The 71,684-nt window shown below is 48.2% G+C and overlaps 2 protein-coding genes across 6 annotated transcripts in view; one reads left to right on the top strand and one right to left on the bottom strand.

Moving 5' to 3' along the window:
* Positions 1 to 12,709, top strand: part of LOC125453823 (collagen alpha-1(XVIII) chain-like) — a 284,767-nt gene extending 272,058 nt beyond the window's left edge. For all 4 annotated transcript variants that reach the window (XM_048533814.2, XM_048533813.2, XM_059647079.1 and 1 more), the window contains 6 exons: positions 90 to 218; positions 1,141 to 1,179; positions 2,084 to 2,410; positions 3,690 to 3,887; positions 7,308 to 7,423; positions 8,605 to 12,709. In XM_048533814.2, the coding sequence (XP_048389771.2) occupies positions 90 to 218; positions 1,141 to 1,179; positions 2,084 to 2,410; positions 3,690 to 3,887; positions 7,308 to 7,423; positions 8,605 to 8,818 (1,023 nt within the window). In that variant the 3' untranslated portion in view covers positions 8,819 to 12,709. The remainder of the gene's footprint in view (positions 1 to 89; positions 219 to 1,140; positions 1,180 to 2,083; positions 2,411 to 3,689; positions 3,888 to 7,307; positions 7,424 to 8,604) is intronic.
* A 19,329-nt stretch (positions 12,710 to 32,038) lies between these two features.
* Positions 32,039 to 71,130, bottom strand: slc19a1 (solute carrier family 19 member 1). Of its 2 annotated transcripts, none has more exons than XM_059647078.1 (6): positions 71,060 to 71,130; positions 56,324 to 56,927; positions 48,539 to 48,709; positions 42,035 to 42,227; positions 38,734 to 38,875; positions 32,039 to 32,571 (listed from the first exon to the last, which is right to left on the bottom strand). In XM_059647078.1, exons 2-6 carry the CDS (start codon positions 56,886 to 56,888, stop codon positions 32,380 to 32,382), a joined length of 1,263 nt encoding a protein of 420 aa, XP_059503061.1. In that variant the 5' UTR covers positions 56,889 to 56,927; positions 71,060 to 71,130; the 3' UTR covers positions 32,039 to 32,379. The 2 variants fall into 2 exon arrangements, with proteins under 2 accessions (XP_059503061.1, XP_059503060.1); XM_059647077.1 differs by lacking the exon at positions 71,060 to 71,130 and adding an exon at positions 70,287 to 70,874.
* Between the last annotated feature and the right edge of the window lie 554 nt (positions 71,131 to 71,684).

The raw sequence follows: 71,684 nt of genomic DNA, 5'->3' as shown, positions 1-71,684 counted from the left end.
TGTACCTTAATGACATCCAAACTGCAGTCTTTCATTTGTGTCATTGGTGTCCCTGACATCCAATAAAATGGCTTTCCTATGTCACCCAGGTTACAGTGCTGCAGACCTATCAGACAATGCTGAGTATTTCTCGCAGCCTGCATGAGGGAACATTAGCTTATGTCATGGAACGTGGAGACCTGTATATCCGAGTCCGGGATGGCTGGCGGCAGGTTTATGTAAGTGCGCCTTTAGCATTCATTTATGTTTTTCTCTTCTTGTGTTTGCACTGTGCGAGGCAAGGCAGTGATCGTCTCTAACAGGAGGCTGTTACTATCACTGAGTGCCCCACTGTCAACATCCTTGGGGGTGGGCATGAGGGGGGTCGGGGGGGCATGGGGTGACATTGACCAGGAACGCAACTGGGCTCGCCACTTAAACACAGTGACCAGGTCGGAGACCAGGGCTACTGTGTTGAGTAACTCACTTCCTGACTCCCTAGAGCCTGCCCATCATCTACAGGACGCAAGTCAGGAGTGTGATGGAACGCTCCCCACTTGCCTGGATGGGTGCAGCTCCAACAACACCCAAGAAGCTTGGCACCCCCCAGGACAAAGCAGCCCACATGGTTGGCACCACATTGCCATTCAATTAAACATATACCCTCTCTGCATTGCCAGTTCAGAGTGACAGCAGTGTGTAGCTATCTACATAATCTACTGCAGTAACTCAACAAGTCATCTTCAATGGCACCTTCCAAACCCACGACCACCTCCATTTGGAAAGAACAAGGGTAGCAGATTCTTTACTTTCTTTATTCATTCGCGGGATGAAGGCGTTAGATACCTGCAAGTCCCCCTCCAAACCACTCACCACCCTGACTTGGAAGTGTAACGCTGTTCCTTCACTGTTGCTGAGTCAAAACCCTGGAATTCCCTTCCTAACGGCATTGTGGACTGCAGCTCGGTGCCAGTTATACAGGTCCCACAGTCCTTGAGAGAATTTTTAAAAGTATGTGATCAGCGGGGCTGAGAGGTGGTTCCCCATAACTTTTTCACTCTCTTTCAGTTTCATAAAAATGATGTGACATGAGTCAGATTTTTTTTAAATTCCTGTTTTCTGCTCAGAGCACATTTTGATGTACTTTATTTGCAATTATAGCTGGGAGAATACATTCCATATCATGGTGCTGGAGTAAATGTGAGTACGGCTTCTCTCCTGCGTTTTTCTGATGTAGTTGCCGCTGTACTGTTTATAGGAATAATTTCTATTTATACGAGCCACAGTTTGTTTCTTTCCATGCATTATTCATTCTCATGAGATCAAAGAACCTCTTGACTTTGGTTAAGGGATAAATATTGGTCGGGCCCCTTCAAAATATTGGAATACAGAATCTGTTCTGCCAGCTGCGATGGGATCGTAGTTTTACCAGGGCCCTGGCCCACGGCCATTTTGACAGGCCCCTGCCCTTGACAATTTCGAGAGGCCTCAGGTCCTCGACAGTTTGGACTGGACCCAGTCCTCGGCGGTTTCAAGAGGCCCCCCCAGTCCTTAACAGTTTCGAGAGGACCCCTGGTCCTTGGTAGTTGGACAGGATCTGCCCCTCGGCAGTAGGAGTAGGCCTGAGCGCTCAGCAGTTGGCCGGGCTTCGGCAGCGGCCAATTCGTGCAACCAAGAGGCCATGGAACGACCGAAAGGCGATATCCATCTCAACTTAGTCTCTTCTTTTGCGAACTTGTTATCGATGTAGTTAAACGGCTCTGTTTTCAGGGCAACTTTTACACACTTCACTGTACTTTCTCAAACACTGGTGATAGTAAATTTTTTATCCGTCTGCTGTTTCATGCCTGGCCTGAGAGTTGGCATCGCTGACAGTGCAGCAGTCCTTTAGTACTGCACCAGAGTGTCGGCTTGAATACTTGTGCTCGGGTATCCAGAGAGGGATTTAAGACCTTAACCTTCCAAGGGAAGTGGAGAATTGCAGTCCACTGTGCTAGGTCTGGAAGTGTTTAAACAGGGGTTTTTGTGGTCAACGCTGGGTTGTGCCCAGAACTGCGTCCTGAATTGTTTCATCGCCTTCCTCAATTCATTGTTGTGTTGACAGGGAAACAACGTGGAAGCGGTGGGATCTCCGCCCGTGGTGCAGTACTCGACAGATGGCCAATCCACGCCGAACGTGGAAGCAGCAGCGGTGGCGTCTCCAGAGAGCCCGCGGGGCCCCGACCACCAGCGGCCAGCCCGCCGCCGTCCAGAGGCACCGCAGACCGGCCACCAGCAACGCCAGCCCGTACCAAGATGGCTGACGACTGCCGCCCCGCCCCGCTCGGTGGCTCCTCCTCATCCTCCTCCACGGCACGGCCACCACGGCATCTCCCGCCGACCCCACGTGCCCATCTCTGGCCATGCCGAGAGCCTCCACGGAGTCCCAATGGTAACTGGCTCCCTTCAGCGCTCCCCCTGGCGAGCAAGGAATGCCCCTGCCCCCTCACCACCATATTGCCACCCTGCCAGTGTAAAAGCTGGCTGGCCCCCGGATTTTTTTTTTGTGCGTGTGAAAATGTTGCCCCCCGGTCCCTTTTAAACCTATCCCCTCTCGCCTTAAACCTATGTCCCCTACCCTGGTTGCAGGGCGGGGCGGCCTTGGCTATTCACCCTATCCATGCCCATCCTGATATTATAAATTTCTACGTGGTCACCCCTCAGCCTCTGATGCTCCCAGGGAAAATAGCCCCAGCCCATCCTTATCACTCAAACCTCCCAGTCTCAGTGACATCCTTGTAAATACAGCTTCCCGCAGCACTGTGGGATGGAGCTGTAAGGCAGCTTAAACGTCCAAGTTAGTAACGATAGAGGTTGCATCTGCATAGTGCCTGCGCCACCTCACAACATGCTCCAAGAGAGCTTCCCAGTCGATCAGGTGGTGGGACTGTTAATGGCGGAAAAGGGGCAGCAAACATCCATTACTGCTGGTGACTGAACAATGCATCATTTGGTGGTGTTGTCAGGGAGCATTTCGTCATTATTCATTCACGGGATGTGGGCATCGCTAGCTGGGCCAGCACTTTATTGCCTGTCCCTAGTTGCCCTTGAGAAGGTGGTGGTGAGCAGCCTTCTTGAGCCGCTGCAGTCTAGCCGCACCTCCAATGGATCGGGAAGGTGCTCTCTAAGAAGCTTTGGTGAATTTCTGCGGTGCATCTTGTAGAAGCTGTGCATTGCTGCGACTGAGCACAGTGGTTGGGGGGGGTTGGGAGTAGTGGATATTGAGGGAGATCGGCTGTGAGCTGGTTGAATGACAGAGCGGGCTCGAGGCGGGGGTTGCTGAGTGTCCTGCTCCTGGCCCTTGGTTGTGTATTTGTCGAGCTGCACCAGTCCGGGCCAGTGGGCAGTACTCCAACACACTACTGACTTGCTCCTTGTCGATGGGGAAGTGGGCTTTGGCGGACTCAAGAGGTGGGTCACCTACTTCGCTGCAGGATTCCCAGCAGGATCCTTGAGGAGAACTCCAGTCCACTACCAGTGTGATCTACGGTGAACTGCATTGTGAAGTGCCCCAGGTAGTCATTGAGTTTAGAGGGGGGCAGCTCACTGCTGCCTTCTCCCCCTTGGCTGGGAATGGGCAGTTTTGGCGGGTCATGCTCAATGAGCGCTGAGTGTGAATACTGTGAAGACTGGCTCTCTCACCGTCACTCTCTTCTTCTCTCTTCCTGCAGCTTCACCTCATGGCTCTCAACACCCCACTGACCGGCAACATGCAGGGCATCCGAGGGGTCGACTTCCAATGTTTCCAGCAGGCCCGGGGGGTGGGCCTGATGGGAACATTCAGAGGCTTCCTCTCGTCCAAGCTCCAGGACCTGTACAGTGTGGTGCGGCGAGCTGACAGGCACTCGGTGCCCATCGTAAACAGTAAGGTAAGGCCTTCCTGCAGACCATCGATGCATACGCTGGAGCATTCTCAAACACGGTGCAGGGTCTGACACAGGGGAACCCCGTCAGGACAGGCCAAAGCGATGGGTTCAAAGGCGTGTGTTTAAAGGAGCACAGTGAAGCAGGGACACAGGGAGGTGTGCGGAAACAGCTGAAGATGCAGCCCCCAGTGGTCTCAGAATCACACAAATAGTGCAGAGCAGAAAGAGGCCGTTCAGCCCATTTGTCTGTGCCAGCTCTGCGCATGAGCATTTGACAGCTCCTCTCTCTCTCTTTCTTTCTTTCTCTGCTCTGTAATGCTGCACATTCTTCCTCTTCAAATCAAGCCCACTTTCAAATGCTTCAATTGAACCTGCCCTCGGCACACTGTGAGGGAAGGCGTCCCGGACTGTAATCACTCGCCGTTCGGAAGGCTTCCTCTCAGATCACGTTTCTTCCTTTTGCCAGTTGCTGAAAATCTGTGACTCCCTTGTTCCAGATCCTGCCATGGAAAGCGAAGTGACTAGGAATGTACAACAGGGCTGACCTGGAGGTGCACAGATATCTCGGGGGGCGCTGGGGTTGGAGGAGCTGACATAGATAGGGAGGTAGGCAAGGGGTTTGGAGGGGGAGCAAGTGATGGTCAATGAGGCATTTGAAAATGCGGATGAGAGTTTTAAAAAGCAAGAGGTTGCCTAATCAGGGGCCGATGTAGATCAGCAGACATGGGGGAATCAGGGAGTGGGATTTGCTGCAAGTTAACACCCAGGACGCAGAAATTTGGATGATCTTGAGTTTACAAAGGGTGGAACGTGGGAGAACAGCCATGGGGTGGAGGGGAGGGGGGGTGGAGTTGGAAATGGCCAAATAAGAGGTGGCAAAAAAAAGAGCTGAGGCAACCGCGTAGTCATGAGATGTTACCAAGGGGGAACCAGTTCGGAACTGACCTTCCCATACAAGTAGTTTCCTCTTGTGTCTATTTGTCAGTGAGCGCTGACAGTCTAGAACACAACTCGAATTTTCGGATGACCCGCTGCACTGCATTTTTTTTAGACCTCATCTGGAGTTTTGAGTCCAATTGCGGGCACCACATTATAGGAAAGGATGTGAACGTATCAGGGAGCGTGTAAGAAGTGATTTACAAGAATGGTTCCAGGGATGAGGAAGGTCTGTTTTTAAGGATGGGTAGCAACTGTTCTCCATGAAGGGAACAGGGCTGAGGGGAGCCCAGACAGAGGGTTTCAAAATCATGAGGGGTTGGGTGGGGTGCGGGGGGGAAGCAGGGGCTTGGTGGCTGGAGAGGGTCAATAAGGAGAATAAGCAGAATGCTGTCAAAAGAACAAGGGCAGGGTTTGAGTGTGATTCGTAAATGAGTCAAAAAAAACATCTTTCACGCAGCGAGTAGTTGGGGGTCTGGAATGCAGTGCCCAGAAACGTGGTGGAGGCTGGTCGAATTGGCAAAGTCACGAGAGCAGTGGGATGATTGAGTAGAAATAATGTGCAAGGGTATGGATGGGAAGGCAGGAGATTGGCTTGATGCTCGTCTGTCGAGCTGGTGCAGGCACGATGGGCTGAGTGGTCTCATTCTGTGCCATGAAATTGCTTCCTGGACATGGCTGCGCTGGCTGGCGCTTTTGAACGAACCTCCTGGCGAAATTAACCCTCGGCGACAACTTGCGTTTGCGTGAGCATCTTTTGATGTAACGCACCACCACCCTCGACAGCATTGTCCGACCCAAGCTGACGTCCAGAGAGGTGAGGAGATCCGAGCAGGGACCACCCACTGCCTGATCAGAGCAGAGCTGGGTCTTCAAGGAGGGATGGGGAGGGGATCACACAGCTTGGCCAAGGGCAGTTGACACCATCGATGGAGTGATGCGGGCAGCCAGAATAGGAGGAGCGCGGGGATTCTGCAGAAATCTGGGGCCAGGCAGAGATTGTGGAGAGGGTGGTTCGATACCCACTGAGGAATTGGAAAGCGAGGATGTGAATTTTAAAATGGAATCATTTGGAACTTTTCAGTGTGCTAACCCCAGGTGAGATGAAATGCTGATCCATCTTGTTCTTATACTGTCCCTGGGATTGAAGGGGGCCTCACCTCCGCTTTGGTTGTTGGAAGGATTCTGAGAAAGTGGATAAGTTAGTTGGGAGGCCCACAGATCCTAGCAGAATCCAGGCTGCTGTTTGGAGGCTCGGTGTGCACTCTCCACTGCCTTGATCTTAACTCTTCACGTTCCTGAGCTCTCGACCTTGTCTTTGATGCCTTCCCAAATGAACTTTCTGCACTTCCAGTCGCCCTTGGGCTGGAGATCCTTGTGAGTAGCTGGGAAGGTTTGATCCGTTCTTTTAAGACTACCCAAAAGCATTTCCCACTGTCGTCCCGGGAATCACCCACTCCTGTCGAGCTCTGAATCAAGCTGCTTCTTTGGGAGAGTCCAGGCTCCCGGTGGGACAGTTTGGGGTGATTGCTGTCTTGAGGCTGGCCGTGTTAGCCTGGGAGATATTGTTGCTGTCAGACCACCCTCCATCACCCACCCACAAAGCTCTCGAGAGTGGTGCTTCACTGGTGGTACTTCCCCAGGGCTTTCAAGTATCTGCTGCCGTTTGTCCAATTTCACCAGTGGGCAGGACCGTAAGACAGAATCACAGAATCCCTACAGTGTGGGAGCACGCTATTCGACCCATCGAGTCCACACCGACCCTCTGATGCACATCCCACCCAGACCCGCCTCCCTACCCTATTCCCTGCAACCCTGCATTTCTCATGGCTAACCCACCTCAGCTACACACCCCTGAACACTACGGGCAATTTAGCACAGCCAACCCGCCTCGCCTGCACATCTTTGGGCTGTGGGAGGAAACCAGAGCACCCGGAGGTAACCCACACAGACACGGGGAGAATGTGCAAATTCCGCGCACACAGTCGCCCGAGGCTGGAATCGAACCCGGATCCCTGGCGCCGTGAGGCTGCAGTCCTAACCGCTGAGCCACCGTGCTAAGTCGGCCCATTCAGTCTGCTCCACCATTCGATCATGGCTGATGGGCTGGAACGCAGGAATCGTTGATGGCTGGGACCGCATGCACTGTCAACTATCGGAGAGAGGCAGAGCTGGGTATCATCTGACTGAGTGCATGGCACCTCCGAGACAATTCAATATCTCCAGCGTGCTCACTTTTTAAAACCAAAAGAACTGCGGATGCTGTAAATCAGGAACAAAAACGAAGTTGCTGGAAAAGGCCTGGCAGCATCTGTGAAGGAGAAAACAGAGTTAACGTTTCGGGTCCGGTTCTGAGGAAGGGTCTGTTTTCTCAGATGCTGCCAGATCTTTTCCAGCAACTTTGTTTTTGTTCCATGTTCATTGTTAACCTCAGGCAGTGCCGGGCAGGAATGAATGCGTGTTGAGATCTTCCTCTTCGCCCTTTAGGGACAGGTGCTGTTTGATAGTTGGAGTTCGCTGTTCTCTGGATCCCAGGCTCGCATCAAATCCAACACCCCGATCTATTCCTTCGACGGGAGAGATGTGCTCCAAGACCATGCCTGGTATGTGAATGCATCACTGTTAAGGTGGGAATTGACCTCACCAGGCTAGAGTGGTGTGAGGGAAAAGCACTGGAAACTAAAGCAAAGGAGGCAATGTTAGAGGGAGAGAGCAGAAACTCGAGCTTTAAGGAGGAGGGGTGGGGGCTGGGGAAATTGTGTGAGGAAATTCCACAATAGCTTCCGCCTTGGCCCCAGGATGGAAGGGAGAGAACAAGGATGCACATGAGGTCAGAGGGCAGTGATGGTGGTGTAGCTTACAAAAGCATTGAATTGCATTGAAATAGCATCTCACATGTTCTCAGGGGCGCCCAAAGCAACATAACGCATCTTACAGTGTAGTCACTGTGATAGAATTCTCCATTTCAATTGCCACTCGAGCTTTAAAGCGCAGATTGAGGGGCAAGCAGGAGACCAGCGGTGGAAAAATCCCACCCTTTTGACAAATAGTTCCGTGGGATCTCGCTGGTCCACCCAAGGGGATAAGGCATGTCCTCCGACCAAGCGCCTCATTCTGAAAGACGGTACGTGCGCTGCTGTAGTCCCTCCCACCCTCCCTCAGTACTGCCCCAGGTGTGTCAGCTGGAAAATTGTGCTCAAATCCCCCACAGTGGGGCTTGAACACACTGCGCTCCAATAGAGGGCAAGGCCACTGTGCGCTGGGCTACTGCTCACCCACAGGAGGTTGCCCCAGGAATGGAGGGTTTGAGTGATATGGGTAGGCTGGGACTGCTTTCACTGAAGTGTAGCAGGTTGAAGGGTGGCCTTATAGAGGCTTGTAAAATCATGAGCGGTATAGATAAGGGTGTGGCTTCCCTCGGATGTGGGATTTCAAGAGTCAGGGTATATTTTCAAGGTGAGGGGAGAAAGATTTTTTTTAAAAAAAGACTTTTTACATAAAGCGGTTGTGTGTGGGATGACCCTCCAAACGAAGTGGAGTTACAGTGTTTAAAAGGCATTTGGATAAGATCGCGAATAAGAAATGTTTTGAGGCATATGGGCCAAGAGCGGGCAGCTGGGACTAGTTTGGTTTGGGATTAGGGTCAGCGTGGACTGGTGGGACCGAAGGGACTGTTTCCGTGCTGGGTGGTTCTGTGGTAGATTCTCAATTCCTCGGGGGCCGGTTTCACTGACCGACTTTTTCTATCTGCTTCTTCCGCTCCTCCCCTTCCCCGATGCCTCAGGCCTGAGAAACTCATCTGGCACGGGTCAGACTCCAGAGGCCGCCGTCTCTCGCAGAGTTACTGTGAGGCCTGGAGGGAGTCCCAGGACGACAAGGTGGGCATGGCCTCCTCCCTGCTGAGCGGCTATCTTCTGGAGCAGAGGCCTAGCCCCTGTTCCAACTCCTTCATCATCTTGTGCATTGAGAACAGCTACCTGCCTCACACCCGAAAGTAAACTAGTCCCTCTCGCCACCGCTGGAGAACACTGGTCACCCTCAATGCCCAGGCGATGACGGTTTTTTTTTATTATTTGTTAAATGTACAGTTGTAATTTTTCGAAACGATTTGAGAAGAGTAAAATGGAAGAGAAGGAAAGGCCAAAGAGATCAGTTTTGAGTAAATGATTGCGATGATGTCGCTCACGATGATGACCCAGTGTACACTGGGAAGGGCCTGGAGGCACCTCAGCTAATGCAGATCTCCACCGTGTACATGTAACGTTTAATATTTGTATATGAAAAATCTGTGCGTGCAAATGTTTTGTTTTATTTGCTTACTTCCGAAAGTTAATCTTTGCTTCCCCGGATTCCCCTGTAGTTTGCTCTTTCCTTTCCTGTTGTTATCATTCAAAACGTGTTTCTTTTTTTCCCTCCCAAAAATTGCAAGCATATATCCACCGGTACTCATTTCCGTGTAAAGAAATTGGTTGAAATTCGCAATTACATAGGGTCGTGCGCCCCCCCCGCCCCCCACCTTTTGCCTCTCGACCGTACGCACAAGAGACGAGAGCGAGCCTCACTCTTCGTTGTCCGTTCACCCTGAGGCTGCCCCATTACCGGGAGACGCGCACAACTGTGCAGTCTTCCACTGGAGTTTGATCTGCCGAAGGCAGTGGGAGGCGAAAGTCCGTTAACGATGGCGTTCCTCTGGCTCTTGGGCCACAAATTGCCTGGCCTCTTCTACCTCCCCCTTCCCCCGCTTTCAAAATGCGCGCGGGGTTTTGGTAACAGCTTCATCATTTTGGCGTGGCTTTTGTCTGTTCTCGCACGGCCCTGAGAACGGGATGGACTCGACCCTTTTAATCCGCCCACCTCCTCGTCTGGCATCGGAATGAATGGTGGTTGGGGATTGGGGCGGTGCAGTTACAGGCCCCTGGGGTGAGCGGGGGATGGAATCGAGAAGGGAGTTCGACAACCAGCGAAGGAGGGGGTAGCAATGACCACTGAGGGACAGAAGTGGCAGTTCAATAAGGCCAGCTGATGCCCATTCAGAAGAGCATGCAGCCATTACAGTGGAATCTGTCCATCAAAAAAGAGAGAGGAAATTACTCTTTATGGAATACAGTGGGGGTCCAGAAGGCTACATCTAAAGTCTTACATCTTATGGGCTGAAATATAGGTTTATGTTAGGAGTCACCACGACAGAGAGATCATCCTATTACAATCTTGGGTTCATCCCATTGTAACGCAATAATAAAGCTCTTTTTAAGAAACCTCCACACCTACAAAATGCCAGCCGGGCGCAGTGGCAGATGAAGTGATGTTCCCAATAGGACTCGGTGCTTAGACTTTAACAGATGAATGTCACAATTTGCACCTGGCTCCACCCGGGACTAATTCTTGGAGCCTCGCCTCTGTTCAACGGGATTTACTGCAGCAGGCACAAGGGAATATCAAATTCCTGACAGGCTTGAGAGGCGGCGAATTGATAGAAACTTAGCACACTGGCGGGAGACCTCGCGTCCATTATCCCCCTTCTTATTTCTGGCCCAATGCGTTTTTGCTGACCCACCCCCGTGTAAAAATATTTCTCTGTATCCCCAGTCTAGAGCCCTGCCAATCAATTTGAATCGATGAACATTTCGTAGGTGGAGTATGTGTGAAGAAATGTCCCTGATTATACTTTCATCCTCCTTGGTACCAAAGACGCTTTCCATTCGTAAATGCCTAGTTCCCTTCAGTTTTATTTTTCCACGCGTGTTTCTAATATATGGGCAGCTGATATTTGAAAACTTAAAAGTGCGTCACCCATGTTCGAAATAACTTGCCGATGAAGTTTTGCCAAAATAAAAAGCATATGCCGTGTTAATTGACCAGCACTGCGCAACGACAGCGGAATATTCCGGAAGTTTGACACTGCCTGTAGCCTCGAACTGCGTTAAAGAGGTTCCCAGTGCAGTCAATGCACAAACTGGTCAGATTCCACAAGTCGGCTGCCACAACTCCTAAAAACCAGGGTGAAGCGAAGAGACGGTGATGTGACCGTCACATAGACATTGTTACTCTACTAGTAATCAGAAGGAGTTCAGATCCCGCTCTTTGAGAACTCGAACCCCAGTTTTGAAAGGAAAATTAGGAATCTCAAAGTCAAAATGCTGGTCTCAGCAAAAATGTTGTTTACTGAAAGGAATCCACCATTCTCCCCAGGTCTGGCCTACATACGGCACTGATCACGTCACAGGTAGAGTCTTACAAAGCCAGACACTGCAGATGCCGGAAATATGAAAGCAAAACAGATGCTGCCAGACCTGCTGAATATTTCTGCAGAGAGAGAGAGAGTAAAATGGAATTCACGTATTGAATTCAGTATGACTCCTCTCCGGAATGGATCTCTGTTCTTCTCTCTTTACAGGTGCTGAGTTTCTCCAACACTGTTCCTTTATTTCAGATTTTCAGCATCTGCAGGACTCTGGGCTTATTCCAATGTTTTGTCAGAACTGGTTGATTCTTAGCCGCTTCCCGCTGAACTTAAAACTCTGTATGTGTGTGTGAAGTGGTGCTAAGAGGCTGCGCAGGTTCTGTCAAACATATTGCTTTTGTTTTCGACAGAAGGGCGTGTGTTAGCAAGAGAAACTTACTCCATTTGGGGAAACAAGGAGGTGTTTTTTTATTCTTTTTTACCTCTGTCTCTCCACCCACCCCCCATCTCCACCACAGTCCTGGTCTAATTACTTCAGTGGTTGGGGGAGTAAAAGGTTAGTTCAGGTGGCTGGATGGCTGGTTTGCAACGCAGGGTGATGCCAACAGTGTGAGCTGAGGTTACCGTGTAGGTCCCACCCCCTCCCATCAGGTCAAGCTCACCACCCGTTGTTTCTCTTCAATGAGCCCCAATGCCCTGTGGGACAACAGCAACTTGACCTTACTCTGTGCTGGGTCACTTGTGCCCATGGAGGGTCTGAGTGACCATCCACTGATGCCGACGTTGGGTTGCCTCGGAAATGCTGGTCCCAACCACATGAGCTGTTCTACCTAAGCACCTGACTCCCGCACTCCTGCCGCTGACTAGCCTCAGCTTACATTGTCCTGGTCACCAACCTTCCAAGGCCAACACAGGAATGTTCCCTGTCCAGTTGCTTGGTACTTTACAACTGGCCAACAGCTCTTCCTTCCCCATGCCTGGTCATTTTGAAGCGAAAGCACTCTAAGAATTCTTCTCTCAAATAGGACGATGTTTTCTCCGGAATTGCTCTCAGGAATGGGCTGGAGATTTCGCCTTCAGCTCCTAGAGGCTCCGCGCTAACCTGCCTGTCCAAAAGATGGTCAGGTGGGCGTATTTGCCCATCTTCAACTGTGACAGACTCTGGTTACGTTCCTGTTCCAACACGCACAAAGCAAGAACAGTTCGATCTTTCAATACTGCGTTGGTCCAATGAGTTACATTTTGGCACACAGGGCAAGTGAAAACACCATCTCTTTTGGAAATCCCAGCTGAAAGTTGACAAATTCAGAGTTCGCCCCCCCCCTCCCCCCACCAACTTTGCAGTCGAAGCAAATTTCTTTTCTTCCCTTAAAAATCTGCCCCCAGCGTCCCGCTTCCAACCACTTGGCACGGATCCTACGTAGCTCCTGGACTACATGTTAACCATTTACCTCGGGTCATTATAGGGACATAGTTCGTATTCCAGCTGATGTCGCTGAAGTGAGTGCCTGCACTGAAATGCAACATTTAATCTTTCAGGAGTACACACTGTTTCCTGTGTCAAAAAAAATATTTTTTTAACTAACCGCAAAGGTGCTATGATTAAAACCTGTGAACGTGTGCGAGCACATTCTGTAGCTTTCTGTAACCTTGATGTTCAGTAAACACCTCTTACAAAATACCGAATAAAGATTATAAAGCCCTCTTATCTCTCGCTAGTTTTGTTTTGAGTGAAAGTATTTGATAGCAGCAATCTGTTATTTGGCCTGATTGATCCTTGTTTTGTGCTTTGCGTTGCTGCTTTAGGAGACAAGGCCGGTCTTGGTTTCGTTTTGTACGTTTTCGTAATAATATTGTGCGCGTTCCTTTATAAGTAAAACATAAAATTTACCCGATCTCTGTAGCAGCGTGCTACACCTAACGCGGGACGGAAGGAGTGCGGCGTGGTCAGAGGTGCCATGGTTTAGATAAAACACTAAACGTGTTGCCTGCCTTCTCAATGCTTGTAAGAAAATACAAAGTAGGAATGGTTCTCTGTTATTTATCCCTCCAACAGTATCTTTCAAAACAGATTATATGCCACACAATTTCATCCAGTTCTGGCCAACATATTTCAAAAAGGAGAGGAGGGTCCTCAACACATTGCCGGGGAAATTGACAAAGGATGGTTGCAGGGACAAGGGATTTAGACGCAGCGTTAGGCGTTGTTCTCCTTGAAGTGAAGGAGACAGAGGTGAACAAGGTTACAAGAACATAAGAGCTAGGAACAGGAGATGGCAATCCAGCCCTCGAGCCTGCTCCGCCATTTTACATAATCGTGGTTGATCTCATCTCGGCCTCAGCTCCACTTTCCTGCCTGATCTCCATAATCCCTCCAACCCCATTACTAACTAAAACTTCTGTTTATTTGGCCCGTAAATTTAGTCTATTGCCCAGCATCCGCTGTGCTCTGGGGCAGTGAATTCCACAGATTCACAGCCACTAGAAAACTCATTTCTTTTCATCTCTGTTTAAAAATCTGTGACTCCTCATTTTCAAGCTGTGACTGCTCATTCTAGCTTGCCCCATATGGGACCAGCCCCTCTGTATCTCTTTTATCAGCCCTCTTTAGCAATGCATACACTTCAATTACATCGCCTTTTATTCCTCTAAACTCGAGAGAGGATATTATGCCAGGATTATGTAAAGTAGGTGAAGAATAGCTTGTAGGAGACGGATTGAAAGGTTTGGGTGAGAAACACAGGCAGTGTTGGAGGGTGATGTGAGGAAGATGTTTGCCTGCGGTGTGGTGAGTGGTAATGACCTGGAGATTTCTGCATTAGAACCGAATGTGGAGGCAATCATAGAGTTGTAGAGGTACGCAGCATGGAAACAGGCCCTTCGGCCTAACTTGTCCATGCTGACCGCATATCCTAAATTAATCTGGTGCCATATGCCAACATTTGGTCAATATCCCTCTAAATCCTTTCTATTCATGTACCCATCCAGATGCCTTTTAAATGTTGTAATTGTACCAGCTTCCACCACAGCCCATGGCAGCTCATTCCATACATCCACCATCCTCTGCGTGAAAATGTTGGCCATTAGGTCCCTTCTAAATCTTTCCCCTCTCACCTTAAACCTATGCTCTCTAGTTCTGGAACCACTTGCCCACTTTATTTACTTAAAATTCAGGCCAGAATCATCCTTATTCTCTTTACTGATCTCCTACACACTGGTCATTGCAGCACCTTGCTCAAGAACTAGTGTGTGCCTGTGCCCAATCTCAATATCCAGCATTAAGCACAAAAGTATCAGAGGATCCAACCCACTGGCTCAGACAAACCAATACCATTCCAGGTTCAACCTCTAGTCTATGTTGTTATGTAATAGATATGGACAAGCATATGGACGTACATGGAATAGTGTAGGTTAGATGGGCTTCAGATCAATATGACAGGTCGGCACAACATCGAGGGCCGAAGGGCCTGTACTGTGCTGTAATGTTCTATGTTCTATGTTCTATGGACTCCCTTACCCTACCATAAAGTTGCCATAGTCGGAGAGGACCAGAAGGCTTTCTCTCGTTGCAGAGAGATGACTGGTGGTGATTTAACTGAGGGCCACCGTGCCTCAGACAAGGGGCAATGTTGAAATGGCAGCACCTCATGGTGACTTCAGCTGAACCCACACTGTTGGCAACACTCTGCATCACAAACAAGGCATCTAGCCAACTGAGCTAACCGTCACCTTTCAATTACTGATACATGGAGGTATCTAGTGTGTAGTATAGTTACAATGATCTAACGTAGAGTACTGGCTGGATTTTCATTCTGGTCAGGGCCAATGTGGCTACCTGCTGCATGTGAATGGATAGCCATCCCAGTGCGTACCAGAAACAGACATGTGCCAAATGGTTGGAGATGGAACAAGCTGGCAAAGCTGCAAACCAATTAATGTGCCCACCTCTTGTTAAAAATTCAGCTCCACAATCTTTGGGTTTGGGAGAGCAAGGTTTGATAAGTGATTACATACATAGCATTTACAACTCAAAACATTCTAGTTTGTCTTACAGGTCCAGAACCTTTTTTCATTCAACCCTCATCAACATATTCCATTCACCCTCATGTGCTTCCCTAGCTGACTGTTAAGTAGATCTATTTAATTAATCTCAACTATTCCTTGTGATGGTGTGTTCTATGTTCTATGAGCAAAGACTTTTTTTTTCCTGAACTATCCTTTTGGATTTTTTAGTGACTGTCTTATATTTATAGTGCCTGGTTGTGGTCTAGTCTGGAACTGGAAACATCTCTAACGATTGTTTAGTCACCTTAAAAGCCTTAAGCATATAATCCCAAATGGTATTTTAGTGAACATTTCCCTCAGTAGTTAAAACAGTTATAAATTGGCTGATGAAGCACATTGTTTCCAGCATGTTAACCAGTTACTTTGTTTCAAGGTGTTATGTTGGTTAGTAATCAGTAACTGGATTGGCTTTTTTTCCAGTTACTTCAGACAGAGGCAGATAATCTCAACATATAAAATTGACGCTCACTGTTGATATCCTTGCAATGCAGTTGTTTGAAGAGTGAAAGAACTTTAAAACTCTATAATCAAGAACACCAAAGTTTTGCTCCACTTTTGTCACTCACTTCATCAACTTTTTCTGTTGATCGGGATAAACAGAGATGCTACACTACGTTTTCTCCTCTTGGGTATATGCTGACTATACATCAGTTTCAGATATTCAATTTTCCTGCATATAATGCCCGCCTGCACTCTCTAGCCTCCTCGACATGTTCACAGTGCACAGAGTTAAAGGGGCTAATTTGGGTGTAGTTCCTGAGGTGTCAAGTATAGATCTCTGAAGCCCTTGTATGGATGACTTCAGAAAGAAATGGACATTTGGGGAATGTAAAGCCACGGCGGTAGGGCAGGGGAGTGAGGTTAATGGGAATGTGCACAAAGGAGACAATGACTTCCTTCTGTGCAATTTTTTTAAAATTAGTGCTGCTGTGAAGGAACGTGGTCACCAGTTGTACCCAGTGAAATCCCAAAAGAGGCAGCGAGTTAATAAAGAACAGAGATTACGATTTGAGCAATGCTGCTGGAGGGGTAAATATTGACCAGAACACTGTGGGAAAGACTGTTATTTTCCAATAGGGAATTGTCAGTCTTAGAGCAAGTGTCAGCCAAACATTGCAGCTTGGAACATGAGATCTGCCCTGGAACCATGACTGTCTTTCCACTGTAGGATACCCGGCTCAAAGCATCTACCCCTGCCCCTGACCCCCAGGCTGGCTGCCAAGCCAGCTTTTAGCTGTATTGGATCTTGCAGCCTCAACACTGTCCCTTACACCAACTTCACCCATTCAGCATGGGTCCTTGTCCCTGCGTGAACACTCGCCGGACACAGCAGATGTGTGGTGGGGAAAGAAACTACGTAACTCGGAGCCGTTAGCGCAGCATCGGCTTGCTGCATCAGCTCTCAGTCAAAGTCAAAAATGTAGACCACTGATAACAAAATGTGAAGCTGGATGAACACAGCAGGTCAAGCAGCATCCTAGGAGCACAAAAACTCCTGAGAAGCTGCTTGGCCTGCTGTGTTCATCTAGCTTCACATTTTGTTATCTTGGATTCTCCAGCATCTGCAGTTCCCATTATCAATGTAGACCACTGTTCAGCCAATTTTCACACAGAAAAAGTTCGACCCCTGGCCGTGCTTTCTGGAGCCATTGGCTGAGGAAGCAATGTCAGGCCAGGACAAGAGAGAAACTCCCAAGGCCCTGGTGACTCTCGGGAACTTTATAATTCCATGTGGCTGCAGCAGTCCAGCTTTTGGAGTTGCAGAACCTATGCTGCCTTCAGCCAAAATGCCCATTTGGTTAGCACTGGGCTCTGATAGCAAGCAGGTAAAGGAGGAGGAGGCCATTCAGCACACCCCCCCCCCCCCCCCCCCCACCGGCCCCGAGCCTCTTCTACCACCCCGTCTGACCAATTTGAACAACTTCAACTTTACTGGATTTGGTCAAAGAGCTAGTTTTGCTGGACTCTCCCTGCAGATCTGAAAACAGGCAGGGCAGGGAAGGTGTTCAGCAAGTGGCTGTCATGTGCAGTGTTCAAACGATGCAAAGTTCTTCCTTCAACCCTGTCAATAACAATAAATAATGTGCGCATTAAGGAGGGGAAAGTGAGGCCAGTGATGGTGATGTCCATGGAGAAGCTCCGGCGCAGAAAGAAGACACTGTGCCTGTCCTAACACCCACAAACAATGACGTGACAAATGACTGTCAGGCACAGGAGCGGAAGTGGGCCACTCAGCCCACTGAGACTGCTCTGCTATTCAATGACTTCATGGCCGACCTGATAATCCTCAATTCCACTTTCCTGCCCTTCCCCCCCATCCCCATACCCCTTGATTCCCCTTCCTAATTAAAAAATATATCTACATCAGCATTGAATGATCTGGCCTAGGCACTGTAGTGAAGAAATCCACAGATTTATTATGCTCTGAAAGAAGAAATTTCTCCTCATCCAAGTCTTAAATGTCTAACCCATTATTCTGAGGTTATACCCAGAGATGTGCCTCCAAGGTCAGTGTATCTTTCCTTAGAGAGGGAGAGCAAAACTGTTCACAGTACTCCAGATGTGGTCTACTGAGTAGCTTGTGTAGCGATAGCAAGATTTCTCTATTTCTATACTCTTTGAAGTAAGACTAACAATTACATTTGTCTTCCCAATTACCTGCTGAAATTCTAAGATGGCTTTTTGTGATTCATTCACAATGACTCCCAAACCCCTCTATTCTGTAGCTTTCTGCATACTTTCCACATTGAAATAATAGTCAGCTCCTCGATTCTTCCTGCCAAAGTGCGTAACTTCACATTTTCCCACATTAAATCCCATCTGCCGATCTTTTGCCCATTTCCTTAATCTGCCCTTCCCCCACTGTGCACCCCTTGAGTCATCCTCAGCTTCCCTGTTTTTACTGTCTACCTCTTGTTTGGTCAGCTTTTGCTGGTTTTTAAAATTTTCCTAATGCTCTGGCTTACCACTAATCTTTGCCACATTGTAAGTAATTTTGCAATTTGATGCTATCCTTAATGTCCCTGGTTATTCCTGGTTGTTATGTGCCTTTCCTAGAATCCTTCTTTCTCACCAGGATACATCTTCGCTGTGAGCTATAAACTATTTTCTTAAATGACTGCTATTGTTTCTGAGCCATTTTTGTTGCTAAACTCCTTCCTCTATAAATCTGCTCTCATTCCTTTGTAATTACTCATAATTAAGCTAAGCACAGTTGTTTCTAATTCCAAGTCCCTCCCTCTCAAACTGAATTCTCGGTTTACCATGTTATGATGGCTGTTGACATCATTTATTAAAGCTTGCTTCATTATACATCACCAGATATAAAATACCCCAGTCCCTGGATGGACCTACAACATTGCTCTTGGAAACTGTCTAAAACACACCATGAATTCTTGTCATGGCTGTCTCTGCCAACCGGACTATCCCAATCTACACAAAGGTCAGAGTCAGCCATGATTAATGTACTTTTTACGTGCTGTCCTTAGCTCTAATGTAAAGCTACTGTTCAAGAGTCATAGAGCAGTACAGCACAGAAACAGACCCTTCGGTCCAACTCGTTCATGCTGACCAGATATCCTAAATTAATCTAGTCCCATTTGCCATCATTTGGTCCTTATCCCTCTTAAATCCTCCCTATTCATATACCCATCCAGATGCCCTTTAAATGTGGTAATAGCACTGGCCAGGTGACCCAGCTACAGTCGTAGAAGGACTTGCGTTTATATAGTGCCTTCTGCAACCTCATTAGCTGGAACGCCGAGGAGAATGCTCCTGCAGTAGTGTCACGGGAGCTTTCACGTCCCCCTGAGAAGGCAGGCGAAGCCTTAGTTTAACACCTCCCTGAGAGCCCACCTGTGCTGAGCTGGTGTATCAGTCTGGGCTGTTGCTCAGACTTCTGCAAGTGTGTCTTGAACCCATCATTAATCATTTCCGTTGAAAACTGATCTTTTATTTAAAAAAAAACGTTTGCCACAGGAGGTGCACTGACGACACCAACGTTTAATGCCCAGCTCTGATTGCAACTTAAGGGTCAACCTCATTGCTGTATACCTGGAGTCAAAATTTAGGCCAGACCAGGTTAATAATGGCATTAGTGAACCAGAGAGGTTTAAATTACAATCAACAGTGATTGCCAATGGGCTAGCCTATTCAAAAATGGCACAGTGGCTCAGTGGTTAGCACTGCAGCCTCACGGCGCTCCCAGGGACTCAGGTTCAATTCCAGCCTCAGGGCGACTGTCTGTGTGGAGTTTGCACATTTTCCCCATGTCCGCGTGGATTTCCTCCAGGAGCTCCAGTTTTCTCCCATGGTCCCAAGATGTGTAGTGGATTGGCTGTGCTAAATTACCCATAGTGTTCAGGGAGGCGTGGATTATAGAAGGATGGGTCTGGTTGGGATGCTGTGAGGGCTGGTGTGGACTTGTTGGGCCGAAGGGCCTGTTCCCACACTGTAAGGATTCTATGGACGGGAAAAACACCCAGAACAGTACACTGGGGCTCTGGATTAATAGCCCAATGGCATTATTGCCCCTACAGCTGCTTGCGAATGCCAGGCAAAACAGAGAAGACTCCCTTGAACCGGCTGATCGAAACAAAAAGTTGAATTGAAGGCAGGATGAGAACAGCAGCTCTGTTAACAGACTCAGTGCCTCACCCTTCCCAGAGAAAAGTACTGAACAGCCACAATTGTATTGAACCGAGGAGTAGTCTGAAGGGACAGAAAGGGTCTCCTGTTCCCTCCAGTCACTGCGTTTTCGTGATCATCTGAAGCAGTGAGCCCCCTGGCCTTTGAGGAAAAAAGAAATTCTCAAAATATATGCCCAGACGACTGAAGGCTCATTCCCATTGGTGCATGACAGAGTAGAAATACAGTAATGGAGAGGGCTGAATGTTGCACAACCAAAAATAGGACAAGCAGGAGGCCTCAGTGGAATTTATACAGAAAAATAGTGGATAATAATATAACACCAGTGTACATATGTTTTTAATTGGAGGTAGAGCTAGAATGGGAGCCAATGTAGATCAACGGATATAGGAATGATGGGCGAATGAGATTTGTGCACAAGTTAGGATAAAATTAGCAGTGATTTGAATGAACTCGATTTTGTTTTGTTCTTGTGGTGTGGGAGTCACTGGCGAGCCTATATTGTTCAGTACTTTTTCTGGAACATTGTCACAGCCTTTGCGTATCCAGAGTCTTCAGCCATTTCTTGATATCGTGTAGAGTGAATCAATTTGGCTGAAGACTGGTATCTGTGATGCTGGGGACCACTGGAGGAGGCCATGATGGATCATCCATTTGGCACATATGGCTGGAGATCGCTGCAAAAGTTTCAGACTTACCTTTTGCTGACACATGTTGGGTTTCTCCATCCTCGATGGGGATGTTTGGATGTCAATTGAACAATTCCAGCTCTTTCTATCACTTGCTGTTTATGCTGTTTAGTGGAGAAGTAGTCCTGTTTGGTGGCTTCACCAGGTTGACACCTCATTTTTTTGGTGTGTGCCCAACGCTGCGCCTGGCATGCCCTCCTGCACTCTCCATTGAACCAGGATCGATCCCCTGGCTTGATGGTAATGGTTGAGTGGGGGATATGCTGGGCCATGAGGTTGCAGATTGTGCTAGAGTATAATTCTGCTGCTGTTGATGGCCCACAGTGCATCATGGATGACCAGGCTTGAGTTGCTAGATCTGTGTGAAGTCTGTCCCATTTAGCACTGTGATAGTGCCACACAACACGATAGAGGTCATTCTCGATGTGATAAGGACTGCACAAGAGTCACCCTCTACTGATATTGCCATGGCCAGATGCACCATAACAGATTGGTCAAGTATGTTTTTCCGTTGTTGGTTCCCTCACCACTTGTTACAGACCCAGCCAAGCAGCTATGTCCTTTAGAACCCGACCAGCTCAATCAGTAGTACTGCTGCCAAGCCACTCTTAGAGATGGGCATGGAAATCCCCCACCCAGAGTACATTTTGTGCCCTTGCCACTCTCAATGCTTCCCACAAGTGTTGTTCAACGTGGAGGAGTACTGATTCGTCAGCTAACAGAGTGTGGTATGTAGTAATAAGCAGGAGGCTGCCTAGCCCATGTTTGACTTGAGGCCAGAGGCTTCATGGGGTTTGGATTCAATGTTGAGAAACTGTTTTCTGTCTGTGTATCACTGTACCACTACCTCAACCACTGGTGCACAGGCCACTGTAAGGTATGATTCCAAGTGTGCGACTATGTCAGGTTATTGACTGGCTAGTCCTTGGGGTAGAATTCCCAATTTAGACACTGGGCGGACTTTACAGGATTAAGAGCTAGATTCACCATTGTCATTTCCCAGTGCTGAAGTCTGATACAGTCTCGTTATGCCATTTCAGAACTAATCACATTGCTATGGATCTGGAATCACTTGTAGACCAGACCAGATAAGGACAGTATTCTGCAGCCATGATAGTGAACAACAAATTTTTTCACTGCCATGGTGAGATTTGAACTACGCTCCCATGACGTTAGGCTGGATTTCCTCACTTACGGACATTACCACGATGCGTCCACTTCCCTAACTTTTTCTAGAGAGGCCAAAGAGGAGTATATTGGACTGGTCAGTTCTACAGCTCATGCAGGCATGGATGAGGGCTTCAGTAGTAGATGAGGTAAGGCCAAAGGCAGTGCGATATTACAGAGATGGAAGCAGTTGGCCTTGGCGAGGGAGACAACACAGGAGCAGCTGGGGTTAGGGAATGGAGATGGCCGCAGAGTGGAGTTTGTACACAGTGAATTTCAGTTCAACTGATACTCAATGTTGAAGAAGCAACTGGCAAACGTTGAGGCACTGGGCTCGTCAAGAAAAGCCAGAATGAATTTCTGGTTGTAATTCTTTTGTTGAGGTGACAGATGTCTCATAATTTTGTGATCCTCCTAGAGCTAACATTACAGCTCTACACTGAAGATGAGAAATTGAATTTCCGTCTGCTGAGAACAGCACATTCCAGGTCACATCAATTCACTACGTTGAAGCAAGTAACTTCTCCCTCTCGCTTCTGCTTCTCATGTCAATTTGCCTTAAATCTGTGACCATTGGTCACCAAGTCCCCCACTCAGAGACTGCACTTTGAACATTCTCTCCCCATCGACTCTAGCCACTGTATAGGCATATCCATCACTGATTAATGTTCTCTGCTCTAAAATGAGAACAAACCCTGACTTCTGCAGCCTCTGCAAATAAGTTTCTCCTCCCTGGCACCATTCGAGGTGAATGCCTACTGCACTGTTTCTAACATCTTAACATGCCGCCTCAAGTACAGTATCCAGGATTGGGGCTGGAACACTCCAAACTCCATATGAGAATCCTACAATCTTTCGGGCTGAGAGGCCTAACCAGTACATATGAAAGTGTATGTCATAATAAGTATCGTTACTACCCAGGCACAGAAACCATTCTGGCCTAGATTAAACCAGACAACCTTGGAGATTCGAAAAGAAAACTTCACACCACAATGTGTCAATGTTGAATATCTTACAAACTTTATTTTAATAATAAAATCATTAATTACAAAGCAAAAAATGTACCATGTGTACTGTGAAATGAAAACAGCAAAACAAAAGCTTGTAATATTTCTAACCAATTCAGAATTGTGATTGACTTAAATAAAAGTACTGCATATACAAGTAGTAACACCGTGAACCCGGCTTCATGCTATTGTTCAACAAGAGTTACTGACAGGTTATTTCACACTGATCCACACAAGGGGTTCTCTGGGCACAAGGCTTTGCTACAAGCTTTGGGGTTCACTTCCATTTCTGCATTTTTCTCGACACTCTCTTTAGCCCAGAGGCAAAGCACAGCATTGTGAACAGAATGCAGAATGAGTAAAACCACACACACTCCATTCACATATCTGATGGGGGGGTAATTCGGACTGTGTGTGAGATTTTGTTCAATGGGTGTTAGTGGATCGGAATGTTTTTGCATCTTTTCCAGTTCACAATTCCACCGATGGGTGAAATTTGGGTCCATGTTCTATTAGGACTGGGCTGCAGCTGCTTGAACACAGTTCAGAAGATGGCAATTTCACATCGTGCTCTAGTAGCCTGATCTCGGCTGGTCCTGCAGTACAGTAACTACAGGAGTGCTGCAAAACTCAGGAGTTTTATCCTGAGGGTAAGGACCTGTCTGCACTCAGATATGAGCGTCAAGGTAATAGGGGCGCTCTCCTGGGGTCCTGGCAAATATTTATCCCTCAACTCAATGGGACTAAAACAAATAATCTAACCATGAACACACCATTTGCTGTGTGGAAATGAGCTCCTTGTGTTTCCTACATTGCACCAGTGTCTATGCTTCAAAAGGGCCCAGATTCTAAATTGCCCGTAAAAAGGACATTGGGGAATTCTGAATGCACGGAAAAGGCAACACTCAAATGCAAGTCTCTCTTCTCACGGATCCAGTGGCTCAACTTCACAGAACCTGAATCTTGCTGAAAAGAGAGACAGAAGTGTTTCTGAAGCATTTCATCTGCGCCACTCTTCAGGACTAACCCTTGAACAGAACTTCAGGCTGGCAAATGGTTTGGACAGGAAGGAGGGAGGAAAGAGTAGTGAGTGGCGGATGGTGGGGTGAAGAAGAGGTAAACAGGGATTTTGCAACACTGGCTACAAATAATTGGAAACTGCATGACCCCTCTTAACAGTCGTGCACTATGAAATACAATCAATAATGGACAAGGAGGATTGCAAATGATCTCTCCACCTCCACACAACACAATCTGATCCTAAATCACCTAAAACATTCCAGTAAATCCCACAACTTACGTCTGACTTCAAAGGTTACAGATTTATTTTGGCATAAAAACGCAAATAGATTTATTTACACAATACTGCTTGAAGTAATTACAAAATAACAGACAATATGAAGATACTAGCTATTTAAAATCGAGGTACATCATGAAACTGTAGGTAACAGAAAAGATGTTTGATACAGTGACCATGTAATAGGATAAACATTGCATCATTGCATCAAATTATCAATTGATAAATGGATTCACTTACTGCTACCTTTAATACTGAAACAGAACTAATCACCCACCAGGGAGTAAAATGGGCAGTGGACCACTGGCCATCTAACAGGATGGGAGTGGACACAGGATCTGCAGATCTCTCTGTCACAGGTGCCACTATTTCACACCAGAACAAGAGAGTTGGAGAAAGCAGCATCTGGCTAGAAACTGGCTTCACTCTTCGGATTAAGTCAAGCATTTGTGTGGATCTACTTCATCTTAAAGTTGAGGAGGACCCCCAGAACTCGAGATGAAGGAACTCATGTGTATGTAGACCTTAGACGATTACATTAAAAAAAAAACAGCCTGATTGGCTTGCACTAGCGTTTATGTTCCACACCTCTTCCTATTCAATTCCAACTCGCCCTATCCTCCTATTCCAAGCTTCCTCATGAGTTTGTTTGGCTGGCCCTAAATAAAACTACACCTCACACATCAACTACTCCCTGCGGTAGCAGGTTCCACATCTTCCCTGCTGTTTACTGTGCACGAACAGATTGAGAGTGTTCATTTGCAAGTCAGACCCCCAAAATACCAATAAGAAACAGGCTGCATGATTTTCCCTAGCTATTCCACCATTGGCAAACTCACATGATCCATATAAGCAGCAATTCAGATCACTCGTTTCTTGGATAAAGTATCACTGGAGTAAATTTAGAAAGGTGTCCAACATGAGCTTATATACTGTGATGCCCTTGATGGTCAAAAGTTATAAAATCAAACCATTGGTGAGCAATTGTTGGATGGAGATTGCACAGGCTTTGACAACACTGAGGCACCTCATGCCTCAGAGATAGAAAAGTGTGGTTTCAAATGCTATGCCTGACAAATAGTCTAAGCTGGTGTTTTAGTGCTGCGCTGAGGGGGTGCTGCACTGCCAAGGGAGATGGGAAGCCAAGGTCTTGACTCCCATGACCGCGCTGCAATGAAGGGTTCTGCCCAGTGTCCTTGGGTCAACATTTACTCCTCAACCCAACATCACCAAAACCAATCTGTCGGCCTGTAACATTTTGCAGGATGTGGGAGCCTGCTGTGCACAATACGGGCTTCCGTGCTTCCCACGCTACTACAGCGACACTTAAAAAAAAAGGTATTTCCTCGTTTGTACAATAGTTTGGGACATCCCATGATTGCAAAAGGCACTAGACAAATGCAGGTACACATGTCTTGAAACTGCACATGAGTTTTCATGGTAAGCTGAGTACAGATCATGAGCCTGTGCTAGTCTGTGTATAAACACGGGGCATACTGTGTGGGATGTACAATCAGGGCAGGATCTGTGAAGTGACTGCGGTGAGGGAGGTGGGCTTTTAACATGCGGAGCTCCAAGTCAGACCCTCAAGTAAAAACGAGATGCATTTTTACGGCCCCTTCCTCCGCATGAACAAGTCAAAACAAGACTTTATGACCAAGGGGGTCCTTTTTTTAAAACCCGTTGTGATGTAGGAAATGCAGCAGCAGACAATGTGAGCACAGCAGGATCCCAGAAACAGCAAAGTGGTGAAAGACCGCCAAACTGGGGAGCTTGTCCAGGCAGTGCTGGACTCAGTGGGGCTCACTCTGCACACACACACAACACCGCCCCTCCCACCTGTCCCAACATCCCGGGTCAGCGGTGCGTTCAAGTTCCACTCCAGGACATAAGTGGGAAAGCGGAGGCTGATGTCCCGGTGCTGCACCAGCAGAGCTGATGTCTTCTGGAAAAGAGATTTGAACTAATTTATAATGCTTAAAAATTTCAAGGACACAAATTCTTAAAGAGCAGCAATACAGACTGTCCTCAATTCAACCAGCAACAGGGGAATTAGCTGTTCACTACACTGCTACTACTTATAGAACTGGCTGTGTGCAATTGGCTACTTCAGTGTGTACTGTTGAGACTACACTGCGAAAACACTGTATTTGGGACATCATAAAGTAAATTGTTCCTGCTTATCCAAGTGGGTACATCCAGCCTCTGGCTCAGTACAGCAGTGGGCATTTCATAGGGTTCCTACAATATGGAAACCAGCCATTCGGCCCATCGAGTCCACACTGAACAGCATCCCATTCAGACTCAGCTCCCACCTCCTGCACTTACCCTATTTCTGTACTTCCCTATGGTTAATCCACCCAGCCTGCACACCCTGGACTACTTAGCATGGCCAATCCACCTCAACCTGCACATCTTTGGACTGGGGGAGGAAACCCTCGCAGACACGGGGAGAACGTGCAAACTCCACACAGACAATTGCCCGAGGTTGGAATCGAACCCGGGTCCCTGGCGCCGTGAGGCAGCAGTGCCGACCACCGAGCCACCATGCCACCCCTCCAAACCCGGCCGCTGACAAGTAATCAGGGCTCGTCCTGGATTTCAGCCTCAATGTTTCTTGTTTTCCTCCCAATCGAAGTCTCTCGAGCGGGATTTGAACCCGCAGCCGACGTTCAACGCCAGCTCGAGAGCTATGTGCCACTTTTGATGCCAAGCGGGCAGGGATTGTTAAACGGGATCCAGCGCCCCGCATGTGAAAGTGGGAGAAGCTGAAGACATGAGATGCTGCGCAGCAGCCCTAAAGCAAACCAGATGTGTGCTTGCTGGCACCAGCTCTTGACACCGGGCCTGCAGGAACGTGCTGTTTATAAACATGTGCCCGTCACATAAATAAAACACATGTTAGTAGGCAGTGGCCTGGAAATTGTAGCCAGCCTCAAAACACCCACAAGGGAACTTTCAGAGCTCAGCTGGACACAGTCCAATAACCCACTAACACCCACACACCAACCTCAATCCAAAATAAAACCCGCCCCCGACACTGCTCCATCCTGTGTAGCCGTTTGAAAAAAGCAGATCCAAGATTTCCTGCTACACACCCCAGCTTTAAATAAAGAATCCAGCCCGCGACAGTGTTTTCTTTTCTAAAAATCGCAAGTACCGCCCAGAATAAATCTCAGAAAATAATTGCGGGACATGGAACACTTGGGGTCTACAAATGACAAGGGACAGGGCGTGTGTGGGGTGGGGGGGGGGGGGGCGGTCCTGGGAACGCTGTGTGCTTGTTGAGATTTGGGTCAGCCTGTAAAAATAACTCAATTCTGTCAAATTAGTTCAGTTCCACGGTGCTTACTCCCATCACCAACAAAAACCTGTCAATCTGAAACTTTCAAAGGGCTCAATTTATCTTTTTTTGAAGGATGGGTGCTGGGGAGGGTCTTGTTTTTGGTGGGGTTGTTTTGGAGCGGGCGGGGGGACAGGGTTGGTGGATACCTGATTCCCTTGAGTTAGCCTGTGATGCTTCTGAGAGGTCCTGGCTCCCCAACGTGGGGGTGGGGTGGGCGCTAGTTTAAAGTTAGAGCTGGGAATGTCAGTTTCAATGGTTCAACTCTGTCAGCACCAGGACCTGGGTCTTGCTGGATTTCAGGTTTTTTCAGATTTCGAGTCGGGCGATTTGGTGGGGGCTGGGCGGTTCGGGTCAAATTGGGGTCAAGGGTGGTGCGACGTGCGAGATAAGAGGGCGACACAGACGTTACAAAGGCAGCATCCAGTCTACATGGTTACACCACGCCAACGCAGCACCTAACAGGAACTGTCCAGAATTTGTGTTGTTATTCAATTAGCACCAACACACATGAGATGACACAGCTGGCACTGCGGCCTCACGGCGCCAGAGACCTAGGTTCGATTCCACCCTCGAATTTGCACATTCTCCCCCTGTCTGTATGGGCTTCCTCCGGGTGCTCCAGTTTCCTCCCACAGTGCAAAGATGTGCAGGGTAGGGTGGACTGGCCATGCTGAACTGCCCATAGTGTGCAGGGATGTGTAGGTTAGGTGGATCGGGTGGGATGCTCTTTGAAGGGTCAGTATGGACTGATAGACCGAATGGCCTGTTCCACACTGTAGGGATTCCACGATTATAAGAAAAGTCTAGTCTGCAGGTAGCTAGATTGGAGGCCCTCTGACCGTAGCATCACTGACCAACACTTTGACTCCTGACTTTGGGCATAGCCTGACACCTGTTCTCTTGCCTACCCTGTTGAATCCTTTCATAGCACTTTCAAAGAGATCTCCCAACCTTTGCTTTTCCAGCTTAAAACAATTCTTCCCTGACAGCCATATTCTCTGAAATCTTCTAATGTCTTTGCAAATCTGTTTTGCACCTTCGCCAAGAGATAAAGAGATCAGAATTGCGCACTGTCCTCCACCTGGACAGGGTGCCCCCTTCAGTCTACTCTCCAATGCTACCATTGTGCAGGAGACCAGCTCTCGAAATGTTAAATCTAGCCATTGTGCAGGAACTGAAAGCAAAAATATCATTTCAATGCCTTCAGCTTTGTTAAACCAGCAGCCTGTTAATGAAAACTGTGCACATTTCATTCAAATATATGTACCTAGGTATATATAAGTAAGCTTTGAAAATAATCTCTTAGCCCTGCAATCTTTACACATGGTAATGGCTCCATTAACTCTTTGCAGGGAGAAAGCATTGCACAACCAAAAAAAAATTGGAGGTGGGAGTCATTTAATCGGTTCACCGGCAGACTAAACAATGGAAGATTGCTCGGTTGGCCAAAGCTACAGATTGAAAATGCAGTGAATGGGGAGGTTCGTCGACTCTCCAGAAGTGTCCGAGAGTGTCTCCCACCACGAAACATTTCAGCAACACCCAGAGGCAAAATAACAGGGGCAACAACGAAGAGTGTTTTCAATTCAACAACATTTGAACATTTTGGTCAGAATTTGGCCCATTGGGATCGGATTTAATGCAGGCATCAGTGGCCAGGTTGGCATTTCTTTGCCTATCAGTTATTGCCCGTTGACCTGAGGGCCGTTTCGGAGACCAGTTCAGAGCAAGCCACTCTGATGTGGTTCTGGAGTCACATGTAGGTCAGACCAGGTAAGGATGCCAGATTCATTTCACCAAAAAGGGAATTATGGATGAGATGCATTTTTAACGGCACGAAAGTGACCATTTTGTGGTCACTGTCAATAAGGCAAACCTCAAACTCCTGATCTTGTTTTATTTTATTGAATTTTAGACTCAAGCAGCTGACCTGGTGGGATCTGGACTAAGGGCTAAGGACTGAGCATCCAGATTCCTAGTGACATCACCACCATGCCACCATTCCCCAAATGGTGCGGCCAATCGGAATTTTACGTGTCAGTAATTATGCTCCGAATGAGCCAATGGGTTGGTAACTGTCAGCAAGGTCTCAATAAACAACTGGAACTGAATGAAAATGCCACCCTGAGGGGTACATTTTCACATCTGTTCCTATCTGAAATGACGACAAAGCAGGACGTTCTCATATCAACCCTTAACCACCTTGGGCCACAACTGGCACCTGCCTTCCGCCAATGGTCAACTAGGTTTGGACTATCAGTAATACATGGCATAACAGGCAGCAGTCAGTTTAGCAGCAAAACGTACAGAGCTTTTTTTTGACATAACGGATAGGGAACACTTCAGGTGGGAAAGCACGTTACAAACCAAACGGATCCGAAATATGCATTTTTAAACAGAGAATGCGAGGAAATCAGCCGGGCTTTCTCTAAAATTCAACAGAGCCCCTTGATGCCAATTTTTGTTTAAAAAAAAAGACATTTCCACCCGCTCCCCCCCACCCCGGCCACCTCCACAACTGAGCACCTTCACTGTGGGTCTACAGTCACATGCAGATCAGACCTGGTAGAGGCAGCAGGCTTGCTTTCCTAAAGGATCTTTAGTGAACCAGGTGGGATTTGGTAAATCAAAATTTGTTAACATGGCTGCCTTTAGGCTGACTTTTAGTATCCAGCATTTGGGTTGAATTCAAATTTCACCGAGCACAGTTGGAGGTTTCAAACCCATGCCTCCAGGACCGTTGTAACTGGGATCCGGGATTACCAGAACACTGAGGCACCATTTGACCACACATGGACAAACCGCATTCAGAGCATTAGCCAACTTCTGAGATTACCCAGGTCTCATTTCAAACAAAAAAAAATTCAAGCTTTGGCTGCTGCCGCGAGCAACCAAGGAGAAAAGTCAGAAACAATTAGATTCATATAAAAATAACACACAATATCTTCCATTTAATATTGAAGGCATTGGGGACTGGGCGGAAGGAAAGGGCAGGCCATTGGATGGGGCTGTCGGAGGTCACGTGATTGGATCACCCCCTAAAGAGAGAGTGAGCCAACCACGCAGTGCGCAGACACCGCAATGTCCAACCCGGTTTCAGCTTCTAAAACAAAATATTCACACCTTCTGAGGCGCCTTGCTCTGCCAAATGAGCCTCAATTTCTGCCCCACCCAGGTGGCCCTCAAGCTCATTCCCATAACGTTTCCCCAAACCGAACAGCCCCAAGTTCTTTCCTCATTGACCAAGAGGAGCGGAGCGGCAGGTTTTTCCAAGATAACACTGTGTGGGGCTGGATGAACACAGCAGGCCAAGCAGCATCTTAGGAGCACAAAAGCTGATGTTTCGGGCCTAGACCCTTTCATCAGAAAAACTGATGGAGGGTCTAGGCCCGAAACGTCAGCTTTTGTGCTCCTAAGATGCTGCTTGCCCTGCTGTGTTCATCCACCCCCACACAGTGTTATCTCGGATTCTTCAGCATCTGCAGTTCCCACTATCTCTTACAGGTTTTTCCGAGAGGCGCTTAAGAAATAAGGAAGTGCCAAAGGACCCTCAGCTACTGTCCTTACTTTCACAGAAGGAGATGTGACATTCAGGCGCTCGAATTGTCGCTAACCACTCTTGATGCTATCGAGAATCAGAACCCCATGGTATCATTGAATAACACTATCCATTATGTACAGGGTGAAACGTTTTTTTTTTCACCTGTTGTTAATTTGATTACATATAAAACAACACACTAAGAAGACTAGAGGCAAATCGGTTTAAAAATTCATTCTTATCATTTGTGCAAACGGAGCTAGTTTCGTTGACTGCAGCCAAAGATTTGCGCTGTCTCACAAATGATCCTCTTTTCCAACCTCCTTTCCACTTCCGTAATAATTATGGCAGGAACACTGGTTTGGAAAATTGGTCGGATGCCGTCACTGCCAAGGGCGAAAAAAAACCCCTTTCATGCTGGCTGGTGAAGGTGCTGTGTAGAGTGGGTCATGGATCGGCTTTGGGTCGGTTACATGTGAAGAACATCAGATCCATGCGTCACGGTCAGTGTCTTGGTGATCCCTGTGCCGAAGCTGAACACAGCTACTGACCACATGCAATGTGCCCAGCAGTGAGGACAATGGTAATTAGGTCAATATACAGAGGACTGACCTAGCACTGACATGATGCGTTAGCCATGTTAAAGAGTTAAACATAAGGATTAATCATATTTGTCTCCCAAAAACCACCCCCTCAAAAGTTAAAGTGCATAATTTTGAAGTGATTGAAATATTAGTTCATACTCAAGGAGGGGGGTGGGTTGTAGTGTAAACCCTAAGTCTCTTTCCCTAATTCAAGTTGGCAGTGGAAATGTGAGAGTGTTCATCATAATTCAACGCTGTGTACTCCTGCCTCTGCCCAGTCTCTGTGGTCGCGGCCTATTTCTTCACGTTCGCGCTGGCACTGAGATGGTTTAGGTCATTTCACGGCATTTCTCTCCCCCCCGCCCCCGCCAAGAAACAGCCCTTGGCCAAACTGGGGCACATGGGGCAGGGTGCGCAAGGGCAGAGGTTGGATGAGCCACGTACCTACACCCTTTCGATGCCATGCCGTCCTGCGAGCAGGTCACGTGTTAAGTTAGCACCGGTTCAAAGGCTGGGGATTGGCTCCACGTCGGTGGGGCAAGGCTTGGCATTGGAGCCCAGGTCTGCACAGAAGCTGCAGTGCTGAGGAAGGGGGAGGGAGGGGAAAGGAGTGGGCGTTGGTGAAGGGGGGAGGCAGTGAATACTCAGCCCAGCCTGTGTCCTAAAGTGTCGCTGGGGGCCGGGGGCCAGGGGGTGGGTGGGGTGGGGGGGGGGGAGGGGGGCAGTGCTTCATGACCTTCTGCATCAGTACAGTCCAGCTAGTTGTAGTCATGCAGAGAACACTGCGTCTTGCGATCATTCTGGGTACTTTCCAAAGAGGCCAGCACTCAGAGACATGGCCTTACTGCTGTCTTAATTGCATTCGATCACTGCCATACTATTTTAAACAAACACTCAAAACATTTTCAACCCCACCCGCCCACCGTAAGATTGAGTGTTGGGGGGGGGGGGTGTTTGGGGTGGGGCGGGTGGCAGGAACAAAAACAGGAGATCCCTAGCCCTTCCGCAACCCTGCCCCTCGTGGTCTGCATCTCGCCCTCAGGCCTTCGAGCAGGTTGGGTGGGTGCAGCCTCCCATCCCGTTCATCTCAGTCACCAAACCGTTGTTGGTCTCATCCTCCTTCTGTGGGCTTCGGGCCTTCTGCTCCCGCTGGTGCCTGGCCAAAACATACAGGCCTCTCCCCAGGTAGATGCTTGCCAACAGTGAGAAATGGCCAATGTAGAAATAGAACTGAGGAGGTGACAGAGAGAGAGATCCAAGTTAGAATCAGGTACCCGATAGAAATGGTAAGATTGAAATTGACTAGAACAGAGGGGCCTGGGTTAGTAGGAAATTAACAAGCCCTGGCTGGAGTACAAACAGTCCCAGTACTTCACCCATGGAAAAAAAAATAATCAGACCCAATCACTCTGAAAACCAAAGAACGGAATTTCCAGAGCATCACATAATTGATAACAGTAAATCCCAAGCATTTCTTGGCATGTTCTCTTGGTAAGGGAAACACGTGGGCTAACCCTGTTAGCCTGTTTGACAGGGAGATTTGGCCATTTAGTCGCAGCCCCCTCTCCACCCTCACCAACTCCCCCCACCCACAGCTGGAGGTTTGTGATAGAGAGGCCCAGGTCTTTGTCCCCCCAGGGTGGGGGTTGTCCTAAACCAGATGGCACGCATTTAAGGAGAGAGGGAAAAGATTCAAAAAGGGACCCAAGGGGCAACATTTTCACGCAGGCAGTGACGCTTTTATGGAATGAGCTGCCAGGGGAAGTGATGGAGGTTGGTACAATTACAACATTTAAGAGACATCTGGATGGGTACGTGAATGGGAAGAGTTTAGAAGGATATGGGCCAAATGCTGGCCAATGGGACTAGGTCAGATTGGGATGTCTGGTCGGTGCAGATGAGTTGGGCCAAAGGGTCTACTTCCATGCTGTATGACAATATCTACAGTTCGGGGGCAGGTTGGCACCAATGCCCTGTATGTGTCACAAGTGGGTACCCCTCACCCCATGAGACAGAAGGTTGAGTGTTCACGTCCCACTCCAGATTTTTAATTTCGGATTTACATGAGGGAGTGCAGCATTGGCTGGCTTTCAGATGAAACACTTTTCTTAAACAAAAACGTTCCTGGATTCCCTGTCATGTGATGACAAGAAATTCCGAGACACTGTTTCGAAGAGGAGCAGATCGTTCCTTTGTAGCTCAGCTTGGAGTGTACAAGCTGGGATGGTGAAAGGCACTATAAAAACATAAAGTCTTACAAAATCATCCCCCCTACTCCCCCAAGAATCAAGTTGAGCAGAGAAGGAACAGGAGCTTTCCCTGAAACACCACCAGCCGGATCTGCTTTCAGTCAACAACCAGACAATCCCGAATTATACTCTGCAGAGCAATATCTGCTTTCAACTCAACGATAATGGACCTTTTTGGAAACAAAAACACTGATAGAAAAAAACTGTGTTGCAAAGAAAAACCCACAAAACAAGGCGGCTTTACCAAACAGCTGACATTAATGTGCTGTTTATCAATAAAGTAGACTCAGAGTAGATCACTGGCTGGCAAACAGAGAGCTGCAATCCTGTCTTTGGCAGTTTATTTGAACACTGTGGGTTTGGCACTTCTTGAAGCACCATTTCCTGCTCCATGAAGAGGTTGCAATGCGGTTGTTATAATGAATATCAGAATTATCTAATGTCCTGTGTGTTCAAGACCGCACTAAACCACAGGTACCTGGGATTTAGACAGCTTCCTGTCAGCTTTAAGTGTACACACAAATGCAGCTATTATAACAAGGAGGTTTCCTGTGTTGTCGAGAAAACAATATTTAAAAATAACAACGCAATTTGTTGCTACAATTTAGCTCCTTCCCTTCAACCTCACCCTGCGCAGTACTCTTAAATACAAAAAAAGGGACCCAGTGATCCAAAAGGCTTCATCAACAAAACCTGTTGAAAACTAACGATGAACTTTCCATCAATTCTGACAGGATATAATTTTTAAAAAAGCAAGCAGTGTTTTCGAAATGATTAAAAGCTTTGATGGGTTAGACTAGGAGAGGCTAGTTCTTATCGGGAGTTGGACAACAGGCCAGAACCTTAAAATTTGAGCCCCTTTGGGTAACATCAGGGAGCACTTGAAATCTGGAACCTGAAAGCTCACGAGTCTGGAAGTTTTGTTTGATGAGGCAAGGATGTGAAAAAGAATTGGGAACAAAGGTGGATAAGGGAGTCATTTTAACTCTTTCACAGGATCATGGGCATTGCTGCCTGGGACAGCATTTATTGCCCTAGACAGAGCGATGGTGAGCTGTCCTCTTGAACTGCTGACACCCACAATGCCATTAGGAAGAGTTTTGGCCCAGCAACACCAAAGGATTGGCAACATATTTCCAAGTCAGGATAGTGACTGGCTTTAGGGGAATTTAAGAGGTGGTGGTGTTCCCATCTATCTGAGCTTCTGGGTGGTAAGAGGTTGCAGATTGGGAAGATATTGTCAGGGGAGCGAGTCACTGCAGTGCATCTTGTAAAAGTGGCACTGGTATCGGTTAAAGGGAATGAATGCTGAAGGTGGTGCACATAGTGCCAATCAAGCGGGCGGCTTTGTCCTGGATGGTATTAAGCTTCGCAAGTGTTGTTGGGGCTGCACTCATCCAGGAAACTGGGAAGTATTCCATCACGGCCCTGACTTGTGCCTTGCAGAGAGGCCATATTTCCAGTCTCCAAACTGCTCATGTAGCCAGTGTTTATGAGGCAAGTTCAGTTGAGTTTCTAGCAATAATAACCCCTTAGGATGTTAACAGTAGGGGGCTTCAGTGATGGTAACACCACAAGAAGCAATGGCGGAATTGTCTTTTATTGGAGTTAAGATACAGCTGTGACCTAATTCAATGGTAAAGTGGGCTCAGGATGAGATGGAAACACGTCTGTCCTGACTATTTTCATGAAGTCCTGGGTTCACCAAATCCAAAGAGTTTTAAACTGCAGCAACATCTGATGAAGACTGACGGTCGGGGCAGGGGGTGGTGGATTTGAGCAGGTTTTGGGAATGGGTGTGACAGGCTCTTCAACCTTCAGCCCATTTCACCCCTACCCCACCTCCAAATATTTCATGAGATTCCAGCTCACAATTCAGAGGGAGGCCATTTGGTCCATCGAGCTGGTGCCAATCCATTGTAAGAGTTACCCAGTTAATCCAACCGACCGACTCTTTCCACACAACGCCTACAGCCTTTTCCCCTTTGAGGTATTAACCATTCTTCTTGTAAGTTACGATTCAAACTGCTCCCACCTTTCTTTTAGGCTGTACATTCTACACCACTATATGTACAACGATACTCTCATCACACTCTTTGGGATTCAGACAATTGTCTCTGATCTCGGTCACTCTGTCCTGCCAGTGGAAGCAAACAATTTCTCCCAATTTACAGCACCAAAACTGGACTCGGAGTGTCTTATTTTAAACTCAAATTTTTGGTAGCACGGTGGCTCAGCCGTCTGTTCTGCTGCCTCACGGCGCCAGGGATCCAGGTTCGATTCCTGTCTCGGGTGGCTATCTGTGCGGAATTTGCACATGCGCCCCGTGTCTGCCTGGGTTCGCTCCAGTTTCCTCCCACAGTCCAAAAGATGTGCAGGTTAGGGTGGGTCGGCCATGGGAAACTGCCCCCATAGTGCCCAGGCTGGGTGGATTAGCCATCACCATCCGAGGAAAAAGGGCTCTCACTGTCCACCCTATCTAATCCTCTGATCATCTTGTACGTCTCTATTAAGTCACCTCTTAACCTTCTTCTCTCTAATGAAAACAGCCTCAAGTCCCTCAGCCTTTCCTCGTAAGGCCTTCCCTCCATACCAGGCAACATCCTGGTAAACCTCCTCTGCACCCTTTCCAAAGCTTCCACATCCTTCCTATAATGCGGCGACCAGAACTGTACACAATACTCCAAGTGTGGCTGCACCAGAGCGACAGAGTCGATGGGCAACCGCCCTACAGAGTGCCACCCCTCCCTGATACCACCAACCACCCACCCCTCTGTCCCACCCCCTCCGTCTACTCCCACCTGGGGCTCCACAGACCGCAGCCTCCTGCGGGTGTTGCCGTGGCAACAGTCGCAGTATCTCTGGTGACGCTGAGAGACTACGGTCAATGTCTTAGTAGGATGGTAGCTCTTGTTTTTTGGGGGTGTGTGGGAGGGGGGGTTTGGGATTGAACCTTCTGCCACTGAGTCTGTGGCAAATTACTCCCCATTTACCTGGATGGGTGCAGCTCAAAACAACACTCGAGGGGCCTGGCACCATCCAGGACACTTGACTGACACCACATAAAACAGCATCCACTCCCTCCACCAGCAACACTCAGTATACACTGCCGCTACTATCTACAGGATGCACTGCAGAAATTCGCCAAAGGTCCTTTGACAGCACCTTCCGAACCCACAACCATTTCCATCGGGAAGGACAAAGGCATCAGACATATGGGAACACCACCACCTCCAAGTTCCCCTGTGAGCCACTCACCATCCTGACTTAGAAATACATCGCCCTGCCTTCACTGTTGCTGGGTCAAAATCCTGGAATTCCAAAGGCAGAACATTGGAATGCAATCAATCAGTTTGGTTGGAGGGAGACCTGGAGGTCATGTTTATAGACCTTTGAAGAGGCAACAGGAAACATGCAGAGGGTAGTTAGCCAAACGTCTGAAACATTGGGCTTCTGAAACAGAATCCCTCGTGCAAAAAAACATCAGGGAAGTTATGCTTCACCTTTACCAAGCCTCAGTTAGTAATATATTCAGTTCTGGTCGACAGTAATCAAAGAAAAGCAGGTTCTGTTCCCGGGTGGTAGAAGGACTGGAGCACACGGATTCCTGGTTTCGAGACAGACGCACAGCATGGGGTGGGGAGGGGGGGGGGGGATGCAGGACGAGAATAAAAGGAAGAACTTCCTAATCAGCACAGTGAGTGGGACTTGTTCCTCATGGCGGTGGTGGGGGCAGAGATGGTGGACTAATACTCCAGGGAAGTGAAATCTACAAGGTTACCAGGATAGAGTGGGCTGAATGGTCTCGTTCTGTGCCAGAACAGACTCCACAACTCTAATTCATCGTTTCGTCTTTTGGGCCGGGGTCGGGGGTGAGGGAGGTCGCTGTCGTGGAAGGAAGGATGTGCTGACCACCACCTGGTTTCCAAATGGCTTTGAGGACAATGATTCTCCCAAAGTTTCACTGAGCCTGGATTGGAGATCATGGGCCCTTGCTCACTACACGCAGGCACAGGCAGGGGGCAGCCCACCACTGCAGCAGCACATAATGAGATGATCCCTGTGGTTGCCCCTTGGCTTGGCTTCTTCCTATTCCCATGGCGAAGGGCAGAAAAATGTTTATTTACATTTTACTCAAATCTCTTCCCCTCCCAGCTCACTGCCAAAACCTCATAGCAGAAACAGAGCGAGAGACACACACACACAGAGAAACTTCATGCATTTAAATATAGAGTGCACTTAATGACCTGCCAGCTAAGCGAGGTCTGGTCATTGACGGAGCAGGGGAAACAGGGCGGCTAACTGTGTGCACAGCAAGGTCCCACAACAATACCGCACGGGGCTGGATAACGGCATCTCATCGGAGATCGCTGGAGGGGCAAATACGGACTCCAGGGCAAAAAGTCCAGGGTGAACAGCTCATGACCTCTTGCCCCCTGCTGCCCCTCCCTCAATTCCTGGGGTACAAGATGGTCCAGCTGGGTGGGGCTGACCTACCCAATATCCCATCAAACTACAGGGGGATGTCTATATAGAGAGTTATACTACACTAGAAGGGAGGCATCTAAACCCTTGACAGAGCCTGCCAATTTGCCCCACTTGCCCAGTCTTTGCCCCATGAACCAAATGAGTTTGCTCCTTCGGAATTTTAAAGTCGCCGAATCCGACTTCAGGTTGCCCGTGCCGAAGCGGAACGGCTCGCTGTCTCAATGCTGATAGGGAGGTAAGTTTTCTTTTCTCACCCCTCTATCTGGTGCTGCAGCCAGTTATATCAAATCAACGTGCTCGTGCTGTCCCATTCCACCACCTCCCCCCGCCATTCCAAGTGGGAACGGTTGCTCTTCATTTACCCCATCGACAGAATTCCTCAGGAGTTAACGCCACCCCCCACCCCCCCACCTCCACAAAGCAGCATTAAACTCTAACTCCTCCAACAGAACCCACGGGGCCTCATCCTCGGCCCCAGGTCCTGTACACTCGCCTAGAGCCTCTACATCCTTCATGAACGGGAAGTATCTAGATAACGGACACAGTACTACAACAAGGAGTTTCTAAAGTGCCTCTCCTCCGAGAGTTAGGTCCCCCCTGGGCCGACCTACTTATACAGAGGGTAGATTGACCGTCCTTTTTGTCTTACACCTACCTGGTTGTTCACGTGCAGTCCGAGGCCACGTTTGTCAGCGATGATCAGCGTAATGATGGTTTTCAAGATGGTGGCCAAGAATGTGTTGATACCAAACACCAGCGCGCAGAGCTCCTTGGACAACGACGTGGCGATCTGAAAGCTAAAACGACAGCGCACACTGAGTCAGGCCAGAGGCCTCCGCACCACCCTTGCACGTTCACCAAATAAAAACAAAAAATCTGATCGGCCCCTTACCTAGGGCGAAACCATACAACATACTGGACAAGCGACTGCCATTGCCTCATTCTGCCACCGCTAACACCGGCTCCCTCGGGTTAGGCACCACTTCCAGCCAAGCTCTGTGTTAGGTCCATCCCATCTTTCGATTGCACACTCCCCACGTTCAACAGGCATTCTGCGCCGCCCCCCCCGCCCACCACTGGGTTCATTCTCCCCAGACACTATCTGCCGATCGTTCAGCTGTTTCCCACTTTCACGTCCGCTTGACCCATCTGCCACAGCTTGCCCTTGTTTCGTTACCATCTCCTCTCGCCCTGCACCACCACTGAACACCCTCGGAGGTCCGCTAGTTGGTTAAATCCTGGAAGGACGTAGCTGACTAGGCTGGGCGGGCAGCAAATGGCGAGGAAGCCCATAAGAGGCAAATACATTTATGGACCTCAAGAGACCATAAGATATAGAAGCAGAATTAGGCTATTTGGCCTATTGAGTCTGCTCTGGTATTTGATCATGGCTAGCATATTTCTCAACCTCACTCTCCTGCCTACTCCCCATATCCCTGGATTCCCTTACTGACTGTGTCTGCATTAAATACAATTACTTGGCTGCCTCACCAATCTGCTGATTGTGGATGCCTCAGTGCATGACTGAATTGGAAAGACTGACCACCTTGGGGAGACAAGGTCCCACCTGCAAATCGCCTCCATCATGTCGCGTGGCGTGAATCGCCGTGCCAAGGGGACAGGCTTCACACAGATCCAGCGGCCCACGACCGGGCATCCTTGGGGCGCTGTGGGCCAACAACAGCAGCAGAATTGTGCTCCAGCACACGCGCACAATCTGTAAGGTCATCTTGTGTTGCTTAAACTCCCTTGGACTCTTCATTTTAAAAAAAAATTCAATCACAGGATGAGGGTGTCGCTGGCCAGGCAGCATTAATTGCCCAGAGGGTGGGCAAATAAGAGTCAACCATGTTGCTGTGCGTCTGGAGTCACATGTAGGCTAGACCAGGTAAGGATGGCAGCTTCCTTCCCTTAAAATGGCATTAGTGAACGAGATGGGTTTTCCCAACAATCGGTCATCATTAGATTCTTAATTCCCGATATTTATTGAATTCAAATTCCACCATCTATTGTGGCGGGATTCGAACCTGGGTCCCCAGAATGTTATCTGGGTCTTGGGATTGACGGTCCAGCAATAATACCGCTAAGCCTTCCCCTCCCCTTACCTCATCTCAGGTAAGAACCCTGCCCACCCCACAATCCTTGCCTCAAAAATCCAATACTCTAGCGTGCGGCCCCCACCGACCCACCCTCCCCAGAAAAGCTTAGCTCTCTCAAATCCACAAATCTCAAAACTATTTTAAGACAGGCCACTTCTGCAGGGATTAACAAAGTAGAGGGTAGGCCAATAATTCAGGAGGGAAGCTAGCACTTGAGCCGCTCTACAAATTACTATTCAAGATCCCGAGGGGGACAGGGGAAAACTGCTTCCGCTGATAAAATGGGAGATAAGGATTGTAAACAAAAATCAACAACAGCAAAAAACAAAAGCAGATGGGAAGATGAGGAGTATGTTTAAAACTTTTTTAAAAAGTGTCATTATGATGTGGAATGAGCTACCTGGAGGGTGGCTGGGACCTGGAATAATTATTTCCAAACAAGCTTTACTTCGTGATCCAAAAACTGGACTCAGAGTCACATCTGTGCTGACCAGACAGTTCAAACTGATCTAGTCCCATTTGCTAGCATTTTCTGCTGATGAGGAGAGAGCGAGAGTGAGAGCAAGAATTTTGCACTACTCAGATCTAACGCTGGCAAGGCCAGGCTTCAAATGTTCCCAAAAATCACTCATACTGCAGGGTTAAAAACAAACAGTGCTGATGGGTTCAAGACACGACTGAGACATTGCCGCAGAGACCCTGTAAGCAGCTGGCTACACCAACACAACCCTGAAATTCGGGGGTTATTTTGAGGTCATCAGTGGAGGTCGGGAAATGGCTCACTCATGTACATTTACAATGCGCAAGGACACAGGGAGAAAGGAAGGAGACATATGAGGCACCGAGGAATGGAGCTGGTGCAGCCACAAAGGGGCGGAATGGTCCCTTTTTCTGTGCTGTAACAATTCTGACTTGTACACGTGCTCTGCACATTAATGGAATATGTCCCAGGAGCTCATACCTTCCCAGTTCAGCAAGGAACTGGACACATCTTAGCATCAGGGTAGGTGGGACTTGAACACAGACTGTTGGGCCCAGAGCTAAGAACACGAACACTGTACCCCACAAGGGCCCTCCCAAATAGACAACTGGATAAATGCTTAAAGAGGGTGTGATACCGTGGGCAGCTACCAGAGAGTGAGGCTTTCAAAAAAAAAAGCTGACACAGCCATATTGAGATGAATGGCCGAATAACGTCAATTCTAACACAGGCTAAAACGTAGGAAGGATGTTCCCAATGACCGGGTGGTTTGGGGAATCTCCAGAACCAGGCATAACAATCTAAGGACTCTGGTAGGAAGGAATTTCTTACACCCAGAGAGCGGAAAGCCTGGGGAATTCTCTGCCACAGAAAACAGCTGAGGCCAAAGTGCTTAATGTTTTCAAGAAAGAGGTGGATATAGTCTTCAGGCCTAACAGGATCAAAGGTTTTGGGGGGGTGGGGGGGGGGGGGGGGGGTGGAAAACAAAAAAAAACACGGTATTGGGTTGGATGATCAGCCTGGCAGAGCAGGCTTGAACTGCCTATTTCTGTTTCTATTTCATTTTCCACTGTGTCTGTGCGTGACCATCTTCTGCACATCACAACTGTGGATTTTTCTGCGCGCCCCCCCCCCCCCCCCCCCCCCCCGACTTTAACCCTTCCTTGCTTGGTTCCCCAGTTCGGAGCCAGCCGTGCTGCTTCATTCCCTCCCCCCCAGTAACCCAGTCTCTCCACCTGGCAATGCAACACTCCCTTTTCATTTTAAACAAGTTAAAACTGGTCACCGTGGTCTCCCATTTGGAACCCCTGACGCCACTGACCGCTGCCCTGGGAGGCAATGCATTGTGGGGGAAGGAAAGCAAGAGCGATACTCACATCGCTATGGGAACCAGGAGTTGGTGGCTGCTCCGGAACAGGACGAAGCCCACGTAGCAAACCCAGATGTTGGTGGTGGAGTTCATGAGGAAGAGGAGCCCAGCCTGAAGCGCAGTGACGACAAAAATCACCAGCTCCGCCCACAGTGACCACCGCAACTTGACGTGGCCCGCCGAGAACGATGCGATGGCACCTGCCGACGGGACAAAAGAGAAAAAGAAAGATCGAAGAGGTGAAGGACTGCGCAAGGACCAGAATGCAAAACCCAACAGCCGCGATGCAGCAGAGCCCGGGCAAAAATGCCACAGGTTTGCTGGCTCGGAGACAGCAAGAACTGCTGATGCCGGAGTCAGAGGCAACACAGTGTGGAGCTGGAGGAACACAGCAGATCAGGCAGCATCAGAGGAGCAGGAGAGTTGAAGTTTCCGGTCAGGACTCTTCTTGAGAAAAGGAGAAGCTTCTCACTTTTCTGACGAAGGGTCCCGACCTGAAATGTCAGCTTTCCTGCTCCTCTGATGCTGCCTGGGCCTGCTGTGTTCCTCCAGCTCCACGCAGATTCACTGGCTTTTATTTTCACAAACACAAATTATGAACAAAGTAGGCCATTTGATCATCACGGCCGATCCTCTATCTCAACATCTTATCCCACCGCCCCTCACTTTTCTCTCCACGCCCTTTGATGCCTTTTGGATTGTAATGTTTAACTTGTAACTTTGTTCCTTATTTCTTTCTATCACACATATAGCACTTCGAAAAGTTTTCACTGTACTCAAGTACAGGAGTGCACATGACAATAAAGACTGAATGTAAATCTAGAAAAAAATTCCCTACATCTTTCTTGAATAATTTCAGTGACTCGGCCCCTACGGCCTTCTGTGGAAGAGAGTCCCACAGGTTCGTTGCCATCTGAGCCAAGATACTTCCTCACCTCAATCCCAAATGGCCTACCATGACATGGTGACCCCCCCCCCCCCACCCCCCCGTCCCCCAACCCCCAACTTTCAGACTCTTCAACACCAAACTTTATCAGGCTCTTTTCTCCAACCAAGGTCTTTAAAATGATGAAAGTGATTGATAGCTTGGACATAAAAGAAGATATTTCCACTCATGAGGAAACCAAAGTCTGAAGCTGTATAAAACATTCATTTTTAAGTCTTTCAGGGGCATCACAGCTGTTTATCGCACCCCGTCCCCCAACCAGAGATGTGCTTTTTGAAACGCCGAAGTCTTTGGGGGTGGATGGACACCCATTAGGGAGGGAGTTCCAGGACTGTGAACAGAGATATTCTTCCAAGTCGGGAACACGAAGGGGTTTGGTGGGGCTCCAGTGGATCTGCTGCCCATGTCGCTCAGGATTGAAAGATGCAGTCTGAGCTGGTGAAAGGCAGCTTGAAGATGGGTGCTGGCGTGGGCGATGTTCTGTGCCTTTTCAAAGACGGACACTCGTCAAGTCAATCAAAGAATTTGCAATGTCTTTACCTGGGAAAACGATGAGAAAGTGGAATCTACCAAAATGCGGTGCAGTGCAGCCAAATCAAAGACAGACTTTCATTTCTATAGCACCTTGCTCAAAAGAGTTTTATACCCACAAATACATAGGGGAAAAAAAAAGTGTGGTCACTTAGTCATGTGGGTGATGCGGGCAGCTGAATGCTGTCCTTATGGGTGTCTGTACCAATGGATCATGAGCAGATGGTCTGTTCTAGTGACAGTGGTAGAGGGATAAACAACAGCTCTCTGCTCTTCAAGCAGGTAGGCGAATGGCTTAAGAGTTTATCCAAGGGACAGCACCCCGACAGTGTAGCATTCACTCAGTTGTGGCAGCCAAAATCCTGGAATGGAACTGGAACCTAAAATCTCGTGACTCAGGACAGTATGGTGCTTACTGAGGGAGACAGGGATGGAAGTACAACATATGTAGGATGAATTTAACACGAGTAATGTTTTTGGAATAAAGAATAAACAAAAAAGGTTTGGAATACTCAGGGTGGTACTTGTGGAGGGATGGGGGGGGGGCGGGAGAGAGAGCGCAAGAGACACAGACACAGAGACACAGAGAGAGACAGGACATTTCAGGTCTGTGACCTTCCTTCAGAAACTGGGAGATATTACAGATTCAATAAGTTTGAGCAAGGATTGGGTGAGCGACAATGGACAAAAGCAAAGTCTATGGTTTGACAGCAGAGGTAGAACAACAAATGACTTAATCTTCCAGGCTTTAAAAAAAAACTCAAGGGGAAAAAGAAGCAAAGCCGTGAAACATAGTAAGTGATTCACTGACTGAAAGCAAAAAAAACCCAAAAAAAGTGGGGAGTGAAAAGAGAGATTATGCTCTAACTTTCTGAAAATCAACATTGAGTCTAGAAGGCTGTAAAAAAAAAGCCCATATGTGGATGTATCGCTGATCCTCATTGTGCTGCACTGAAAGGCCGCTGCAAGCCGTGGACAGAGAGGTCAGTGTGAGAGCAAGGCACAGGGCTGAAATGACAAGATGCCAGAAGCTCAGGGTCATATTTTCAGGAGGAGCAAAGCAATCGCCCAGTCTCCCGAAGTAACAGGCAGAGCCGGCCGGGACGAAGGAGGCAGCAGAGAGTCTGCGCTTCACCTGGAAGGGCCTTTCAATGACGAGGAAAGCACAATGTTATGAAATCGTCTGCACTGCAGAGAAACGACTTTAGATCTCGGCATTTGCTGGTAGATAGGTAAAGACACACAAGTGGCTCACTCCCAGGATCCTTTCAAGGAGCCCGGATCCCCCTCCGGTCTTGAAAGATATCACCCTAATGCAGATCTATCAGCGGTGATAATGGTTGGAGTGTGAACTATGAGGACTGAGAACTTTCCTTTGAAATCACCTTGTAGAAAAGATCAGAACGAGGAAAAAGGGAGGGCAAGCCTCGAGCTGGGGAAAGTGATGGGTTTTGATTAAAGGTACTGTGCCTTTTTTTAAACAACATCCTGTCCCTACTGTACAAAAAATAAGGGTCTGTTAGCAAAACCTTTGCAAGCAGAATATAATGAAAAAGGATCAGCTGATGAGGGGAGGGGGTGGGAGGAACATTGAGGAATAGTGCAGGGAGTTCCTCCTGGCCAACATTTACTCCTCGAACCAGCGGTACAAAGGAACCGATGACCTGGCGGCTCGTCACATTGCTGTTTGCAGGATCTTGCTTTGTACAGGTGGGCTCGCCCAGCTCGCAGTCCAGCCCCTGTTGCCATGTGGCAAAAAGGGTTGTCACCGACTGCGCAAAGTGGTTTCGGTGTTTTGCAAGGAGACCCATAAATACGGCCCTTTCCATGCTGCAGCAGTGTGTGGGTACAAACGGGATCTAAACTGCCCGTTTCAGTTGGACAGCATCGGTGAATTGTGCAGGCCAGCACTGAAGGGGGCACGGCGCCAAGCATAGCTTGTGGAGTTTGCTTTTGGGGCGTGGAGGGATCTGTTTACATCTCCTGCTCTGAAATCTGGGCAGCCAAGTTTAACAAGTGTCATCATTCCACCACCACAAGTTTCTTGGTGCATGCCAGTACGTGAACATTAGATTCTACGCTGGCACTAGTGACCATGTTGTTTTCGATCAAATTCATGGTTCTGGGGAGGGAAAAGAAGGTGTTTGTCTAAGAATTGGTTTTCTTTGCCTCAAAATGGCATGCTTGAACTGGCAGTCTCTGTGACGGTAAACAAGTTCCTCTGGCAAGCCTATTGATCTGAACTGGTGCAAATCCCAAAAGTTACAATTTTTGGAGTAAATATCCTCACTCCTCAGAAGGAACACAGCAACATCTTGCAAGTCGTCCCGCTCTGCTGTCAACGCAGTGGACCTAAACCCAGCAAGTTGCTACGTGCAGGGAGTCCCGCAAGTTAACAGAGGATGCGACACGGTGGAAAGACAGCGGGATTTGCATTTCAGTGGCACCTTTCCCAGCCTCTGCAGCTCCACGCGCACTTTACCTCCAGCGAGGGCCTTTTCCCAAGGGACGTCACCACCGGACAGCCCCTGCTAACTACAACTAACGATCAGACTATCGATCCATCAGTGATGAGGCTGAGCAGCCAGCCTCTCTTACTGCTCCCTGAAAGATTTCACATCCACGGCACGCTGTTATTTTAGCAGTAAACAAACCGCAGAAAGTGGTTTGGCCTGGAAGGATTTATTTTCCACATTTGAAGCAACAGCAGGACACGTACTCCCAGTAACTGACTTAAAGTTAGTCATCACATCAGCGCTCACAAGCCGATGGGTCCGGATTCATGATGGACTGAGTTTGATCAATTGTTAATTGCAAATTGAGACACAACCTGAACTTGTAGAGACACTCTAATATTCCCCAGACAACTAAATCACAACATCAACATTCATCAACTTACAGCAGCGAGAGAGAGATAGAGAGAGTCAAGGATAATTTAGTAGCGGTGTTCAGAATAATGAGGTTTTTGTCTTAAACAGGAGGATACATTGACGACCATTTCGAACTGGCAACACAGCCAGTGAACAAAGACCGCTGGTTTAAAAGATAATTCACAAATGAACCAGAAAGACACAGGAAGGCTCTTTTCAATGGGTGCTGCGATTTGGAATGCACTGGTGGGAAGTGTTGGTGGAAGCAGACCGAACGCTGACGGTGGGGACATCGTTTCTAACACGATGGTCAGCTGTAGTCAACCACACTCGGATGGTAGCGTGGGGCTCGCCAGTGATGGAGAGACACCAACATTCTGTTGGCTACTTCAATGGCCTCCCCTCCACCATCCTTGGGGTTATCATTGACCAGAAACTCAACTGAACTGACCATATCACCGGTGGCTACAACAGAAGGTCAGAGACTCGGAATAGTTCAAAAGCGAGGAGCTCACCTCCTGACTCTCCAAAGCCTGTCCACAAGGCACAAGTCAGGGGTGTGATGGAATACTCCCCACTTTGCCTGGATGGGTGCAGATCCAGCAACATTCCAGGAGCTCAAAACCGTCCAGGACAAAGCAGCCCGTTTGATTGGCACTGCATCCACAGGCATCCACCGAAGTACACTACTGCTGCTGTGTCAATCTACAAAATGCACTGCAAAAGGTCACGAGATCTCCTCAGACAGCACCAGTCCAAACCCACAACCATTTCCATCTAGAAGGACAAGGGCAGTAGATACATGGGAACGCCATCCTCATCGCCATCCCCTCTTTTCATGGAAATATGTTGCCGCTCCTTCAGTGGCAGGGGTCAACAGCCTGGCATTCGCTCCCTAACGGCATCGAGAGTCTACCTACAGCCCACAGGCTGCAGCAGCTCAAGAACCTAGCGCACCACCATCTTCTCAAGGGATGCTGGGACAGCCAGCGTCACCCACATCCGAGTAAATTATACATTAAAAAAAAAATGATGGACCAGAATCTGTCCCATTCTGATCACCTGCCAATGGCACGGACTGACTCCATTTTGAACTCGGCGACTGTAACTATCAAGACCTGGAACTTCAGGGATGGAATCAGGGTCTTTACCCACCAGGCCACCAGGCCTTCCAGCAGATTTTACAGCAACTAGCAAGAAGGGAATGGCAGTGGGTGTAAGAAGCAGGGAAGTGGGTCTAAATCGGAAAGCTCTTTCAAAGAGCTGGCACAGAGATGATGGGATGAACGGCCTCCCACAGTACTGCACTAGTCTGTAACGAAAAGTGTAGATGCTGACGGCCCCCAGTGCGCTGTCCCGTTCTGGATTGGGGCTGTTGTTTCCTGGACAGGACGTGACCCACACCACCACCACCCATGCAACCCCCCACCCAAACCTTTCCCCAGGCCTCACACCTGGAAACATAAGACATAACAGCAGGACTACGCCATTTGGCCCCTCAAACCTGCTCTTCCATTCAATAATATCATGGACTCATCTCCACTTACTCGTCCGCTCACCATAACCCTCAATTGTCTATCTGTCTTTGCCTTAAAAACATTGCCTCAACCGTGTCACTGGGCAGGGGGTTCCACAGATTCACAGCCCTTTGGGTGAAGAAATTCCTCCTCAGCTCCCTCCTAAATCTATTCCCCCCCACCCCACACCTTGCCTTATTTTGAGGCTCTGCCCTCTCGTTCTAATGTCACCCGCCAGTGGAAGCAACATCCCTGGTTCTATTTTATCTATTCCCTTCAAAAGATTCTCCCCCTCATTCCTCTAAATTCCAATGAGTATAGTCCTTGTCGACACAATCTCTCCTCAGAAGCCAACCCTGTCAACTCCACAGTCAACCCAGTGAACCTCCCTTGCACTCACTCCAGTACCAGTATATCCTTCTCAAGTAAGGAGACCAAACTGTACACGGTACTCCAAGTATGGCCTCATCAGCGCCCTATATAGCTGCAACATAACCTCCCTGTTTTTTTGAACTCAATCCCTCTAGCAATGTAGGACAATATTCCACTCACCTCCTTTATTACCCACTGCACCTGCAAACCAACTTTTTGTTATTTACAGCAGCATTCCCAAGGGCAGGAAAGGGGCTTGTACACGTGTTCCATACCTAGCAGGGTTGCGGCAGCATCCACACCTCCATTGTAGACGCCTCGGTTTTCCCTGGATGGGTGAATGTTGTCCCACAGGATCTGCACGTAGTAAACCACCAGGTAGTAACCGGTGGAGTTAAAAATCCACCACAGAGACCATAGCTTCAACTGTGGTGATCGAACCGTATCTGGAAGAGAGAAATGGCGGGTGGGGTGGCGGGGGGGGGGGGGAACGCAGAGTGAGAGGGGTCCGTGTGTGATTTTAGTTCCATCGTAGAGCACTTGATCACCTACAATGTTAGAGATTCACTGCAGAAAACGCATACGTCGCCCATTCTACAAATGTGAATGATGACTCATCACAAGCATGTGCCAAATGGAGGGGCTTAAATGCTGCTCAAGTCAGGAGGAGACCATTCAGCCCATCAAACCGGTCACCTTGTTGCGAACTCATTTTGTCCAGACCCACATTCCGCTGCCGCTTTTCCCAGTAAATACTTGCCCTTTGGCATCCCATCCAATTTACAAGAAGTGTAAAAGAAGGATTTTAACCTTCCCTTTCCCCCTGCTGTGTCCCTTTTGGTCCTTTTGCCAATCACTTTAAAACCTTCTCCCCATTACATGGGAGGGGGTGGGGAGGAGGGAAGAGGTGATGGCCTAGTGCTACACTATTAAACTAGAGACCCTGCTAATGGTCTGGGAGGGCCTGGGTTCAAATCCCGCCACGGCAGCTGGTGGAATTTGAGTAAGTGGAATTAAAAATAAAGCTCATCTAGAATTAAAAACACAGTCTAATGATAACTGCTGTCGACTGTTGGAAAAGCCCATCTGGTTTAGCGGCGTACATTCGGGAAAGCTGCCATCCTTACCCGGTCAGGCCTTCACATGACTCCAGACCCACAGAAACATGGCTGGCTCGTACCTACCCTTTGGATAATTAAGAATGGGCAATAAACATTGCCCAAGCCAGCGACACCCTCATCCCACAAAGGATTTTTTTTTATGAACAAAACCCTTCTGACGACACGAAAACAGTTTCGCTCCCATCTCCTCTGTCCAGATCCTCCTTTTTTTTGATGGGGGGGGGGGGAACCTCTCTCAAACGTCCTCTGCACCATCACAGCCATCTCTCCAAGGAAATGAGAGCTAAGCAGGGATCTCCCCGAAGGATGGAAATAGATCCCAGATATTCCCAAGAAGAGCAAGGGGAGCTCCCCCCAGCCTCCTGGCCGATGTTCATCCCTCAAACCAAAGGTCCTGGAAATTGGAGTTTGCAAACGGAAGATAGTCAGTTTGGGGGTGCGGTGGTGGTTGTGGGGGGGGGGTGGGTGGGGAGAAGAGACAAAAGGAGAGACAGGGAAATCAGAATCATTAGTTATAAAGCAATTGGAAAACATCTAGGGGCCACTCGTGGTGTTACAGAAATGCAATTCTTTGCTACTTTCAGAACCACAGGTAGGCTGCCCTCCCTGGCAGGCTGCGATGATGAGAGAAAGCGTTGGGAAACCATAGGGTGACCAGGTTTTGAAAGTCCAAACTGTGGCCAATTGCTAGAAGACTTGGGCAGGCATGGGACCTGTCCCATTTCGGATCAGTTGTGGAACTTTGGGAAGGAGGTGTGGGTGTCGAAATTAACTTTTAAAAAAAAAAGTTAGAAAATCCAAGCGAGGAGGTGCATTCCTGGCCAAAATGGTTCATCAAGGGCCATGAGGGGAATGGCAGATCTACCCAGACCTAGATCTAACTCAACTCACTCCAGGCCACAAATGATTTCATTCATGTGCAGCCTCCTGAGCAAATCTCACACAGCTCGCTGCTGCCACCTGCAGATTGACCAGAGGACAAGCAGCTCACCTCCAAACCCCCCCCAAAATTGGGACACCAAGTCAAGGTTCAGAGTGAAAGGGCACCGAAGAGTTGACAAGTGCGGGACAAGGTCAAATGATCAGGAGTTGGGACAGGCAAGACCCAAAAGCTCACTAACGAGGAAGGCAAGATCAAGGGATACCAGGGGATCCACTTGGAAGAGATCAGAGATCATCAGCTCCTCTGGAATTAAGACAGAACATGACCCATTGGATGTTTCTGCTTTGAGCAAAGTTGGGGAGAAAAATCAAAGAGGAGTTAGCTCTTAAAAACAAAACGGCAAAACTTCCCTCATTCAATTGGAACACTTATTTTTAAAAAAAGAGTTCTATAACAAAGTATTGGAGGGGAAGAAAGAACTCACCCATACAAAGATGCTAACTGGCCAATGGCAGGGTCTTTGGGGTTGGGGCCATGTGTTGAAACCAGTGGAGCCTAAGGAAGGACATGCAAGAGAGAGGAGGAGAGAGAGAAAGACATCCCCTTTCCTATTGAACTGGGGTGGGGGTAGGAAAGAGTTCAAATCAAAAAGGCAGGCAGGTGGGTAGAAGAGGTGGGGTTACCTTATTAGTAAGAAATGAAATTAAAATCAATAGCAAGAAACACAGTAAGGTCGGATGTAGAATCTGTGTGGGTAGAGTTGAGAAACTGCAAAAAAGTAAAATAAAAAAACCATAATGGGAATAATGTACAGGCCTCTAAACAATAGTCAGGATTTGGGGTACAAGATATAGCAGGAGGTAGAAAAGGTGTGTAAGAAAACCAAGGTTAAAGTGATCATGGAGGATTTCAGTATGCAGGTAGGCTAGGGAAATCAGGTTGGTAGTGGATCACAAGAAAAGGAATTTATGGAAAGTCTATGGATGGCTTTTTGGAGCAGCTTGTGGTGCAGCCCACTCGGGAACAGGCAATTCTGGATTTAGTGTTGTGCAATGAGGCAGAAAGGGAACTCAAGGTGAAGCAACCCTTAGGAGGCAGTGACCATAACATGATAGAATTTACTCTGCAATTTAAGACGGAGAATGTGGAATCAGATGTAAGAGTTTTACAGTTGTATAAAGGCAACTAGAGAGGCATGAGCGAGGAGGCGACCAGAACTGACTGCAAAAGGAGCTGAGCAGGAAAGACACTGGAACAACAATGGTAGGAGTTTCCGTGAGTAATTTGGGAGACACAGTTAAAATTCATCCCGAGGACAAAAGAAGCATACAAAGGGAGGATGAGGTAACCATGATAGAAAGGGAAGTCAGGGACAGCAGAACAGCAAAAGAGAAGGCATATAATATGGCAAAGGGCAGCAGGAAGGCTACAAAGGCCAATACAGGACAATGAAACAAGTAAAAAGGAGGGAGAAGATTAAACATGAGAGTAAGATAGCCAGTAATATAAAAAGAAGACTGCAAGAGTTTCTTTAGATAAAGAAAAGGCAAAGAGAGAGGCAAAAGTAGACAGTGTACCACTGGAAAATGACACTGGAGTAGTAATGGGAAAACGAGGAAATGGCCGAGGAACTGAGCTAGTACTTTGTCAGTCTTCGTGGTGGAAGACCCGAGTAACATCCCAAAAATTCAAGAGGTTGGAGGGCGTGGGGGGAAAGAGGTGCAGAGATGAGTATGGTGGCCATCACCAAGGACAAGGTGCTAGGGAAAAAAAAGGAAAGGTCTGAAGGTGGATAAGGCACCAGGACCAGATGGGCTACACCCCAGAGTTCTAAAGGAGATAGCTGAAGGGATAGAGAGAGTGTTAGTGGTGAGCTTTCAGGAATCGCTTGATTCATGGAGGGTCACACAGGACTGGAAGAATCACAAATGCAACCCCCTGTTTGAGGGAGTAAGGCAACAGGGAAGAAATCAAGGCTGATTAGCCTAACCTCGGCCATTGGTAAAATTTGGGAGTAGATGGCGAAGGATGAGATTTCTGAATACTTGGAAGTGTGTGGTAAAATAGGGCAAAGTCAGCACAGTTTCATCAAGGGGAGGTCATGCCTGACAAATCTGTTAGAATTCTTTGTGGTGGTAATGAGCAGGTTAGACCGAGGATGTTATCTACCTGAACTTCCAAAAGGCCTTTGATAAGGTGCTGCACAGGAGGCTGCTGAGTAAGATAAGGGCCCATGGTACTGGGGTCACAATACTAGCACAGATAGAAGATTGGCTGTCTGGCAAAAGCAGAGAGTCAGGATAAACAGGTCTTTCTCGGGATGGCAACACATGAAAAGTGGTATTCCACAAGGGTCAGTGTTGGGACCATTGTACATTAATGATCTAGATGAAGGAACTGTGGGCATTCTGGCTATGTTTTGCAGACAATACAGAGATAGGAGGAGGGACAGGTGGTATTGAGGAGCTGCGGAGGCTGCAGAAGGATTAACACAGGTTGGGAGAGTGGCCAAAGAAGTGGTAGATGGAGTACAATGTGGGAAAGTGTGAGGTCATGTACTTTGGTAAGAAGAATAAAAGTAGGGACTATTTTCTAAGTGGGGAGAAAATTCAGAAGTCTGAAGTACAAAGGGACTTGAGAGTTCGACTCCAGGATTCTCTCAAGGTAAACTTGTAGGTTGAGCTGGTTAGTTAAGAAGGGGATCTAATTGAAACTTTCAGAATACTGAATGGCCTGCTCAGTATGGATGTTGGGAAGATGTTTCCATTGGTAGGAGAGATTAGGACCCGAGGGCACAGCCTTAGACTAAAGGGAAGACCCTTTAGAATGGAGACAAGGAGAAACTTCAGCCAAGAGTGGTGAATCTATGGAATTCACTGCCACAGAAGGCTGTGGAGGTCAGGTCATTGAGTACATTTAAGACCGAGGTAGATTGGCTCTTGATTGTCAAGGGGATCAAGGGTTACAGGGAGAAAGTGAGACAATGGGGCTGAGAAACTTATCAGCCATGACTGAATGGCTCGATGGGCCGAATGGCCTATTTTCTGCTCCTACGTCTTATGGTCCAACAAGGGGCCAGAACATTTAAAATTAGAGCCAGGCAGGTCTGTGGTGATGTAGGAAGCATGCCTTTACACAAGAGGGCGATGGAGACCTGGAAGCTGAAGGTTAAATCAAAATTAAGACCGTTTACTCTGTTAATTCACCTCAATCGAGGGATCGGCAATTGTGGTACGTAGATGGAGATGGATGCAGGTCTGAGGATAACCTAACCGAATTCCAGAAGGGGCTGGATGGTCTACCCCGATCCAGTGCAGTGTTGAATGTATAGAGGAACTTGTTTATGATCTGACTGTATGGAGAAGCTGGCGTGGCTGGCCGAATAGCCCAGAGCATCTCCTATATTTTATGGAGAAAAGTCAGAGAGTGATGTGCCATCATGGCGACACAGAGGAGCTGGCATTGGCCCAGTGAGGGGGCGGACTAATGCTCGAGGGACCAGGGTTAAAAACCCCACCGCAGCGATCTGGGTAATGGCGACCAGCTCAACTGGCATCACTCGTCGTGAAAACTAATTCACTTCAGGGAAGGACATCGGACATCAACAACCGGACTGGCCTACACGTGACTCCAGGCCCACAGCAACGTGGACCATTACGAATGGGGAACAAACACCGTCCTCGCCGTTGACACCCACATCCCGCGAAAGAATGAAAGGAAAATACAGAAGTAGGCATAAGGAAGTTGAAGGACCCGAGGTCCGATTGACTTCAGACTCAAATGTCGGATGTGAAATGGGGACACAGGTCAACAGGCAACCTGTCTTTCTTGCTGCACTTTGAACGTGTGGCAAACAACTGTTAAAGATATCATTAACCCGGGGACCCTCAGTGTCCTGACACTGGCTGTCTACATCACCACCATACAATAAATAAAAACCACAGTTCACATTTATACACCCAACCCATCCCTGTAGTCCTGCATTTCTCACGGCCAGTTCACTCTCACCAGCGCACCTTCGGGCTGCGGGAGGAAACTGCAGCACCTGCAGCAAACCCACGCAGATGCGGGGAGAATGTGCAAACTCCACACCGGTAGATGGTTGCTCGGGGTAGAAGTCGAACCGTGGGTCCCTGGGCCATGACGCAGCAGTACGCGCCACCGAGCTATCGCGCTGCCAGCATCCGTACGCGGCAAGCTCCCACAGGGCAGCAGTGCGACAATAAGCAAAGATGCCGATGTCGAGAGTCGTCGTCGGAAGGACAGGCAGATAAATAAATAATCGGGCAGGGGTGAGGCCCAGGGAGAACACGGAACATCGAACAGTACGGCACTGCACAGGCCCATCGACCCACAAAGTTGTGCCAACCTATTATCCTACCAATATCAACTACCCTGCAATACCCTACATTTTACTATCATCCATGTGCCTCTCCAAGAGTCACTTAAATGTCTCCAATCTGACTCCACTACCACTGCCGGCAGTGCATTCCACACACCCACCACTCTGTGTGAAGAACCTATCTCTGACATCTCCCCTATACTTTCCTCCAATCACCTTAAAATTATGCCCCCTCATAATAGTCACTTCCGGCCTGGGAAAGAGTCTCTGGCTGTCCACTCTGTCTCTGCCTCTAATCATCTTGTACACCTCTATCAAGTCATTTCTCATCTTTCTTCGCTCCAATGGCAAAAAAAAAGCCCTAGCTCCCTCAACCTTTCCTCATAAGACCTGCCCTCCAGCCCAGGCAGCATCCTGGTAAATCTCCTCTGCACCCTCTCTAAAGCTTCCACATCCTTCCTATAATGAGGTGACCAGAAATGAACACGATATTCCAAGTGTGGTCTAACCAGAGTTTTATAGCTGCAGCATAACCTCGCAGCTCTTATACTCAATTTCCCTGAACAATAAAAGCAACACACCATTCGCCTTCTGAAGAGCCCTTCAAGTTGATAGGGATCTATGGACATGGACCCCAAGATCCCTCTGTTCCTCCACACTGCCGAGAATCCTACCATTCACCCTGTATTCGGTATTCAAATTCGACCTTCCAAAATGTATCACTTCACACTTTTCTGGGTTGAATTCCATCTGTCACTTCTTTGCCCAGTTCTGCATCCTGGCAATGTCCCGTTGCAACCTACAACAGCCCTCCACACTATCCACAACTCCACCAACCTTCGTGTCATTGGCAAACTTACTAACCCACTCTTCCACTTCCTCATCGAAGTCATTTATAAAGATCACAAAGAGCAGAAGTCCCAGAACAGATCCCTGTGGAACACCACTGGTCACCGAGCACCAGGCTAAATACTTTCCATCTACTACCACCCTCTGTCAGGAGGACAGCCAGTTTTGTATCCAGACAGCCAAATTTCCCTGAATCCCATGCCTCCTTTCTTTCTGAATGAGCCTACCATGTGGAACCTTATCAAATGCCTTGCTAAAATCCATGTACACCACATCCACTGCACTACCTTCGTTGATGTGTTTTGTCACTTCCTCAATAAGGCTTGTGATACATGACCTGCCACCCACAAAGCCATGCTGACTATTTCTAATCAAACTTTGTCCAAATAATCATAAATACTGTCTCTCAGAATCCTCTCCAATAATTTGTTCACCACAGAAGTAACACTGAAAGGTCTGTAATTCCCAGGATTATCCCTATTCCCTTTCTTGAACAAGGGAATGACATTTGCCACCCTCCGTTCTTCAGTTCCTTCCTGGCTACACTGTAGACCCTCTAAGAGTCCTGTTCTGATCCTTACTTCCTCAACCTTAAGCGAGCTTCCTTCTTCCTCTTGACTAGTAGGCTTCAGTAAGCCTCCTTCTTCTTCTTCCTCTTCCTCTAGGATCCATGAGGGATAGTGAGGGGGAAAGAGCCTGAGTGATGAGGACAGGGTTTCAGTTACTGAGGGGCAAGCGAACCCCAGATCCTGACCCCGAACCCGAATCGCGGCGAGTGGGAATTTCGAGCCTGCGGCAGGATGCAAAAGAAAAAAACAAACAAACAAACAAACAAACAGGACGGAAGCGAACACAGGCCGCTCACCTTTCAGCTCCAGGATCATCTTGACCAGTGCCAGTTCCTGCCACTGCCAGCCCCGGGGGGGACTTTGCTTCTCGGCCACCAGCGAGACGGAGGTGGCGTTGACCGCCTCGGCGTCGGGACGCAGCATGCCATTGGCCGCCACGGCCTGCCTCCTGTTAAAAAACATGGTCCTCCCGGGCCTCTTCAGGAAGAGGGTCAGGGTGAAGGCGAAGGTGACAAAGCCGAGCGAGATGTAGTTCAAGGTGAGGAAGGGCACATCGCCCAGGGTGACGAAGAGCTGGCCGAGCACCGAGCTGACAAAGACTCCCATGAGCACGGAGGAGCGTGAGTAGCTCGCCACCTTCTGGTAGGACTGCGGGCTGACCAGGGTGAAGATGTAGGAGGAGTAGGCCACGCGGGCGGCCATGGTGATGCCATAGAAGAACTCCATGAACTGCATCTGCAGCACGGTGGTGCCAAAGAGCAGCACGAGCCAGATGGCCACGTGACTGAGGCTCTGCAGGATCAGCACCGGCTTATAGCGCAAGTAGTCCGTCAGCAGGAAGACCGGGACCAGCACCGACATGTAGGCGTACGACAGCACGGGCGTGATCTCGTTGGTCAGCTGCAGAAAAGAAATGTGTTGGGGGGGCGGGGGGGAAGGGGAGGGAAAGAAAATACATTTTTAAAAAAAGTTTGGAAATAACCACTCTGCGACAATGACGGGCATTTATGTAGCGCCTGTAAAACACAACCGCCTGGAATTCCCTCCCTAATAGCAATTGTGGGTCAATACACAGTACGAGGACAACGGCAGCCCCACCACCTCCTTCTCAAGGGCAACTAGGGACTGGCAGGACTGTATCGGCACCGCCTCTTGCTCCCCAGAGGAGCTCGAACAGTTCATCCACTTCACCAACACCTTCCACCCCAACCTTCAGTTCACCTGGGCCATCTCCAGAATATCCCTCACCTCCCTGGACCTCTCAGTCTCCATCTCAGGCAACCAGCTTGTAACTGATGCCCATTTCAAGCCCACCGACTCTCACAGCTACCTAGATTACACCTCCTCCCTCCCACCCTCCTGCAAAAATTCCATCCCCTATTCCCAATTCCTCCGCCTCCGCCGCATCTGCTCCCACGATGAGGCATCCCACTCCCACACATCCCAGATGTCCACGTTCTTCAAGGACCGCAACTTTCCCCCCCACAGTGGTCAAGAACGCCCTTGACCACGTCTCCTGCATTTCCCGCAACACATCCCTCACACCCCGCCCCCTCCACAACCGCCCCAAGAGGATCGCCCTCGTTCTCACAAACCACCCCCCCAATCTCCGGATACAACGCATCATCCTCCGACACTTCCACTATCTACAATCCAACCCCACCACCCAAGACATTTTTCCATCCCCACCGTTGTCTGCTTTCCGGAGAGACCACTCTCTCTGTGACTCCCTTGTCCGCTCCACACTCCCCTCCAACCCCAAGACACCTGGCACCTTCCCCTGCAACTGTAGGAAGTGCTACACCTGCCCCACACCTCCTCCCTCACCCCCATCCCAGGCCCCAAGATGACTTTCCATATTAAGCAGAGGTTCACCTGCACATCTGCCAACGTGCTATACAGTATCCATTGTACCCAGTGTGGCTTCCTCTACATTGGGGAAACCAAGCAGAGGCTTGGGGACCGCTTTGCAGAACACTTCCGCTCGGTTCACAATAAACAACTGCACCTCCCAGTCGCGAACCATTTTAACTCCCCCTCTCATTCCTCAGACAACATGTCCATCATGGGCCTCCTGCAGTGCCACAATGATGCCACCCGAAGGTTGCAGGAACAGCAACTCATATTCTGCTTGGGAACCCTGCAGCCCAATGGTATCAATGTGGACTTCACAAGCTTCAAAATCTCCCCTTCCCCCACTGCATCCAAAAACCAGCCCAGCTCGTCCCCTCCCCCACTGCATCCCAAAACCAGCCCAGCCTGTCTCCACCTCCCTAACCTGTTCTTCCTCTCACCCATCCCTTCCTCCCACCTCAAGCCGCACCTCCATTTCGTACCTACTAACCTCATCCCACCTCCTTGACCTGTCCGTCTTCCCTGGACTGGCCTATCCCCTCCCTACCTCCCCACCTATCCTCTCCTCTCTACCTATCTCCTTTTCTCTCCATCTTCGGTCCACCTCCCCCTCTCTCCCTATTTATTCCAGTTCCCTCTCCCCGTCCCCCTCTCTGATGAAGGGTCTCGTCCCAAAATGTCAGCTTTTGTGCTCCTGAGATGCTGCTTGGCCTGCTGTGTTCATCCAGCTCCACACTTTGTTATTTAGGGACTGGCAGGGAATGCTGGCCCAGCTAGCAATGCCCACATCCCACAAAATGAATAGAAAAAAATAAAGTCATATGGCATGGAAACAGACCCTTCAGCCCAACCTGTCCTCAACTAGTCCCCGAGATAACAAGAGCTGGATGAACACAGCAGGCCAGGCAGCATCGGAGGAGCAGGAAGGCTGACATTTCGGGCCTAGGCCCTTCTTCAGACTCTCCATGATCTGCACCTCCTGCTGTCTCCTCAACTAGTCCCCACCTGCCTTCTCCTGGCTCGCATCCCTCCAAACCTTTCCTATTCCATTTACTCATCCAAATGTTTGTTGACACGTTGTAATTGTGCCCGCATCCACCTTTTCCTCAGGCAGTTCATTCCACATACGAACCACCACTCTAAAACATTGGCCCCTTGTGTCTTTTTCTCACCTTCAAAAGTGTGCCCAGAGACTAGAAACCCCTCCATCCTAGGGAACAGACAGCTACCAGTAACCCCATCAATAACCGTCATTGTGTTATACACTTCTATAAGGTCACCTCTCAACCCTCCTGTACTCTACTGATAACAAGTCCCAGCCTATCCAGCTAACAAAGTGTGGGGCTGGATGAACACAGCAGGCCAAGCAGCATCTCAGGTGCACAAAAGCTGATGTTTCGGGCCTAGACCCAACCTATCCAGCCTTTCCTTATAACTCAAGCCTTCTACACCCACCCACACACTGGCGTGTATCTGCTGAGCCCTCTACAGTTTAATAATAGCCTTCCTATAACTGGGTGACCAGAATTGGACACAGTATTCCAGAACAGGCCACGCCAACGTTCTGTCAAACCTCAATATGACGTCCCAATTCCTATACTCAAAAGGACTGAGCAATAAAGGCAAGTGTGCCAAACAAGTTTTTTAAACCATCCTGTCTATGCGATACAAACTTCAAAAGAACTATGTACCTGAACCCAGAGCTCCCTCTGTTCTCCACCAGCTCCCAAGGCCCCACTGTTAATTGTATACTTCCTGACCCAGAAAAATAAAAACAGAGGTGCCCAAGGAAAGAGAGATCAGATGACAGTGAGTAGCAGGTTCTTTGGGAGTGTGCGCGCACACATGTGTGCATCGTGTTATCTCTACATCTCGCCAGCTCATGGCTTATTTATGAACCCAGAATCAGTTTCACACTTTGGACTTTTGTAATCTGCCACATAGCAGCTGTGAAGGTTAAAGTGACCTGTTATCACACTGATACAGCTAATGAAGTGAACACTATCCTGAAGCACTCTCATTACTGAAGGATTCTCAGATTAAATATCAGTTTTTCAGGGTTTGGTCTGGGTGGGATGCTGTTTGGTCTTGGGGTGCAGATTTGGTGGGGTGAATGTCCTCTGTCTGCACCGTAGGGATTCAATGACCGGTGAAAAACAGACTGGAACCAGGAACCTTTTGAAAGCCATAAAAAAAGATGGTCTTAAAAAAGAAAGGAAGGGTGAGAACATTGTTTTCTAGCCACACCCCTCAGATCCTCCAATGCTCACTCCATGCATATGCATGTGTTAAATAAAGACAAAGATTTTCAGTTTCTACCTGCCCTCATTGTGCATGCTTGGTTGACAGAAGCGAGGTTGACTGCACTCAACCAGCATCACTAACTGGTTATAAGTTTTTTTTTGAACTGGATCAAGTGGTGCAAAAAAAAAGTGTGCCAATCCATTTGCCTGATTGGGAGCTGTTGGGAAAACAGCCTCTTTCCCAGAATATTTCCTCACAGGTACCTCTTGCTTAGCAGTCCCACGGGTTTGACTTGCTATAATGTGGCTCACTGAACACATGGCGACCAAAAGGGTCTGTGAAGGGTGTGGAGAGCAATGTTGAAAAAAGGTCAAGGAAAAAAGACACAAAGGGTCCCAGAGAACGGAGTCAGGCCTAACGAACCCTCGGCTTCCAGGGCCAAATGACTGAGACATCATACCGCTCGCGCTGCCCCATGACTCCCAGAGCAAACAGAGTCAGGGAATTCCTCGACTCGAGAGATTTGTGTTGGTGGTGAAAGCCAGAAAGGCACAGAATGACAACAGGAAGGGAATCGAGAGAGGGCGAGGAAAGGTTAGCGTGGATCCTCTCATGAGCAATGGCGAGAGCTACCGAATGTCGCTTGGCAGTTCGAAGGAGGGCTGACGTAACACTGTCAGAGGCAGGGACATTCCCTGCAACTCTGGTGACGGTCATTTCCCTGCTACAGCTGGCAGTGGGAACCAGGTCCCCAGTTCAACATTGCAGTCTGTGGTAAAAACTCCAAACCCACTTCTGACTGTCCGACTCAGAGCCCACTGACAGCTAGAGATGTACAAAGAAAGAGGCATACATCCACATGTGTACACACATGCACACCTGACAAAGACCAATACACACAAAAAAAGCAGACAAAGAAGGAGAATAACATTCAGAAGTAGAGAATAGGTCGAGAATGGGACCTTTGATCCTTAACCTATTTTGTTGGTTTTATCTACAAGTTGACTCAGGCTTGTGACTCTCAATCTATGCTTTTTCACAGTGTTACAGCTGGTTAATAATCTCCCTGCTGTTCACACCAACCCTGCTGATTATCACACAAACTCCGACACAGTAACCTACTCACACAAGCTCACCCAGAATCAGCGTGCGATTGCAAAATTCACCCAATTGCCCATTACCACCGATCCCTCAGCGCTCACCGCGACACTAACCTCCTGCCCACATCCAGCTGGGCTATTGCTCAGAGGACACAGAGTTCACATCCTTACCTTGGAAGCTGGTGGGATTTAAATTCAATGCATACCAAAAAAAAATGCGGAATTGGAGATTAGTCTCAATGACGACCCGGTGAATAATCCAGCTCAATAAATGCTGTTCAGAGCAGGGGAAAAAAACAGTCAGCCAGGTCTGGTCTGTGAGTCACTCCAGGCTCACAGCAACCTGGTTGACTCCTAACTGCCCTCTGAAGCAGCTCAGCATGCCACTCAGTTCAAGGGCAAATCCAGATTGGGCAACAAATGCTATCCCTGTCGGTGACGATCAGCCCTGGCGAGGTAGACCCCAAAGCGGACTTGCGGCTGTGGCAGAGTCAGGTTTGGGCCGGTCCGATACCCGGCAACATCAGTGGTAGCCGCGTTGACAGGGCCCATGGAGTATTCATTGCGACAAGGGAGTCAGTGGAGACAAGATGGCGCCCAAGAGAGGCAGCTCTTGTTCCAGCAGGTGCAGCAAAGGGGTCTCAGGCCTGGCCACTAGGCCCGTGGCACAGCATTTAGCAAGAGGGACTGTTAAAAATCAAAGAAACTTTTTCTGCATCCTATGTTTTGGTTTATTTTGCGTGTGTTTTAAGATGTCACCAGTGAGTGACAACACTTTACACTATACATTCTGTCACAAAATACACATGATAATAACTAAAGTGACGAGGGATTCAGACATGGGCATCCCATGCCCCTCCCAACACACACCAATCTCCATTTCCAAAGTCCATCTCCCAGGGCCCACCCTCGCCATAGAGCAGTCTACAGAAAGTGACGGATCTCACTCAGATCCTTAAGGAATCTCAGTGACTTGGTGGATCTCTCTCACACACACGGCCGACTGATCTTGACCCATTGACCACCGCTCCCACAATTCCCAGGGGACTCCTGCTGTTCAGAACGAAGGATCCCAGGCGACATTAGCAGAAATGCAGTTCCAGCAAACCCCTCATCCGTCCTTCCTACGAGAAGCAGGCAAACTGACACGCAGTCTTTAGTTAGGAGGATCAACATGCCATCCTCCCCAGCCCTTTACTAAAACCAAAAGCCTGCAGTTTCGGTATATTCTGGCGTTTTCCTAGCAGGTCGAAGTGATGGGCAAGAAGCAAGCCACTGCAGAATTCTTTCATGAGCGATGTGGAGACAAAAGGCATTAAGGACTGCGAGGTACTGAGCTACCCTCAAACACGCCATACACAGAGGCCTAGAGGTGCATCAGCTTGTCAGCATTTGATCTCCTGCCTTGGGATGTATCCCAAAGCCCACAAACAGAAATGTCCTATCTCACCAGCACCAGAAAGACTGCAGTGTTTGATGTTTTAGCTCCACTTCCTGACTCAACAGTAAGAAAGTCTGCAACGTTTAACTTCATTTCGTTTTTTTAAACCCTGTACTAACAGTGGCTGTAACGCTTAGCTTCTAACGTTGTTCCTTATTTCTTTCTATCTTGTTAAGTTTTTGTACCTAAGATGGTGCTGTATGAGGTGATATTGAAAACTTCTAACTGTACTCCTGTACTCTAATGCTTGAGCACACGTGACAATACAGTCTAAATCTAAAATCACTCTACTGTTGTTGGAGCTTTTTGAACACAACCTCCCACCACCTTTCCTTCATTAGCTGCCTGGTGGATGTACAAGGGCCATGCAAATGAAAGTGTCTTTTCCCTCCCCTCACCTCCGTGCAAAAAGGGTCCTTCAGACACACAAGGGACAAATACTGACTTGCATTCATGTAGCGCCGTCAAAGACCTCGGGATGTCCCATAGCCCTTCATGTTGTGGAAGTACGTCTGGTCATTGTTGTTTTGTAAGAAATGAGACAGGAAGACAATGCTTTGCTGATGCCATCTGCTGGCACATGTGCACAGTAGGCGCAGGTAGGCGCGAACGGTACTTGCCACTTTTCAGCACAAGCCCGGATGCTCTCCGGATCTTGTCGCTTTCAAACATGTTCCAATATCCGAGGAGTCGTGGATGGCGCTGGATGTAATCTTCCAAATACGTGCCCACGTGGTTTGTATGTCTTTAATTCAAAAACAGATGGGGAGCTGTTCGGTCAATGGGCTGAGGAGTGGCAGATGGAGTTTAATGTGGATAAATGCGAGGTATTGCATTTTGGTGAAACAAACGGGGGCAGGACTTCTACAGTTAATGGTAAGGTCCTGGGAGGTGTTGTTGAAAAGAGAGACCTAGGGGTTCAGGAACAAAAACTTTTTGAAGTTTGCACCACAGGTAGACATTGGTTAAGAAGGTTATTAGCACACTTGCCTTCATTGCTCAGACCCTTGAGTGTTAGAGTTGGGAAGTCGTGTGGAGGATGCAAAGACATTGGCGAGCCCCCTCCTGGAATACTGGGTCCACTTCTGGTTGCCCTGTTATAGGAAGGATATTATTGAGCTGGAGAGGATTCAGAAAAGATTTACTGGGATGCTGCCAGGAATGGAGGATTTGAGTCAAAAACGGGGTGGGACTTTATTCACTGGAGCATAGGAGGTCGAGGCGTGGCCTTATAGAGGCTTATAACAGCATAAGGGCCAAAGATAGGGTGAACAGCAAAGGTCTTTTCCCGAGGGAGAGGAGGGTTCAAAACTGGGGGTATATTTTTAAGGTGAGAAGAGAAAGTTTTATGAAGGGAGAGTTGAGGAGCAACTTTTTTTTAAGACTGAGAGTGATTCACATGTGGAATGAACTGCCAGAGGAAGTGGTGAATGCAGATACAGTCACAACATTGAAAAGGCATTTGGGGGAGTTTACGAATAGGAAAGGTTTGGGGCGATACGGGCTAAACACAGGCAGGTGGGACTAGTTTAGTTTGGGAGCATGGTGGATGTGGACTGGTTCCACACCGTATGGCTCAATATAAACAGAAATTCCAAAAGGTGAAACCAAAACCAAGAGGTTCCAACTCTCACACAACACAGCCGAGACACAGCACTTTTTTTTCCTGCAGGATGAAGAAAAGGATGGGGAGATAACCTGATAGAGGTCTTTGAACCAGAGACTAGTGCAGCATACCTGGAGGCCACTTGGCCCATCATGACGTACCAGTTTTTACTCTCGATCAAACACAAACCTTTCATCCAAGTCACTGATGGATTATAAATAGCTGTAGCTCTAGTATGCCTTCAGGGGACCCACCATAACAACAGCTTGCCAACCTGAGAAAGTAACCTGTCTGTTCCAATTCAGTTTCCTTTCTCAAACCAATTCTTACATCCAATTATGAAGGGGTTTGACAGGGTCAGCGTGGAGAAAGAACTCCTGTACAAATAAGAAGGTAATTAGTAAATCTGGAGGATTGAGGGGCTTTATTTAAAAAGGGAAACTCCAGCAAAAGCATGAATGGGGGGGGGGGGAGCGTGATGATGTTTGCGTGAAACTGAGACACTAAGTGTAGTGGATTTCTCACCGAATCCATTTGGTGTAAGTTTTGGTAAGTACAAGCCACCCTGGTCATTTCTACCTGAAATGGAGAGCGGGAGAACACCCAGGGAGTCACTAATGAAGTTGGAACATAATCCTGGAGAACAGGGAATGCAGTTTTTTTTCATATAAATAAACTAACTGCGCTGGGGGAGGGGAGGGCGATTCTTAACAAGCTGATCACAATAGGATTAGCACAACTTCAAGAACTAGCTACAGCAGCATGGTAGGACCCCAACATCGCTCACTGCTAACAAAAAGAAATTGGAATGCATTTTTTAAATAACTGAGACAAACAGAAAACAAATTCCTTGACACGGCAACCTCTCAGGGAGCCTCAAAGCTCTTTCCAGCCAACATACCACCTTTCTTTGAAACTGTCGCCACTGTTCTGGTGTCGTGAAGGCACAGCAGGATCCCAGAAACTGAGTGCTGTAGTGACAGGATAGTTGCATCAGTGGGAACCAGTTAAGGGACAATGTGAGGGTTGGGATTGGGGGCTACCTGCTGCTCTTCTTTAAAACGGAGACACAGAATGTGGATTGACAGCACAGCAACGCAGCACTGGGAATGTCGACACGGATGCAGTCCCACATTGATTTGAACCCACAAGTCTCAGAGAGGAAAGCAGCGTGATCCCACTGGCCCAGCTCAGCACCATTTCTTTGATCTTCAGGCCCGCTAAAGTATGCAGATGGAACCGTCTGCAGAGCAGTTCCGTGAAACACCAAAAAGCTTGGAAACATTTAAGTCTTTAACGCTTTCGAAGTGTTTCTAGGGGGGAGAAAAAGGTGTGGCAGCGACCTTGGGTCAAAAACAAGTACCTGCAGATACAAGTTGATCAACTTCAGGTCCAAACTGGGGCACCACACAGACTAACAGTGGACAGGAGAGGCTGTAACTTTAGATAGTAGAGTGAGGCAGATGGACCGAATGGTCTCCGCCATGTGCACAAATTTTCCTTTTTTTTAGAAAAAAATCAAACCTGATTTGTTCTGCGTATCAGAAGTGGATTTACTTATTGAACCACTTCACAAAAAAAGTGGGAAGAATTTAGAATTAGTTTTATTGTCACGAGTACTCAGTTACAGAAGAGCAGAAGTACAGCGGAAAAAAATGCACCATCTCAGGTACAAAAAGAAAATAGATAAAATAAAGATAAAAAACAAATAAAGCTAAAAGCATAGATATTACAGTCTTGCTAGAAGGGCTCCTACATGATCTGACCAGGTTCCACAAGTTCCAAACAGCTATCAATCTTCATTCTGGGCCCATTGGCCGCTGTCACCGTTCTGCTCGCAGTTCCCCTCCCCGGGACAACGGGAGCTCAGTCCGCCCCACCCAAGACTGTGCTGAAAGTGGTTTTCAGGCCATGAGACATAGAACTGCACAACACAGGAACAGGACCTTCAGCCACAATGTTGTGCTGAACATGATGCCAAATTAAACTAATTCCTTCGGCCTGCCCGTGATCCATATTCCTTGCACGCTCATGTGCTTATCTAAAAGTCTCTTAAAACGCCCCTATTGTATCTGCCTCCACCCCCGCAGCATGTTTCACACTCCTGCCACTCTAAAAAAACACGCCCCTCACATCTCCTCTGATTCTTATCCCCTCTCGCCTTAAATGCATACCTTCTAGTGTTAGACATTTCAGCTCGGGAAAAAACGTTTCTGATCACCAACCCCATTGATGTGCGTCAATTTTATAGATTTCTAACGAGTCTCCCCTCAGCCTCCGACGCTCCAGAGAAGACAACGGGAGTTTTTCTGCCCTCTCCTTATAGCTCATACCCTCTAATCCAGGCAGCACCCTGGTAACCCTCTTCTGCACCCTCTCCAAAGCCTCCTCATCCATCCTGTGTAACGCGGTGACCAGAACTGAACGCAGTACTCTAAATGTGGCCTAACCAAAGTCTTACAGAGTTGCAGCATGACATCCTGACTCTTGTACCCAATTACCCAACCAATAAATGCCAAACGCCTTCTTTGCCACCGTACCTACTTGCGTCGCCACTTTCAAGGAGCAATGGACTTGAACCCCAAGATCCCTCTGTATATCAGTGCTATTCAGAGTCCTGCCATTAACTGAATACCTTTCCTTAACATTTGACCTCCCAAAAGTGCAGACCTCTCACTTAACCAGATTAAACTCCATCTGCCATTCCCCCGGCCCTATTTACAACTGATCTATATCCCGCTGTGTCCTTTGACAACCTTCTACACTGTCCACAACTCCACCGATCTTTGTATTGGCTGTAAATTTACTCTCCCACCCATCTACGTTTGCATCCAAGCCACGTGTATGTAACAGCAGAGGTCCCGGTACAGATCTCTGCAGAACATCACTAGTCACAGGCCTCCAGCCAGTAAAACGACCTTCCACCGCTGCCCTCTGCCTTCTATGGGTAAGCCAATTCTGTCTGCAAGTGATCAAGTCACTGAATCCCAAGCATCTTCAGCATAAGGCTACCATGAGGGACCTTGTCGAAAACCTAACTAAAGTCTGTGTAGCCAACAAAGGAGCTTTGGTGGAAAGGTGTTCCAATGGGGAATAGTTTCCATTCAGCAAGTCTAAGAAACAAAAGCTTGTGTTTACATAGCACCTTTAGTGACAAAGCAGATTCTCCCAAGATGTTCTGTGGCAAATGCCGACCACAACAGAGAACACTCATACACCAAAAGTCAATAACAATTAACAAAAAAGCCAATACTGACATTGTGAGCGCTGCTCATGACCAATTACTGACTTGATAGGAGGCTGTTCAGCCCATCGTGTCTGCACTGGCTCTGTAAACCGTCATTTTGCTTTTGTTTTCATTCGCCCCCCCCCGCCCACCTCCCCTTCACCCTGCCCCTGCCACAACCTTGCACCTTCTTCTCTTCCAGACAAGAGTCAAGTTCCCTCTTGAATGTTTCAATAGGGCCTACCTCCAGAACACACACTCGGATAATGCATTCTGAAAACTAACCCCTCAGAGAAAAAGTTTGGCATTTTTGCAGTTGCTTTAAAAGGCTGTGCTGTCACAGGGTGGGAAAAGTTTCTCCCCATTGACTCCATCTGGATCCATTGTGGTTTTGGAATGATACAGAATCAAATTGCTCAACCAACCAATGTGAGAATCACATTTTGCAGAGCAATGATGGTGGTTATATTTTAATAAAAAGAGGCAAAGCCTGCAAGATATTTCACACAAGCTACACCCCTCAGGCACCACTGGAGAGAAAAACCTGAAAAGAATGCAGTTCTGCCCTCAATCTGCTGCAAGGATGTGTCAGCTTAGATTGGGATTTGCAATGAGGGAATAGTGTTGTAACTTTTCGTGCACTCGCCTTGGGTCTGCAATGCTCATGGGCTCATATCCCACTCTGGGTTGGTAATCCGGCGCCAGTACCAGGTGAACACCCCGTGTTGTTATGTGGGAGAAGAACGGGGTACGTACCCCCGATGTGTTTACCCCTCGCTACCATCCGTAAGAACAGGTCATCTGGTTGTTACCTCGCTGTGCCAGGTCTCTCTCTCTCTCTCTCTCTCTCTCACACACACACACACACACACACACACACACACACACACACACACACACAAACACACACACACACACACCCCAGTGTTTGAGGGCACTGGTCGCCTGCAGGTGGACAGACAACAACACCTTGCACTTGTACATGTTTCCATGCTCTATGACTCTATATAGTGCCTTTTAGTGCAAGCAAATCGAAGGCTGTTCACAGGCACATTATCAGGCTCACTGTGACAATGGAGATATTGCAGCAGATAGACAAGCACATGGTCCAAGAAGTAGTTTCTCAGAGGAAGAAGTGGAGGAGGGAACATGAGAGAACCAGGATAGAGACACTGGTATTATACTAATGGACAGTACATGATGATCCCAGAAAGACAATACATTCCCCCTTTATCATACAATTATACTTACTATTTTTACGTCACAGCTTACAATTGAAAGCTTTAACACTCTCTCCATAATTCAAGCTGAAAACAGCACAAGAAAACAGAAACTGGAGACTGGAAGGCATCTGGAACCCAGCAAATGAAGATCTTTGACACATGGGTGTTCAACAGTAACACTCTCTGTTCACCCCAATCCTGACTAAGAAATTTGCAAAACTCATGCTTCCAGGGACTGGAGTACTGAGGGAAGGCTGACTTTTAAACGAGAAATTAAACCAAGGCTTTGTCTGCTCTCCCCTGCAAATACCTACGTCCACAGTGCTGAGGTGGGGATGGTCGAGCACATCAAGTTCCTGGGAGTGATGATCAACAACCTGCCCTGGTCCACCTACATTGACACTAAGGACAAGAAGGCACAACGACCCTTATATTTCCCCAGGAGGCTAAGGAAAATTTGGCATGTATGTAAAGACTGTTACTAATTTTTATAGATGCACCATAGAAAGCATTGTATCCGAATGCATCACAGCTTGCTATGGCAACTGCTGTGCCCAAGACTGTGCGGAAACAGAGTGTTGTGAACACTGCCCCGTCCATCAAGCAAGCCAAACTCCCATCCATTGACCCCATCGACACTTCTCGCTGCCAGAGGAAGGCAGCTAACATCAAAGGACCGCCCCCACCCCTGTTATAGTCTCTACCCATCTCTTCTCTTGGGCTGAAGATACAAAAGCCTAAAACACACAAACCAACAGATTCAAGAGCAGCTTCTTCCCCGCTGTTATCTGAATGGGCCTCACAAATTTTAAAACTTAATGTTATCTCGCTCTCTGTGCTCCTTCTTTGCAGCCGTAACTTTGGATTCCTCACTTTGTTCTATCACCCTATGATCTTTGCGTGACATGATGTGTCTGGACTGCGGGTAAAACAAAACTTTTTACTGTACCTAGGTACATGTGACATTAATAAAGCAAGTCAAACGTAAACCTCCATAAAAAGCAGGGGAATTTTCTCTGGAATCCAGACCAATGCTTGTCCCTCAAAACGAACCTCACAGAAATACTACAGAGAGACCAAAATCTTGTTGACCGTGGGAGCCTACTGCATGCAAATCGGTTGCAACATTTCTCACCTCACTAGGGTAGCCACGCTTCAAAAAGTATTGCATTGGTATTTTATTGAAAAATAGTGGTTTTGGACACTCCAAAGTTGCAAAGGTCGCCATGTGAAAACAAGTGTTTGTGTTGTTTTTTTTAAAAAAACGAAGCCCCATTCCTGAGTAGCTATTTCTCCAGCTCAATTGTCCCTCTGAAGGACAACTTTCAGAGCTTTGTTTTTAAACCGAAACAGCCATGTACTCAAAAAAAAACGTTCCTCCGGCCTGAGTTTCATCACCAGTGCGAACACCCCCTCCCGTCTTACTTACAAGAAGTTGTACCGACGAGGCATCACCGAATAAAATGTGCACTGGAGTGTGAACAATGATTGACAGCGAGCTATTATGGTAAAAAAAAACTCCAAGTTATCGATTCCTGCCGTCCCTGACAGCAACCGGGACTCACCTGTTCCCTGGTGAAGTTTTTGTCCGGACCCAGCAAGTAAGGAGTGATGAAGCTTTCCGCTGGTTTAATCTGAGCCATGAACCCATAAAAGCATAGGAACAGGACCGAGAACCGCCAGCACTCGCCGGGCTGCTGCAGGGCTTTCTCTGGGACCTCGGGGTCCATTGCTGATCGCCTGGGTTTGTCTGTCTGTCTCTAACACAAGACCTTGTTCCCGAGTCTTCCCCTCCCCTTCTCTCTGAGGTCTAACAGCCGCGTCCCCGGGAGGAGAACTTAGAAATGCAGGCTCCCAGACGCAAGACACGGCTCGCCCCTCGCCCCAAACTCCCCTGGAGTTGAAGCCCCTCCGCGGTCGCTCGATCCCTTCTCTGCTGCTGGAGCTGCTCTTGGTTCCGAAAGATGTTGCTGCAGAGAGCAAGGGCCATGAACGAAACAACTGAGAGCTCCTCTTGTGACTCGCTGGGGCTTGAGAGAGTTTGCTGAACTCCCAGAGCACTGATTATAGGCACAGGCTTCAACCGTCTCCAACCGTGCGGCTAGCTGTAAAAACATTGACTCGACTTCAACTTTTTGTATGTATATATATATTCTTCCCGCCCCCGACAAGCCCGCAAAACGTCACATGATTTGCATAAAGCAAGCTGGGATTTGGAGTCCATCAGCCACCAGACGCTGACTCAATAGCGACCGCTGTACTACATATACCAGAGAGCACTGTAAACACCAACGGCAGGCTATGAACTGACGGCTAAGCAACTGGAGTTGAAACTTACCCCTGTTCTAGCTGTTACATTGCCATCATCTGGGACAGGAGGGAAGTTTAAGTGAGTCTCGTTGAAGCCTGAAGAAGGGTCACTGGATCCGAAACATTCGACGCCGATTTCCTCTCCAAAGACGCTGCCAGACCTTCTGAGCTTTCCCAGCAATTACTGTTCTTTTTTGTTTTGTTCCACTTGAAGGCTGGCCTGCCTCGGTCTGGAGTTTGCTGCGTTTATTTGGCGCTTATAGAACTCGCTTTCGAGGTTGGCAAACGTGCAGCTCAGTTGCATTAGCAGTCAGTGTGCGAGTGCCTCCGGATTGCTTGATTTGAATGCTTCAGCGTCCTGCCCCTTTTCAGGGGAGCTTCGGACGGTGCGGTGGGCCCAGTGCTTTGGCATCGCTGCCCCACAGTGCTGGGGACCCGGGTGTTCAATTCCAGCCTTGGGCGCCTGGAGTTTGCACGTTCTCCCAGAGCTCTGGTTCCCTGCTGCGGTCCAAAAGTGTGTGAGTTAGGTGGCACGTTGCACAGAGTGAGTTAATGGAAAGAAGCAAAAACCCTCGCACTCCTGTCACACATTCTTATAGCCTCTCGTACAGTGCGGGAAACACAGAACAGCAATACAGTGATGATCAGATCAT

This window comes from Stegostoma tigrinum, chromosome 7 (assembly GCF_030684315.1).
Source record: "Stegostoma tigrinum isolate sSteTig4 chromosome 7, sSteTig4.hap1, whole genome shotgun sequence".
NCBI lineage: Eukaryota > Metazoa > Chordata > Chondrichthyes > Orectolobiformes > Stegostomatidae > Stegostoma > Stegostoma tigrinum.
Note: the sequence above shows the minus strand (reverse complement) of the source record. Positions and strands in the feature narration are given on the sequence as shown.

Excerpts from the sequence above, each read along its gene's own strand:
- slc19a1 (XM_059647077.1), bottom strand. The coding sequence starts at position 70,451 with ATGGACCCCGAGGTCCCAGAGAAAGCCCTGCAGCAGCCCGGCGAGTGC. Across the intron at positions 56,928-70,286 it reads AAAACTTCACCAGGGAACAG|CTGACCAACGAGATCACGCC; the intron begins GTGAGTCCCGGT and ends TCTTTTCTGCAG. Across the intron at positions 32,572-38,733 it reads GACTGCACGTGAACAACCAG|TTCTATTTCTACATTGGCCA; the intron begins GTAGGTGTAAGA and ends TCACCTCCTCAG.